Here is a 72,089-nt window from a genome sequence, read left to right on the forward strand (position 1 = left end):
GTGCCATTCCGAATCCGTTTCGATGTTCAATCAAAGTCCCAACGTTCGTGAATTAAATCTGAAATTTGGCCTAACGGTCTCACTTTTTCAGTAAATTTGAGCCGCCATATCTTGGTGCTCAAAACTCCAATTCTTGTCCCACTTGTTTTTTTTTGAACTTTGTTTGTAACTCTAATTGAGGTCCAAATTTCAAAGGCTAGTTCGTATTGTGTGAATTTTACCGAATTTTCAAAGTTGGCCAAAAATTAACCCAGAAACTGTCTCAATGGTCCAAAACAGCAACTTTGAGCCGAATTTTGAATGTTATCCATTTGGAATGTTGGAAAAATGTCTTTTTAGGAACTTTTAGTACTTTGGAAGTAGTTTCTAACGGTACCAAGTTTTCCAATTTTGAACATACAAAAAGTGAGATACGATTTTTCAAAGATTGAACCTCAAATCGAAAATTTTCAAACTTGACGGGAATTGAGTTTTTGAAACTCTTCCCTACCCTTCAATACTAATTGACCATTTTGAACTTGTCTTCATGAAGGAAATCAGTTTTTTTTCCTTGTGTTAATAAATACTACTTTAGAACCTTGAATTTTGAACAAGTAAAGTCCCATTCCATGGCATTTTCTAGATTGTACAAGTGTACAATCCCTCTCTTGATAAGAAAGGATTTTCAAGTGATAGTGTGTAATAGATAACTATTGTTTGCTCAGGTGCTCAAAGAGGCCTTCACAAGGATCTCGAGGGGAACACCTAAAGGCTTGTTTACGCACTCACTCTCTTATTTTGATTGGTGAGTGTCAAGTGCATGAATTTGTTACTAAGTGGTTAACTGTTTCTTATCCGTTATGTGAATTTGAAATTTTGAAACGAATGTGTACTTTACCGCACTCGTTCACTTTCGAACGAAATTATATTCGTATTTTGCTATGTGAATTCATATTCGACTTGTACATAGTAATGTGAATATGATTCGTATTTGTGATTCGTATTTGTGATTTATATATGTGATTCGTATTTGTGATTCATATATGTGATTCCTATTTGGAATCGTCGATTTGAGCGTTGCTCATCGACTGATATTCGTATTCGTATTCATATTCGTACTCGTATTCATATTCGGGGGACGTCCAAACTCGTTGGTTAACTTTGCGATTCAAGCCAGCATGGGCTTAGTCGATAAGCTTAGCAAACCATGAGATATTCGTAGAGCATGATCTATTGGAAAGATTTTGTTCGGCATTAGTCGCGCAGTATTGCCATGATATACTCGAGTATTATCAAAACTTTAATGAGTGGACCCGGTAAGGGGTGTAACGGTGACGGGATTCGAAGAAAAGTGGCGTATCTACAGATTTGATACTTATGTGGTTGACGGAGTGTCAACATGAGTTATGATCAAGACTTTGACTCGACTACGTGAAATTTAGCTCCTGAGAGCTACAGTATCCTTGAATTGTTTCCGTTTATTTTTCCTATTCGAAGTGTGAATTATTCGAATTTGATAGCTTTATCTACAATGTAATTGTTGTTGCTACTTGGGTTATCTGTTTGCATGTGTGTTTCTTGGTCTTACTGAGTATTGGCTCATTCCATTAGTTTGTTTTCCTTAACAGGAACCCGATTGGAAGGAGTTAAGCAAATGCCGACTTGAGGCACTTTTGTATTAGTGTTTTGATTGTAATTGACTAGACACTTTTGGTTGTTGTCTATTTTGGGGAAAGTGATTGTAAATTTGAAATTGTAATGTAAGACTGGATATTTATGTATGGAAATGACTTCGTACCTTTATTCCGACTTTCATTGTTAGTATTAGACTAGATTTGAATTGGAATTGTCTTGAGTCCTAGTGAGAGTTGGGCAGGCGTTCCGCGGATACCCTTGGGTTCGTTCTTGGAAGAAGTGGGAGTGTCACAAACTCGAGCCGCTCAATTCGTTTGCACCCCTAACCTAACCTCCGTCACAGTAGATGTGTAGAAGTAATGATCTTCCCCATTTTGTTTGGGTTATCTTTTTATTTCATTACGTTGCGATTGAAATCTTACTTGTTTGATAACTTAATTTAATATTTAAATTTAATAAATTTAGATCTTAATATGTTTAGACGTATTTACTAACAAAAAAAAAGAACATCTTAATCTTAATCTTAATCTTAATTAATTAAGTGGTTTTGAATTATTCAATCAAAACATACTAAAAAAAGGTGGTAAATTGTTTAATTATCACTTACTGCAAATACAAGATTTATACTTTTATTGTGTCAAAATAAGTTTTTAGTGTGCTTAACAAACGTTAACAAGAGAGTAAAGAAAACTATTGAAAATTGTACTAAAGTTTATATTTTTATTCAAATAAATTGCTTGTTCTCAAGCCTATAACAATGAAAACAATGATTCATTCTTTATTTTTTAATATCTTATTTTCAATGAAACTAAATCATACATCATACCAGTAAAATATAACATTTTAATGCCATCATTAATCAATCAACATAAGGATAAAATTATATAATATATAAAAATCAGTATTTAGATGTTTATAATTATCCAATAGGCATATGCCTTGTTCTCGTTTGGTTTAGATTTTTGTAAAATCTAACTATGTAAAGTGATTATAAAGAATTATCAGAATCAGCAAAAAGTTACTCTTTGAGTAATTATGAATTTTAGTATTGTTGGTTATTAAAAATCTATAATCTAAATACAAAAACAAACAAGAACATCTCAAAAGCTAATTAATCATAATCAAAATCTATAATTAGTTAAAATAATCAATTGAGAACAAGCCTATAATGTATTCATTGTTCAAATTCAAATTAAGATAATAATTTGTATTAGATTTATTGTTTAACAATTTAATAATTTGATGGAATATTTCTGAAATTCAAAATGTTTTTTTTTTTTTTTTTAAGAATGCAAAGTGGGATGACGATTTTGCCCTCACTAGAAACAACAAAAGCCCCAAACTATCCCCATGGTTACCATCTTCCCCATGCCCTTCCCCTCCAAGTCTGTCAACAACCTCTTTTTCCTCACTAACATCTCCAGTCCTTTTAAGGCTTGTCGATCTCTCCTTCCTCCCATTTCTCTACTCTAGCTTCTATGAGCTCTCCCCTTTCCGGACTTCAAAATCCCTGGCGCCTCCAACCCCTCATCTCCCTCCCCCAGTCCCTAGCTCCCCTAGTCTCCTTATCCTCTTCCCCATTCTTCATCAACCCATCTAGCTATTCTTGCCCCCAAAAATCCAAAAACTGGTGAGTGAATTATTTAGTTGAATTTTCAGTTTTTTTGTAGCAAAGATGTTTTTTTTTTGTACAGTGGGTTTCGGTTTTCACATTGGTTTGTAGAGTAATTTATTGTTCCTTGGTGGTGGTGGTTGTGGCTATAATGGTAAAACCTGTGATTTTGACTGAGGAAAGGGAATAGTAGAAAAAAAAGGAAAGAAACATTATTGTTAATTGAAAGAAAGGGGAAGGCCGAGCAAGAAAGCATGAAGGATATAATTTTGGTAACACATTTGTCATAGGATTGTAATTGTCATTTAAGTTAATAGCAATTGGCCAGATTACTTGATCTTGTGTAATGTGACAAAAAAAGATTGAATGTTTAAGATAGTATGGAACTGAAATCCTTAGTGTATGGGGCATATCACAATCCAATGATTTAAGGGGTATTTTGCATTTAACCCATTTTTCTTTGGTATGTTATCTTTCTTTTCCATTCTTTTCTTTTTCAAATTACTATTACTTGATGGAGATAGTATCATGTGGGTTCAATAGGATTATTCTTCGTCAAGTCTTTTAGGTTTGGAATTCTCAAGTACATATTCAGATTTCAATTTTTGTGGGAATCTTTGGCTGTTGTTTATGAATTTCTTTAATTTTAAGTGGTTTGAGCTAGTTCATAGAATTTTTGCCCATTTAGTAAATATAAAGAAGAGAAATGAAGAAATGGCTAAGTTTTCATTCTTGTTTATGTTTTTTTTCCTTAGCAACCGCAATACATTAAATTAATTTAATTGTTGTAGTTAGGCAAGTTTGACTATACTTAAAATGGTTCTAAGGGTTTGGATGTTAGGGTTGTTTTTGGAGTTTACATTTTAGGGGTATTTCATTTTGTAGATTTTCCTCTCTTTTTTTTTTCCTTGAAGGTATATATCAGGTTTCGAGCTGTGAATTTCATGGGGTTTTATTGCAACAATCAGGAGTAAAAGTGCTATGTAGATTTCCAAATTTTAGAATATTTTATATGTTTGTTCTAGGTAGCTTATGGAGGTCAAAATAATAACAACTTGAGGATTGGGTTTATGCGTCAAACTCGGGAATGTTTGATTTATGCATCTGACTGGTACTTCTACAATTGGAGACTGTAAAGTGTTACTAATCCTGAAGTTTTTGTCATTTTTTTAATTATATATTCTCAAGTCACATTTGAAGCAGTCATTCTTTTTCCTACGTGATGTTCTTGTTATGTTATTTAGCTTTTCTTTTGAAAATTCTTGTACTTATTGTGCAAATGATTGTATAAGTTATTTTTTTGCTTGTAAAAGGTTTATATATTAACTTTTATTTCTGTGTACTTGATGCTAAAATTTTTCGCTGTTTGTTTATGTGCTCTATTGGCTTTAATTAATCAAAGATACTCCTAAATGGTTGGTGTATTCTTTGTCATCCTTTTTGTGCTTTGAAGGATTGAAACTTATAGTGTCTATGGTATTGCTGCAGACCAAGTAGACCTTACATTGGAAGGACCCATCTATCGGCAGGTTGAAGTTAAATGGGGTCTTCAGAAGGCATACAAGCAGCAGCTACAGTGTACAGAAACCTTCTTAAAGCAGTAAGAAAGCATATAGGTAAGGAAGAGCAGAAGGCCCAATTCTCTGACTTCATTAAGCAGGAGTTCAGGAATAGCAGCAGTGGACAGCAGTCCATGGATCCCTCTTTCATTCAGCAAAAGATAAAGCTTGCCCATGATTACACTTTCCTTCTGAACAGTGTCCACCATCATAAGGTAGTCATCTATTAATCATTTGATATAATGGGTATGCATCTACATGGATAATGACGTGGTCTGGATATTGTTTGTGCACCTTAGCCCTGTGGAACATCTTTAGTTGCACAATTTCAAAAAGGACAAGGTTTTATTTGTGTGGAAATGTGATGTTCAACTGACTTGGATTTTAGTGGATGGCAGAAGGTAGTAAGTAGTCTGGGTTTGGATATTTTTTCATAATGGTTATATATTATGCTAGAAATTTCAAGCTTTTTTTCTGCTTACCTGGTGCTTGATTACTGTTATATTTGTTCTCTGGTAGCAGACTCAGCAATTGTTCTTGTAATATAACTGTAGTCTATCTTGGCAATTTTAAGAAGCCTTAGAAAAGAAGGCAAAGCAACTCTTGCTGGCTGACGAATAAACCAAGATTTATAATTGATGTTTGTAATTTTTTATAATTTTGGTGAAGTAAAAGATGGACTCATGAAGAAAGATGGAATCTTGAAATGTTGGATTGATGATGCTTTGATTTCATTAGAAATTCTTAAGCTATCAGGTGACTTTTGATTTCTTGTATCGATGTCATAATGGTCCGGGTCATTAAAATATCAATGGTCTATCTGCCAGGGTTCACTGTTGATAGATTGTTTGCCTCTCTTAGCCCCTGATGTATCCTGATGGATGAGGATATGTGCTTGCTCTTGGTATATGATCTGTGGCTGATTTTGTTTTTTGATTGTGCAGGACTTGCTATTTTCCTATAATATTGCAGTTGACAGATCAGATGAGATGAAAAAAATTCTTGGGAAATCTGCTGCTAGTGTGGGTCTTCAACTTCCTGATGTCTATCAACCTTAATGGTAAGATCTCATCTTATCATCTTGGAGATGCTTTTGCCGTGTTTAATGTTTAATTGGTTGTTAAGATCTTGTCTTATTTCTATTATTTCTAATTATCTCTTAGATGCTTTCTTTGTGGCCTGCATGTTCCATAAGTATGGGTATTAAAGCTAATTTAGACTGAGAAGTTGATGTCTGGGATTTTCTGTTCCTTGTTTGTCATCATCATCTTCTTATTCTTATTTTTCCCCCTCTCTTGGTTTTCCTTCCCTTGCTTTCCTTTCTCAGTATTGTTGGTTGGTTTCAGAAATGGCTATACTTTCAAAGTAATTTGAGTTAAAAAATCATTTGGACATGGCATTTGAGCGCAAAGTATGCTTAATAACCTCACTGGTGTACAGCTTCTAAACAAACTTTACAATCAATTATCTGTTTTTGATTTTCAATGTTATTTTGCTTTCCGAGATAGAATTCTATCTTCAGCTGCTTTCCCTGACATTTAGGGCCAGTTTTACCTATTGAAGTTTGGTTTCTCCGGAAGCATGCAATAGGTTAAGAGGTTTGGTTCGGTGGAAGTTTCAGGAAGACAATTCTGTCATTTATTCAAGAACTGAGAAGTAGATATACCCGTGGTCCTTGTTCCCTCATCTTAGTACGGGAGTTCAACTTTCACTGACACACCCCTGCTCTTGGATTTAAAGAAAGGCTTTACTTAGTTTTGAACAGAAAATCTCTGATGTCATAAAGGAGAGAACCTTTTTGTGCAGACAAAGTACAGGATTTGCTTCTCAAAAACTTTGAAACCTTAGAATTATTTATCTTGATTAAAGGAAACCTCCCTTACTTCTTTTGGCTCTTCAAGTTTTGAAGAGATGAACACATAAGCCAGCTGGAAGCGGTTCAAGCCTGCGACATGAATTGATTGGGAGGATATATGAAATAGTTAATGATATTATCTGCAGTACAGTGTCATGACCCTTGCAAGAGAGATATTTTTAGGTACAAGTATCCCCTAAAAGCACTTTCAAGCATGGTTTAGCAATGATTGGGAGGGTATATGTAGGAGGATTCGCATGAAATTTTGCCCAACTCCATATCTGGAATAGAATATATGAAATACGTATGAACACAGAAAAAATTATACAGTGTCATCAGCCTTGCAAGAGAGACTAATTTAGGTATCATTAATTCCCACAGGCACTATAAAGATATGTTACTTAATTGTAATTCTACAGAAAGGTGCTGTAAAAGTCTAATTTCATTTAAAGATTTTCATTGGATGCACTAGCAAAAAGAAAAGCTTTGTAACAGTGGACGATGGAATGAAATGACAGTTTCTCTTACTCGTAGTTTTCAAAATTGTTTGTTTATTTAGCATTTTGATTAACCACCATTAAAAGAAAAAAGATTCAGATTTTGGTTTTACTTATCGTTCTCATTTCCCGAACTCCCTAATCCAAATATAACTGCTCAGGACTATTTCTTTCAGATATGACATAGCAGCAATACGAAAATGTAAACATGATCGCTCAGTCTGCATTTTCCACATCTAGCTGTGGTATTCATTTCAATTGTTTTGTCTGGTATATGCATGCCTACATGATTCTTAAGTAGTTGTACCACCTCTTGATGGAGGTCCAAGTCTTTGCTATGTGGAACACATGCTGATAACACAACACCCACACAAGCATGCACGTGCACAGAAAGCAGCATGTGCATACATACTCACAGGCTCGCACTCAAGCATAATCTCTCTCTCTCCATGTCTGCTAATTCTCATTTAGCAGGTTGTACCGGCATAACATGTAGCTGATTATGGTGATTTTCTAGCAATAAGCATGCAGAGAACCATGAAATATCTGAAAGCAAGTCTGTTGGTGAAAGTGAGAGATTCAGCACAATTGCTATATGCAGAACTTATTGTTCCTTCTGGAAGCCATGATTGTGAAATGCCTACCTCAAGGGCTTGAGCAAGTTAAGTTTCTCAACTCTATGCAGCCAGTTGAGCTTATATATACAAGCAAAAGCAATAAATATGCTTGTAATTGTTAATTTCACGGGTACTATGAAATTTTAGTTAGTTTTTGCTCAATTCATTCTCTGCTTATACCCTCATTGGCTGTCCTGCCTTCTCGTCTCAACGCCACAGGCCCCTCTCTGCCTCTCCATGTTCTCCTGAAACAATTTTTGGAATGATTGTGGGGTGTTGATTTTTTGTAATAAACTTTTCATTGATGCCGAAGTATAAGCCTCATTTGTTATGCGAAAAATATGCTTTTGAAATGGTCGAAGCACACTTTATCCTTGAATGTAGGCAATGTTAAGACTTTTAACAGTTTCTTTAGCTAAAAGAAGTAATAAAAGAGTATTTGTAAAATTTGTAGCACAACTTTTTTAACTGACCAACAAATGTAACAAAAGCATTTAAAAATACAAAAGAAGAATTGTAAACTGATGCATGCAAGGATACAAAAGGAAAATTGAGCATGTATTGAAAACTGCAGTGTCTAGAAACTGAAATGTACATTTGCAGTCAAATACAGGAACTAGAGCTCTAGCAAAATCCTCCTGCAAGAACACTTATTTGCCAAGTAACAAGATTCAGAAGCACAAAAGAATCATTCTTGCACACTGTTAACTGTTAAACTAATGAGAAGCTAAGATCAGCTCACCCAAACTAATGTAGTTTGGGTCATTTGGACAGAAACCAAAAATATATACTTTGGCTTAACATAGACCAGTAACATACTCTTAACATTTGACATTGTATCTTAAATAAGCTGTATGCCAATATATCCATTTTCAGGCAGGAACTGCTTTGAAAATGTAACCTGCCTAAAAAGATAGGTAGTCCCTTGCAGCAAAGTGTGAAATTCATGACAATCCAGTGTGAATTGCATATTTCCACTATTTATTGCAGAGAGAATCAACGACCTCTGGATTGTTCCCAATCACCGAGATTTCATTCTGAAACTCTTTTTCTCCTTCTGTTAATACTTTCTCAAGTTTCTTCACGGCCACAACCTTGTTGGAATTTGGCAAAATCCCTTTGTACACGGTCCCAAATGCTCCTCTGCTAACAAGCTTAATATTTTGAAGTCGAGTTCGAGCTCGATTTCGACTCGAGCTTGACTCGAGCGGTTTGCGAACAGCTCGATTCGTTTGCAGCCCAAGCTCAGGTTTACTGGGGCGGAAAAGGTTGTAGTAGCGTTTCTTACTTCTCCTCGTGTAGCTAATATTTCAGTTGACAACTTTTAACTTTCATTTGTGGAAAGACTTCGATAGATAACCTACCACACAAAAAAACTTCTCCTGACTACTAGTAGTATAATGGACTTCGAAGCCATAGTAGTATTAAACCTTAAACATTAAGAGATCAATTCCACCGGATATCCAAGATGATTAAGTAAGTAAATGGTACGACGTTGACTAATCTTTTTCACATGAAACTGCTAATTGTGACTTGTAACCATGGTTCAAAGTCGCGGTCGCGGCTGCGGCCGGGACTGTTCCACATTAGTTTTGGCATATCGGTCTCTGTCTCGGAGACACGCAAAATTTTGAAATATTTAATATTCTAAAAAATATAAAAAATATGATAAATAAAAATAATTAAAAAATTAGTAAAAATAATAAAAATTCGAGTTGACTCGAGATGACTCGATGTGATTCAACTGTTTCAACTATTCACGGTGATGTCTCGACGAGTCAAATATTTTAAAATCATATCATCCCGATATCGTATCGAGAGAGTCCGAGACGGTGACCACTCGGTCTCGGCGACTTCACCGAGTCTTTGAACCGTGCTTGTAACTAGCGCCCCACCCCCTTTCTTTTCAACTTAATGTCCCGCTTCTGATCAACTAGTAATTTCGTTGTTTACGCCATCAACGGAAATATGCCTTTCCGCCTCTGTTGTCATGATTCTATTTCCAACCATTTGCCATTTTTCCTTTTATTTCTATTTGTTGTCGGCGTACTATTAATGCCATGAATTTGAAGCTCGTCTGAAAGTCATACGTATGTACTGTGTATGGTGGGAGTGGGAATCTGTCAAAAAGACCATCTACCTCTCTCACACTCACGACAGTGGTAGTCTTGAATCTTGGTAGAACTGAGGAACGTATAATTGATATTTTTTACACTTGTCCGCTTCTGATAGATGAGTAACATCTATGATGAAAAGAAAGGTTTCATCAATTGAATGTTAGCGGTTTTAAACAGGTACTAGCGTGAAATATCGTGCACTTCACCCTCACGTCTCGTTTCCAGTAAAAACTGTCAAATTGATGAAATGAATGAGAAAAAAAAAAAGTCCAAGTCTTTCATATATTTCTTTGACTTTTTTTTTTGGACTTTCTTCCAATATTTTGGAGATTGGAATGGGTTCAATGGATTTAGATAGAAACTTGGTTAATGAGAGGGAGGAAGAATAAAATGAGATTGGAAGTCTCGTTTGCTGGTGAAAGAAGAAATTGATGATACTCATTGTCATTTTCGGGCGCAATATTTTGGAAGAAAATGAAGAAGAAAGAAAAAGAAAAAACGTCTAGTTTTTTTTTTCTTTTTTAGGCATTTTTGAATTTCAGTGAATGTTTTTGGTGACCCGGCAAAAATTAAGTGGTCAAACGTTTATTGACCAACTGGATGGGTATCTTTGTTATGGGATTGTATATTTGAGGGACAATTTTGTTATTTAGCCAAACTTCGGGGTTGATTGGTAGTTTGGTCGAACGTAAAACAATCCCCAATTCGATTGTCCTCAAATTTGGGTTTAAAAATAAATAAATGTCAATTGGAACTATAGAATAGTTGTTTGTGTTGAATTTTTTTCCCAAATCTTTCGTCTCCTTATTTTGAGAATCATTTGGGTATGGATTGTATAATTTTAGGTAGCCATTTGAGTGAGATGAAGAGGAGCAGCCACAGTTCTTATTCTGTAAGGCTACTTTCAGTTCATTTTTTTGGTCGGTTTTGAGGCCAAATTTGCATCCTGCGCCGGCTGGAGGGTGTAATTTCATCAATTTTTGGCACTGGTTGGCGACGGTACTGCGGCTCGCACAATACACCATCATCACCCTTGGTCTTTTCTGCCATGGTTGAAAATTATTTTCTTCATTAGAAAAAAAAAAAAAAGGCAAAGCAAGAAAAAATATAAGGTCCAGAAAAAAAAAAGACTCTGGGGCATTACATACTTTTCTGCTGAGATCACCAAAATAAACATTCAAACGCTAGTTGACTACACATGGGCTAAATGAGTCTTTTGGATGTTTGTTTAAAATTTTATTGTAATTTATTGTAAATGAATCTTTTGGATATTTGACAAATGAGTTAGCGGGGAAGAAAGGTAGCGGGGAAGAGAAAAGGAGGAGAGGGAGAAGATAAGAAAAAAAAAAAAAAAAAAAACCTCTGTTGGTGTCGGAAGAGGTGGCCAACACAGAACTGGCGCCAGAAAAGGTGTTAACCGATGGTAGCCAGCGGCAGAAGTGGTGGTGTGTTGAGATGGGGCAGGAAGAAGAAGATAGGAAGAAGGAAATTTTTTTTATGTGTTTTTGGATATTTTGAAGTGTGTATTTTAAAATTTTTGAGGAGATTTTTTATATTACTGTAGTTAAAGTTGTTAAAAAAACTTGTTGAAAAAAAACTAGGCAAAAAAAAAAATCACTTCTAAATTGATGTTTGAACACTTGGTTCCATTTTCAGTGGTTTATTAGCCTAAAATTAGGGACTAGGGATGCGTAAATCCGAAATTTTTTGATTTCTTGATCAAATTCTAATTGAATTCAGAAATGTGAAATCAGAAAAAATGGAAAGGAAATTGCAATTTTTGTCTTCGAAAGTGTCAAATTTGATGTGAATTCGGCAACAAGGTTTTAAAAATGGAAATTCTGATTTCGAATTCACAATTCAAAATCAATTTTCAGATACTAATTCGATTTCAATTTCATATATATGTGTTTGAAAAAGGAAGCTTTTTAGTAAAATTTTAAAAATAAAAAAATTTAAGAGCATGTAAAATTAATATACAAGAAATTATAAAAACCAAAACCAATTTAGTAAATCATGAAAATAATTGATGAATTGATGTGAGGGAGAGAGATAGAGAAGAATATGAATGACTGAGTAGTGTAAAACTTTAATTAGAGAGAAAGAAGAAAAGGAGTAATTAGTGCTTAATGGATTTTAAAAAAATCAAAAAGAATATATGGACTTGACTAATTGAGGGTAATCTTGGTATTTGAGAAAATTTGGCTCTGGCAGGAACACTATTGCTTCGGAAATATTGCCAGCCGTTAGTACATTACATGAGATCAACCTACATATATTTTCTATGGATGCAATACGATAATTTGTGCTGAGTTTAATTGTATAATTACAACAATGTCACTACTTTATTAGTATCACAAGTTTGTCGGTTGTCCCAGAAGAACAAAAAAGCAGAATTTTTTTTTTTTTGATAATAAAGATCAGAAGTTTTTTTGATTGCGATGCAAATGATTTGTTAGCATAATTATAGGAATTTTTTAGCATAATTATAATTATACTAGAAATAATTATGCTATGATTACACTAGCAAATCATGCTTAGACAGATTCTATGCTAAACAAATCTTCTATAACTATGCTAACATTGCATGATTATATTTGACTTTGCTGTGGTGGAATATTTACTGGTTAACTTTATTGAATTCAAAGTGGCCTTGGCTCATTGATTTGTATTTTGTCAATTGGCCATCCGGCAATCACCACGCATGGTAGAAAATGTGAGGCCAAGACCCTTAAGCCCCATTTGGATCGTTATATTTAAAAGTTTTTGTAAAAAAATATACTGTACCGATTTGATAAATATGAGTTAAAAAATGATTGAAAAATATGTTCATGAAAAATGTAAAAATCTTTTTTCAAAAAATCACTAAAGAAGGGATGCGGAGGGTATTTGGATTTAAGGAAAAAAGGAATCAGTTTAACTAACAGCTTGAGTGAGAAAATGAAAGAAGAATGATTGGCTATCCTTGACTGGAAAGTAACAAAGACCTCAAATTCTTCATATATCTTGAAGGGTGTCAATTGTCAAATACTCTTCTCGTCTTTTGTCGGGAAAATTGTCATCAAGTTAATGTCCTAATGTTTCTTTTTCCAGCTAATTGATTTTTTTCAATTTTGTACAAGTAAATTTCTGGCAGATCAAGTGCTACATTCATCACTTCTCTCAATCTCCATGTTAATGAGCATCTGGCTGAATGTCAAATTCAATTAGCATTTATGGCCATGTATGGGTGGTACCGCCACCAACCAATAATCTTTTCCCATCTCTTATTATTACCAGATCACCCCCTTTTATTGATGTATTGTATGTTCACCACCATGACTATTACCATTTCATTAGTCTTTTCTTGAGTAACACTCGAGTAATTGTCAATTAATCACAATTCAAACAAAGTTAACAGAGTGGATAACCAAAAACTACGAAAGAGAATAATTCAATTATGCAACACGGGTTCACCAAAAAGTAGGTTACAATGGAAAATTTTGCTCCTCCAGACAAACATTGCGCCAAAGCACTAGCAAATGATAGTTTCAAAATTCTCAATTAAGACAAAGGAGCAATGAAAGTAGTAAAACAGAAAAAAAAATTGGAAAAGAATTATGAATATTCAATCTTTTTCTACATCTATATTAATATGATACTGAAATAATTAGTGGCTCCGCAATGAAGCTATGCCCCAACATCGAAATACCTCATATTCATTGAACGTTTTAAATAAAATGAAAGATGCATAATTTTTTCATAAAAATTGAATTGAAGAAAGAAAAAAGTTCTCATTTATCTCACATAGCTGATTGACGTTTTGACCCAACCTAGAATTATCAGTTTCAGTTTCAACTCCAATATTGACATTTCACGTACAACCATTATATTGGATGCTTTCTGTCCAATTTTCGATTTAGTTAAAATCACATGGAACTATAGTATATGTTTTCAAATTAGAGGGAGCTACACATGTCAAACCCAAGAAATTTTTAGGTATTTTACCTTTTTTTTAGGTAATTATTGGTGTTTGCTTGTGAAGCTAGGAGAGAAACATGTAGCACAAGAGTGGGTATAAATATCATCATATACTATGAGCTGCCTTTGTGGAGTTGAACCTAAAACTCAAGATCAACATGTGCATACATTATCATATTACTATCAGATCTTTCGTCGCAATGACGCATAGAATAAGATGCGAAAATCTCACGTCGTTTACCTGAAGGCCATAGCAGACCAACTACAATCGCGATTGTTAGATTATAATTTTTAAATCCCTCTACAATTTACTGGTGAGCATTTGAAAACTAACAAACCGGAATCCAGACAGCCAAATTAGAAAGAAAGGAACGGGAGTGTTCAAAGTTCAAACAGGCCTGTGATCAGTCGCATTTACACGGATCAGCTATGAATTTTCTTCTCCTTCCTTCCGCATAAAAATAGAGTTAGAATACCATTTAAATTTTGTTCATGGCTCGCGCCAGGACCCTACCACTGCTCCCAGTGGATGCCAATTTCTTTATTTCACAAGCATTCAAAGATTCCGGAATGACATCTGTTAGAGTTTAGTCAAATTTTGGATGTGAATAATGCTGTTCTTCCAATGCTCCGCCAAGTCAACTATGGAGTCTATAGCTTCCCCTATGATCCTTGTCCAGATTCCAGAAGGAAGAAATAATTATTAAATATGGTCGTGAAGTTTCCTCCCCTTGTGGTACAGTTTCGCTTTATGAACGCAGAAATGGAGACGAAGGACCATTGGAATCGGGGTCAAAGCCGCAAGATTGACTAACCTAAGGCTATTGCAGCCTCGTGCCCGCAAACGGGTGGGTCCTCCAGCAGTTTGCAGCCACCACGCAAGTTGTAGGGGCATTTTGGTTGTATTAATAAGGGTTGAATACCAAAAACTTCCTTGTAGTTTAGTGAATGTTTAACTCACCTCCTTGAAAGTTTAAAAATCTATAACTTAACATCGCCACGAAAGTTCACAATTCCCCCACATAGGCAAATCGGCTAAATATCAAAAAATTCTTGGTGGTTTAACAAATATTCAAACTAATCCCGAATATCTTATTCAATCTTTTAATGGGGTGACTGAACTAGGGATATGAGATATCAATACAAACTTTGTAATTGTCAAAGGAAAACTGTGGCAAAGATTTTTTTTTTTTTTTTGAAACAATATGGCAAAGATTGTTGATTAATAAAAGTCATCAGTATTTGAACAACTTACAAGCCATGAGGAGATAAAATATGGAGATGAATTGAACATTCTATAAATCAGAGGGGGGTCATAGTGGTATTTAACACGTTCATTCACACAATGTGCATATTTGACTTTAACCAACATCTTCGGCTGCTAGGATTTGGGGCCTAAATAAGTTCCACTTTGAACCGGTTATGTAAATCTAATAACATTGAATGCAATCGTGATTTTTCCACAAATTTAGTTGTAAAAGTAATGAATTCTAAGTTTTACACCAAAGTTGTGCTAGGTGCTATAGTTTACATCAGAAGTTGGAAAAATTACATGACCAGTTTGAACTTGATGACAGTTTAAACTTGTGAGGTCCCTGCAGCTCATCCCTCTCTTATTTATTAATCACTCTAAATCTCAGAATTGCGTTCAACAGTTCCAAGTGATGCTAGAAGCTTCTCAGAATATCATCACAAGATTGAATAGGTACTATTAGGGAATAAGATTAATATGCCACGAGTTAAATCTTTGGTGCGGATAAGGGATTTACATCACTACGCACGTGACAATGACCGTTCCCCGATGGACTAACGATAGTGACCGGAAAAATTGATAAGTTTTTTATTGATGCCAAGCTTTGATCAATGGCACAATCATCCGATATTTTCAATGTCCGCCAGGCCCGGCAATCAGAATCTCTTGTCCGGGTCTCTTGCTAGAGTCAATTAATACTGCTGATATCTTACTGACAAGCAAAGGATATACTTAAAACCATTGTCAGATTTTGGAGAGAACTTGAAGCTAGTATCAGCCATTAGCTAGCCATGTTGATTCTAATCAAGCTTATACTGCTTGTGGTTTCCTCTCTATCCGGCTTTGCATCTTCCCAGGACTTTAGTATCACCTACAATGGATTCCGGTCGTCGAACTTGAGCCTGGATGGCATAGCTGAAATCGCACCAAATGGCCTCTTGAAGCTAACCAATGCCACCAGGCAAGAGAAAGGTCATGCCTTCTTTCCTAATCCCGTCAGCTTCAAGAATTCACCTAATTCCTCTGCTTTCTCCTTTTCCACCACCTTTGTCTTCGCCATATTGCCCGAATATCCCACTTTGAGTGGTCATGGGATTGCTTTCGTAATTGCGCCAACGCGAGGCCTTCCAGGAGCTCTTCCTAGTCAGTATCTCGGCCTCTTCAACGAATCCAACACTGGAAATGCGACCAATCATGTTTTTGCAGTGGAACTCGACACAATCCAAAGCAGCGAGTTCCATGATATTAATGATAACCACGTTGGGATCGACATCGATGGGCTGACCTCTACACGAGCACAGCCAGCAGGTTACTATTCCGATAGCAATGGTAAGCTTCAGAATTTGAATCTTATTAGTGGTAAAGCAATGCAAGTTTGGGTGGATTATGATGGAACAGCCAAGCATATAAGTGTCACATTAGCTCCAATACATGCTACTAAACCAAACCAACCTCTTTTATCTTTATCCTATGATCTTTCACCAGTACTAAATGAAACCATGTATATTGGTTTTTCATCATCCACCGGTTCTGTGCTGACATCCCATTGCGTCCTGGGATGGAGTTTCAAGATGAATGGTGTGGCTCAAGGGCTTGATCTTTCTCAACTTCCTAAGCTCCCACGAAATGGGCCCAAGGAAAAATCCAAAGTTTTAACCATTGGTTTGCCTGTCATTTTGATTGTTTCTCTGTCAATTGCAATCTCTGGCATAATATATCAGGTGAGAACCAAGAAGAAGTTTGCAGAAGTGCTTGAGGATTGGGAGCGTGACTATGGCCCTCACAGATTCAAGTACAAAGATTTATATATCGCCACAAAAGGGTTCAGGGACAAGGAGTTACTGGGAAGAGGGGGTTTTGGAAGGGTATACCGAGGTGTCCTGCCTAGCTCCAAACTTGAGGTTGCTGTCAAGAGGGTGTCTCATGAATCCAGGCAAGGAATGAAGGAATTTGTGGCAGAAATTGTCAGCATAGGCCGGTTACGCCACAGAAATTTGGTTCCACTTTTAGGTTACTGCAGGCGAAAAGCTGAATTGCTATTGGTTTACGAATACATGCCAAATGGAAGCCTGGACAGGTATCTATACGAGCAGCCTAAGTACAACCTGAATTGGAACCAAAGATTTCGAGTCATAAAAGGCGTTGCATCTGGATTGTTTTATCTACATGAAGGATGGGAACAAATAGTGATTCACAGAGATGTAAAGGCCAGCAACGTCCTGTTAGACGGTGAATTGAATGGAAGATTAGGAGATTTTGGGCTTGCGAGATTGTATGATCATGGGACAGACCCTCAAACAACTCACGTTGTTGGAACACTCGGGTACCTCGCGCCAGAGCATACTAGAACTGGCAAGGCTACAACCGGCACAGATGTATACGCCTTTGGGGCCTTTTTGCTTGAGGTGGTTTGCGGTAGAAGGCCAATAGAAACACAAGCCCCGACAGAGGATGCCATTTTGGTTGATTGGGTATTTTCTTGCTGGAACAAGGGGCAAGTTCTTGAAGCTGTTGATCCAAACATGGGACTAGATTATGTCAGAGAGGAGGTGGAATTGGTTATGAAGCTTGGATTGTTGTGCTCGAACTCAGAGCCCACAGCAAGGCCAAGCATGCGTCAAGTTGTTCTATATTTGGATGGCGCTTTGGCACTGCCAGATTTATGCTCACTTGGGATTTCTGCCAATGGCTTATCCTTTGCAAATCATGAAGGTTTCAGTGATTTTGCCTTATCATATCCATCTTCAATGGACAAGGGATCTTCATATGCTTCTTCTGTTACGGAATCGCTGCTATCTGGAGGTCGCTGATTGTAGACAAATCTTTCGATCATAGCATTTTGGAGAATGTAAAATTGATGTAATTGTTGTTTGGATACCACAAATATCTCAAATAATATTTCGTTTGCATTATAAACACATTTTCTAATCTATCTTTTTATATTCCCAATTACTTTTTTATCTCACATACATCACATCACAAAAAGTGCTACAGTAATTATTCTAACTAATATTTCAAATAATAATCTATTCAAACAACTATTGTTTTCTGTTTATTTTGGCATTAGTGAGTCAGAAATGTACCTAGGGAACAAAAAAGTAGCCATTAATGAGGAATCTCATAGTTTTGGTGAGATTGGACGATCATATTGAATAGGAATTAATTCATAAAAAAACTCTACATCACCATCTAGTTATCTTCTCTGTCGTTCCAAGATACATCACTAAAATGAACAGCTCTACATCACCATAAGTCTTCCCCTGAAAATCCCTAAGAGTTTCTCTTGAACTTAAAGAAAAATAAAACTAAGAACGCCTTTTTTTGGATTTTTTTGTAGTTTTTACTAATCCAATACTTCATTGACAGATTATCTCGACCATTTGAGTTAGGATTTGGAGTTAGAGGTTATATCTTGGAATCTGGATTTAGTTTGTATGTTTCATATGAAACTTAAAGTTAACTACCTGTATGCAATGAAAACATCGGTACTTTTAAGATGTACAATGGCCTTAAAAACTATATGAGCAAATCTAGTTTTAATTTGGCATGGTACAAGTCTAGAAGTGAAAGGCAAATTACGTGTTAATACTATTAAATAATTCTTCTTTAAGTTGATAGAATAACGTAAAGGATGCGGCTAAATCCATACTCCCTCTATTTAAATCCACAACCCTAGTGCTTTGATGATAATAAAGCCCGTAGGAGTTTGATAGAAACTTTTTTCAATAGAAAAACTTGTCTTTCATGCAACAAAAGATGCTTAAAAAATCAATTATAAATTTTAATTACTTGAAATTGTTGGATACCATCATCCTAATCATCGATCCATTAGTGTTTTTTAAAATTACACTTTAATTAACATTAAAGTGCAACGTGACAAAAAAGGTAAAAATATTTTATTAACACAATTTAAAAAAATCTCTGATCTCCTCTTACATGATAAAAAGATATAAGACATTCTCTCCACCAAATAAGACGAAAAAAATAAATGTCATCAAAATGAATTAAAAAAGGTCAGAAATTTTAAGACCATTCATAATGATGTAAATTTTAAATCCAAGTTGGCGCCATATATTTTCACAAAAAAAAAAAAAACTACATTTTTATTGAAAAATTTTCTACCAAAGCCCCATAAATATTATGGGTTTTTAAGTCAACTTGATTATAAAGAGGTGAATTTAGATTGTGAAGGTGTCGGTTTAGCTAGCCTTTAATTAAAAGACACAAATGTAGATATCCAATAGTGGCACTTCTATTCAATGTCTCATTGTCGCTCTAAACAAATTAACCGCATTCAGAAATGTTATGTATTCTCAAAGTCAAGTTTCGCGTGTAAACCATTTCTTCTTTTGCCAGCGTAGGAATAAAAATTGTCTAGCTTGTAACTGTCACAATCAAGTATGGTCATACGGCCAGAACTTTGGGCCACCAGTTGGACTGGACCTTGGACCTATGCCTTCACCGTGTCTGGCTTTGAAGTTTCCAAGGCTAACCCATATTTAATGGCGGTTAAGTTTGTAACTATCAAAATCAAGAATGGCCATATTGCCGGAACTTTGGGTCCCTAGTTAGCATAACAGCCAGGACACTACTGGACCTTGGACCTAGGTCTTCAGGCCTTGAAGTTTCCAAGGCTAGCCCATATTTAAATGCTTGTGATTTGACATAGAGTCCAGAGTGTCGTTTAGTTTCCAAGGCTAGCCCATATTTAAATAGTCGTGGTTTGACATTGCATCCCGTTTACTTGGTCTTTGATAAGAAGTATTTGGCTATTTCGTGCATGCTCCCCTCGACTCAAGGAATATTGCCTTGAAAGATCCACATCTCAGTGTTAGACGCGGATGAGCACATTGAACTATCCATGTGGTAAGACAACTGCATCCACTACCTGTCAAGTTGAAGTGTTTAGTTGTTTTTGGTTATATAATTGTTACAACAATTTGTGTAAATTGATACAATTTTGATGTAAATATAAGTTTGTCAACTCATGCAGTTCAATTGAAATAAAAACCATGATCACATCAAAATTGTCCGAGTTTATGCTAAAAGTTACTATAAGAATTAAAAGAACAAACTGAATTAGATAAAGCACAACCTAAAAGGCCTCGGATCTAAGTTAGTCAAGTAAATCACACACTAACGTGTGGTTTTGCAAAATAATGTTCTAAACTCACACTGATTTAAAGCAATTTTTATTGTTGAACAAATTGTGTTTCAATTTGAACACACAGACTTCAATAATTAATTGGCAACTTCCTAGTCTACTACGTTGATGACTAAGGAGGGATTCATTGAGGCAATATATATATTTGACTAGTCTCGCATGGTTTTATTTATTTTTTACTGAAAAAAAAAGGTTGTACTCAAATATTTTGATCTGTTATGAATTCAGAGTCCTTTTATGATTGATCCAAATAATGTTCGCAAACGGCTTGTATGAAGTTTTTTGACTACCTATTCAAATTACATGCAATTAACATTTGATTGCTTTTACATTAGTTGGTCTATGCCAAAAAAAAAAAAAAAAAAAGATTAAAAAAATCATCTGTAAAATCTCTTTACCTCTATTTCTTATGTCCTTCCAGGCTAAACAGGATTTTGAGAATCATCAAAAATTCATAACCTCCTTTTACGTATAACCATTGAAATTTCAAAGTCTTAGGTAAAATTTATTAGAAGAATGCACATACAGAAAGGTCAATAACTATACTTCCTATAAAGGTTAGAATTCGTAGTTTGAAAAATCAAATTTTGCAATGGCAGTCACCTATGCATCAAGGGGAAGACTGCGATGCAAGTGTGTACGCTGAGTAATCAAAAAAGGTTGGAGCTCTAGATACTACTCAGTCATATGCTGGGAAATTTCAATTCGCCTACGAGTGTTCGGCGGTTGAATGTAGAAATTTTGAAGTCGCATTTATGTAGAACATACGGGATCGACCATCCTTTTCATCAAAACACGAAAGGAAGAAAACCAAAAAGGGTGGTGAAAAGAGCAGTAGCCTCTTATTTTTGTTATCATAGACTAGTGAAGAACTGATTGGTGCCAAGATAAATTCTGTAGTATACAGAAGAGAACAAGCCTAATTTCGCAATGTCACTCAAAACAACATTAGTACTGGTGGTGGCGTGTATACTGGCTGAAAGCGCAGCTTCGAACGATCCCGGATTCAGCTATAATGGGTTCCAATCGGCGAACATGATTCTTGATGGAGCAGCAAGAATCAGAAGAAATGGCATCCTTGAGCTGACCAACACATCTGACTCCAAAACAGGAGGCATGGGGCATGCCTTTTTTCCCAATCCCATCAATTTCAAAAACACCTCTAACAGTTCAGCTTTCTCCTTTTACACCTACTTTGTCTTCGCTATGGTGCCAGAATTTCCAACCCTGGCAGGTGGCCACGGGATTGTTTTCGTGATTGCACCAACAAGAGGTCTTCCAGGGGCTCAATCGAAGGGGTTCTTGGGCCTGTTCAATGAGAGCAACAATGGCAATGCCACTAATCACGTTTTCGGGGTGGAGCTGGACACTGACGAGACCAATGACTTCGGTGATATCAATGACAATCATGTTGGTATAGATATTAACAGTTTAAGGTCTAAAGCAGCAAAGCCAGCAGGATACCAGGCTAGAAATGGTTCAGATTTAAATATAAGTCTTACTAGTGGCCAGCCAATTCAAATTTGGGTGGAATATAATGGGTTGGATAAGCAATTCGATGTTACATTAGCTCCGTTGTCACAAGGTAAGCCAAATGCTTCTCTCTTGACTCTGTCCTACGATCTTTCGCCAATATTGAAGAGGAAAATGTATGTTGGATTCTCATCATCCACGGGTTCACGACCAACATCCCATTATATCCTGGGATGGAGCTTCCAGATAAATGGGATTGCACAAAGGCTCGATCTCAGTAGGCTTCCAAAGCTTCCTCGAGTTGGAAAAAAGGAGGCGTCTCAACTTTTGACAATCGGCTTGCCCCTGATTTGCATAATTTCAACATCAACTGCGATCTCAGGAGTAGTTTACTATGTAAGGAGGAAGAGGAAGTTTGCAGAAGTGGTGGAAGAATGGGAACTTGCTTACGGACCACACAGGTTCAGGTACAAAGATTTATACATTGCCACCAAAGGGTTTAAAGATAAAGATTTACTAGGTGCAGGAGGGTTTGGAAAGGTCTACAGAGGAGTTCTGCCAACAAACAACATTGAGGTTGCCGTCAAGAAGGTATCTCATGAATCAAGACAGGGAATAAGAGAATTTGTGGCTGAAATAGTTAGTATTGGCCGTCTGCGCCATCGAAATCTGGTGCCACTCTTGGGTTATTGTCGGCGCAAGAGCGAGTTGCTTTTGGTCTATGAATTCATGTCCAATGGGAGTCTGGACAGGTTCTTATACAACCTGAAGGATTACACCCTCAATTGGAATGAAAGATTTCGAGTTATTAAAGGTGTAGCATCTGGATTGCTTTATCTACATGAGGAATGGGAGCAAGTAGTTATTCACAGGGATGTAAAAGCTAGCAATGTATTATTAGACAGTGAATTGAATGGAAGGTTAGGAGATTTCGGGCTTGCAAGGTTATATGATCATGGAACTGCCCCACAAACTACCCATGTAGTGGGAACTCTTGGTTACCTTGCCCCTGAGCTTAATAGAAGGGGAAAGGCCACAACAGGCACGGATGTTTATGCATTCGGGGCCTTTATGCTTGAGGTTGCCTGCGGGAGGAGGCCAATCGAGCCAGCAGCGCCCACGGAGGATGTGGTTTTGGTTGATCGCGTGTATTCATGCTGGAATAGAGGTGAAATTCTTGAGGCGGTTGATCCAAAATTGGGAGCTGATTATGTGATTGAGGAGGCGGAATTGGTGTTGAAGCTAGGTCTGTTATCATCGCATTCTGAGCCCACTGCTCGGCCAAGCATGCGGCAAGTTTTGCTCTACTTGGATTGCTCTGCGGAACCACCTAAATTGCCATCTCTTGGTATTACTGCAAATGGCTTGGCATCTGCAGGTTATGATGGCCCTAATGATTTTATTAGCTCCTATCCATCTTCGGCGGATAAGGCATGTTCTAGATCTTCTTCTATCATTGCTGATTCTGTTCTTTCTGGTGGCTGCTGATCGATTAATAAGCTTCTTAGAATTCTGTTTAGTCATGTTTGGTTAGAAAGTGTAGAATGACAATGAGTAAGTTTGTAAGCGATTGTGCCTTTGTCCAATTCTGTGCAATTATCTATCTATCTATTTATTACTATATAATGTAATCGTGTTCTTCCGTTATTTTGTAACACCTAATATATCCTTAATGAAATTATTACATGTCTAAAACATCTTTAACTTCTTTTACTACTAATAACTTATCGTGTTCATTTAATTACTGGGAACTACTTCCGTCAATTAGAGTCTGACAGGTTGTCAGCCTGTGCAATAATAAAAACCTGCTCAACTAAAGTTAATTTCTGTAGATAGTGGTAAGCAGGGTCGAATCCACAGGGACTGGGAGTAATTATTTCTTTTCAAGTTCACAGTGACAAGGGGGGTGTTTTTGTACAGAAGGTGACAATCAAAGAAATTCAACTAAAATCTAAAAAGCTACTAAAAATTAAATAACAAATTACTAAAATCAAATGAGTGATAATTAAGGATCTAGCCAAAGAATAATTTCAGCAATGGTTTACCTAATTGATCATCGAAACAAAGGCAATTCCAATTATTTACCAATAAATAGGTTATAACTGCCAAACAAGCGATGACAGTCAACCCCTCCTTACTGTGTCGGTGATTAAGGTACGCCCGTTAATCACTGCTCTAATTGAGAAATAATCCTAGGTACGCCCATAAGATTTAATTTTCCAATTGCCTTACGTATTAGAGGAGCCCTATTCTAACCAAATAACGCACTACCAGGGTTATTTTAGATTAGCCCGCGTATCCCCCTGACACAAATCTAATCGTGCCAGTTGTCACTATTTTAGGACAATTAAACAATTACGGATTTAATGCCCTAATTGACAATAGATTACCTAATCAACTAATTATCTGGATCCAAGACAATCAATTAATTAAATAACCATAAGCATAGCAATCAAGAAATATGTGGATACCAATAAATAAAAGAAAAAGATTAAATTAAAACGATCTCATAATTTTTAGGCGAACCAGAACCTTCGTTGCTCCTTGACTAGAATGAAGAAATTAGTTCATATTCGATGAACAAAATCCACAGGAAATTGAAGAGAAAGTCGCAGCCATCAATTTGAAACTCGGTAAACTTAATTCGATTGACCACTGACTAGAAAGAAAAGCTACAAAATACTTGATTGTTTGTTTGCTTCTGCTCCATACGAATGAAGAGAAAACTACCACTAAAAGCTAAAAAGGAGACAAGTCAAAAGCCAAGCTAAAGGACAAAAAAACTAAGAAGAGAGTCAGTGCTCTTCCTCTGCGCAATTCCTATTCTAATTGCCTACTGCTACCGTGCGGCGTCCGCGCAATTCCTATTCTAATTGCCTACTGCTACCGTGCGGCGGACGCCGCACGAGAGGAAGAAAAAACTTCCGAGATTTGCTTTCTTTTCCCTTTTTCTAGTTGTTGTCTTCGATCAAAATTACCAAAAAGGTCATGCAGCTCCTAGTTCCAGGAATGCCCTTGATTGCCTGCTATTTGAACTCTTTCTTGATAACTGTCAAATTGGCCTTGATTGTGATATTTTTGTTCTACTCCCTGAAATAAATGTAAATTACGAAAAGTGAGTAGAATCTAATAATTAATTCACATCAGGTCAGGTAATAGGGAAAATTAATAATAAAATAAATGATAAAATTGCAACCTATCAGAGTCATATTTCTTCTTAATGAACCCTTACACGTAATCCCATTTCCATACTCCTAAAATTTGTTGAGTCCAAGTTTTTGTCTAAGGGAATCACTTGTGACTACTTTTAAAAGTCTATTACGTGCAGAGAAGACAACTTTCAGAAGTCTATTACGTGTAGAGAAGACGACTTTCAAAAGTCTATTACGTGCAGAGAAGACAACTTTTGAGGAGAGTAAATTGTTGAGTCCAAATTTTAGTTCAAGGGAATCGGTTATGACAACTTTCAGAAGTCTATTACGCGCAGGGGAGAGCAAAACAACCTCAGTTGCCAAGTCTTAATCAAATTTAACCACTTCATTAGCAATCACATACGTACATACAAAGCTAAACATTTGTTACACATTCCCTCTCCTAATTATCATTTATTGGAATAAGTAACATGATGAGGCAGAGAAACATGATAATTTTTCACGTAAATTCTTAGCAGCTTATGCTATGATTTATAGACTTTCAGATAAATAATAGCAAAAGCAATGGCTTTATAATTTTAGTTTAAGAACTCTTTTTGATGTAAAGTACTTCATTACTCTTTATTTTATTTTTTGTTGACCTTGGTCCCTAGCTTTTGATGTTTACAAAACAATGGATAATACTAATATCTCTTCAAGAAATATTTTCAGCTATGAAGCAAATCAGGTTCAAAGATTAAGTGCATTGAAAGGGACAAAGGCTGCTGAAAGCTGTCGGACGCTTGGATCGGACGTCCGATAATCATTGCGCAACTTCGGACGCATGAAGAACTTTACAACCGGACGTCCGAAGGAAATAAGACATTCCCCCTAACTCACTGACCTCGATCGGACGCAAGTATCGGACGTCCGATAGGTTCATTCAAACTCGACGAAAGCTGTCGGACGCTCACAAAGACAATACCGGACGTCCGATAGAATTGAGATATTCCTTCTAATTTATTGTCTGCTTTCGGATGCAAGCATTGGATGTCCGATAGAATTGAAGAAAATTTTTCAAACTCACTGCCTGGTGTCGGACGCATGTTTCGGATGTACCGGACGTCCGATACTCCAACGGCTAGTTGACTCTTCAACTACTTTCTATCCATTGAAAGTATTAATGAGGCACTTTTTTGGTCCTATATAAATAGTGATTGGTCAGATACTTCAAATAACTTTTGCACACTGAAGATACAAAAGATCTAGAGTAGTTTTAGTGAGAAAACACTCTCCAAGCAAGATTTGTAGTCTTAGCGGTGTGAGTTTCATTGTAAGTTTTTCATTTGTGAGTGAATACTTCATGAATGTAGCTCTGTGAGGGTTGTCCTGAGAGATAGTAAAACTTTCTAATTTGACCGAGTGGAGTTCGGGGCAAGGAGGAGGTGAACCTTCCTTTGTACACAAGAGTGATTGTAATTCATCAATTTGAAGAAACTTGTTTGAATTAATCTACAAGCTCAGGAGAAGTTGGGTAGTTAATTGGTTTGCAATTCTTTCTTTTTTATTTATTTATTGTTACGTTTGTGATCTTTACATTGCTTGTCTCTTCTACTTCTCTCAAGTGATTTTATTCATTCATTAATTGATTCATTGTGTGATCAATTAGAAAAGAGGGTAAATTTCATATTGAGCAAAAAGTGCCCATAACTAAATTAGGTTTTTAATCAACCTAATTCACCCACTCTTAGATTATCGTCGACCCTTACATTTTTCAATTTTCGCTGGTGGATGCTAGCTATTGAGGCTCTAAAAGACAAGTATTAAATGGGAGTATCTATCAATTGGAATTCAAATCACATAGAGGGAGAGCATTCACGAGATTAAAGAAGAAAAAGATGAAGTAGAAGGATATCACTCTTCCATCTTTCTTATACTATACAGGTTTTTCTTCCAAACTTGATTTTTATATGGTTTTTAGTAATGTAACATATTATTGTATTTCATCTACATTGCAACTTCTAAACTTTAATGTATCGATTTTGCAAATAATCAAGTAGTGGCAATCAAAATTCACGAATTAAAAGATTGCTTATTACAACATCACGCCAACCATGAATTGATAATTGAGGAGTCATGTCAATTGTAGATTGATAGTGCATACAAGAATGTTTTAGAATAGCTTGGTATACATCTTCATATGTGACAGGTGCTGAACATATGCAATAATAAAAACCTACTCAACAAAAATATAAATTTGTGAGTAGCGGTGGATAAGGTCGTCTCTTCAGGGATTAAGGGAAATTAGTTTCTTTTCAAGTGAAAATTAACTGGGGAAGTTTGGAAAATTGAAATTAAACTAAACAAAAAACTTAAATAAGAATTTGCAAATAAAAGAGAATTGAAATTAAATCAATAAATACACAAGCCCTAGCCAAGGAGATAACTTTAGATGTGGTTCATACAACTGTTCATTGATGCAAGGATTATTTCATCTATTTATTAATAAACAGGTTATAGTTGCCAAACAAGCGATGAAAACTAGTTTTTCCTTATAGTCTCGATAGTTAAGGAACGCCAGTTAACTAATTTCCTAACCAAAAAATAACCTTAGGTACGCCTGTAAAATTTAATTTATTGAAACTAGAAAAATCCAATTCTAATCAACAAACATACTACTAGGGTTCATTTAAATTAGATCATATGTTTCTCTAACTGAAACCAATCACACTAGTCGCTACTAATTTAAGATAATTAACCAATTCCGGATTTAACTGTCCTAACTGGCAATAGTTTGTTAAGTTGAATTAAATATCGGGGTCCTTAATATTCAAATAACAAAACAACTATGAAAAATTAAATTAGAAAACATGCGAATACTAACGAATAAAAGAAGTTAATAAAAACAATTATATCTCACAGATGTAGTTGAACCAAATCCTTTATTAATCCTTGACTAGAAAAAAGGAATTTAGTTGCGCATCATCGGGATAAATCCGCACGAATTCAATGAGAATGTTCGCAAAAGTGTTCGACAAGAGAAAAACTCCCCAGAAAGAAAGAAAGGAGGCGGCCGTCCCCCTTTTCCTAATGCTCCCGTCACGACTTTTGTTTCTTGCCAAAGTACTAATCAAGCGGAAGCTAGCCGACTTCCTCTCCCATTGTTTCCTACTTCGTGTCTACTAATAATAATAATAATAATAATAAATTTTCCTAAATAGAAAAAAGAAACTATAAAAGATAATGTTCATTTTTTCTAATCCAATTCCACAACTAATAGAGATAGTCAAACTCTTCCAAATCTTCAACCAAAAGTAGGGGTGACAATGGGGCGGGGCGGGGGTTGGGGGAGGGGTGCCCGTTGCATTTTATTTCCCCCCCCGCCCCCGACCCGTCCCCCATTCCCAGCTTCCCCCAGCCCGCCCCTGATCTGCCCCGCGGGGTTAAAAATATTTTATTATAATTAAATTTGAGCAAATAAATCAAGTTCTAAAATATCAATACATCACCAAATTATCATTCATTGTAATTTCACAATTGAAACTCATAAAAATAATTAAACAAAGGTTATTTGAATATAATCTAATACGATAAAACAAATATAATTAAAATAATCAAATTTTCACTTTTGATACAAATACAATCACTAAATTATTTTTTTTTTTTAGAAAAAATTGTTATTGTATTAAGTGTAGTTAGGAATTTAACATAAATGTATTAATAAATTTAGTATAAATAATTAATAATTTTTATTAATAGATATATATAATTAGTAGTATAATTGATAATATCATTATATATATAATTATGTACACACATACATATTTATATATATTTTTTCAAACGACTGCCCCGCCCCATCCTCCGCCCCGTTTTTAAACGGGGGGAAAAAATTCCCCCTGCCCCCGCCTCATCCCCCGCCCCAATGGCCCCCTGCGGGCGGGTGCCTGTGGGCACCCACACTCGTTGCCATCCTTAACCAAAGGTGCCCATACTGACTCGAATTAGGAAATCTCTGTGCGCAATAAATTCTCGAGTCTTCTGGACTTGAAAGTAGTTCCCGATTGTGCCACCATCAAATTAATTCTTCACATGTTGGAAAATTGCTCCTCTTAATTAGTTTTTGCTCATTTTCCTACAATTAGCACCATTAACCAAATGTAGGTTGAATCTATCAACTAACACAATATTTGGCTAGATTCAAGGAGAAAAAAATAATAAATCTAATAACAAAAATGCATTCTATCAATATGTAAATGGTTTCTTTCAGGTTAAAGAATATTGAGATGCTATAGTAGCCTCTTAATCGTATTGTCTATCACGAGATTGAAAAGTATGATCCATTGAAAGCTCTAAATTTCAACGATCAACAAACTATTTACAAAAAATTAACTTTTATAACAAGGCTTTTCAATTAATTAAAGTTGTATATAGATAATTCTTGAACTTTTAACTTTTTTTTTGGTACAACCAACTTATTTTTTTGAGCACGATGAAAATCGTATATAAAACAAATTTTATGACTTTTTACTAAAGGAATCAAAGAACATGACAATGAGAATGTTTTAAAACTACAAGCTTATTAGAGGAACTAAAGAACATGAGAATGAGAACCTTTTAACCGTATTGCAGCGTCAAAGAGTGTTACTATTAAAAATAGGGTAAAATACCAGAAAACTCTCTATGATTTGATAAATGTTCAATTTAATTTCCTTTGGTTTGGAAACTTACAATATAATTCCCTATGGTTTCGACTAAATTAAAAATTGAACAGAAAGTATTAAATCTAACTGTTGTGTGTGAAATGTCAATATTGCCCCAACCATATGTGAGATGCTTTCTATTCAATTTTGAATTTAGTTGAAATCATAGGGAGTTATAATATAATTTTTCAAGCCAGAGGGAGTTAGATTGAATATTCAGCAAATTATAGAGAGTTCATTATATAGGGGCAATATTAACATTTCACGTATAATCATTAGATTGGATGTTTTTTTTGTCTAATTTTCAATTTAGTTGAAACCATGGAGAGTTATAATATAAGTTTTCAAATCAGAAGGAGTTAAATTGAATATTTAGCAACCATAAGGAGTTTTTTATACCCTTAAAAACAAGAATATACTTGATTATAGTTATTTTGACAGTATGAAATAAAATTTTGGAAAAATTACTAATAATTTCCCTGTGGTTTTATCTATTGCCATGTAACCCCTCTAATATTTCAAAATATCCATTTTACCCTCTATAGTTTCACGTGAACTAGAAATTTAATAGAAAATAGTCTATGTAGCATCATTAACTGAAATACTAATAGTGCACTCACTTAAATGCTAAACCAAACGATGACTTAGCTTCCTTGTACAAAATCATAGGGGAATCACATGGATAAATGCAAAATCATAGGGATATAATGTGGATATTTATGTAAACTATAGGGAAGATTAAGTGGATATTATGATTCATCAAATGCACTTTTAGAGTGCTTGTAGTCTAATTGCCATAGCTGATTATGCATTTTATCAATTTTTCACTTTACATAAAGCCACAGGTGGTTATGTGGCTATTTTGAAACTTTGGGGAATCATTTTGCATTATGTAAAATCATAGTGGGTTATATGTAATTTACCCTAAAACTTTTAAAGATGGACATAAGTGCATGTGGGATCTAAGTTAAATATGAGGAAAAAAAGAATCAAGAAGAAAGGAAGAACAATCCAAGATGAGGATAATGAGCCTCTATCTACTTTATTTTGACTGAAAATGAAACCTTTCTAGGCTATTTACTTTCTAATTGGTTTTTCTTCTAAATACTAATAAAAGAAACTTCTTAAACTCAGTAAATAATCCTCTCAAAGAATTAATTGTAAATGAACTTTCTTGATTGCCTAGTGTATTTAGGATAAATTTTATGATAACCGGGATCTCTAGCTGCGAAAAAATAAAAAAGCGACCAATCGTCCTTATCTTTTGGACTTTACGAATCTTCTCTTAGCATTATGCATGGACAAATTTGATGTTTAGTGCACTGATTACTAGGTTACAAGTTATTTAGATATCTAAAGTTTGCATGTCATCTTTGTTTCTTGACAAATTTTTAGTTTTCAGTCCTTTTAAAATGTTTTAGGAATGAAAGGAGAAAAAAGTGTGCAAGAGGATGGTGAGAATGAAAATTTGAAGTTACCTTTGGAGTCAATGCTAATTCTTCGTATAATAAAAACAAAAAGTGCACCAGCAATCCTTTTGAGAATTAGTACAAGTTAGTGAAAAGCTGAAAGTGTTAAATGATTTTCTGGTCTCAGGACTAAACAACATAGTCCCAAAAAGTGGGACTAGCTAGCTGATTTAGCGACTTGGTTTTCTAGCAACAAATATTCTGAGTCACAATATGGTGTCCTTTGGCAATGTGGTGTGGAACTATAGATATGACAATCTACACAAATGTGGTAATAGGTGAGGATACAATGTCTTAACAGAGTATTTAGGTCAATCACTCACCATTTCTATCTTGGTACACAATCTTGGAGATTGGTATATATAGCTAGCGGTTCTACTATTTTATTATCACAGCTCGTGCATGTTAGTGAAAAATGAGAATTAGCCACAAACAAATTTTATTCATAAGATTTTCGGAGATGATACAATATTTCATTTTAGTCAAATTAAGCAAGCTAATGCAAGGGGGAAACTGACTGGGATGAATATTGCGCGTGGGGCTCCTAGTTTGTCTCACCTTTTCTTTGCAGATGATTCTTTGATATTCTGTAAGGCAAAGGCTGAGGAGGTACGAGAACTGATTAGGATTTTGGATGTCTACAAACGTGCGTCGGGCCAAATGATCAATGCTGAGAAGTCTTCATGTTTCTTTAGCAGGAATGTGGCTGTGGGGAAAAGGACAGAGGTCCTGAATGAACTGCAAGGGATGCGGCAGGTTGAGCAAAGTAGGTATTTGGGGTTACCACTGGTCATAGGAAGATCCAAGAGACAAGTGTTTGATTTCATACGGCAAAAAACAATTATGAAGTTAAAGGGTTGGAAGGAGAGATTACTGAGCCAAGCTGGTAAAGAGGTGCTACTTAAGTCTGTGGTGATGGCCTTACCTGCTTATGTGATGTCCTGTTGTCTATTGCCAAAAATCCTATGTAAGGAAATCTGCTCAGAGATGGGCAAATTTTGGTGGGGACAAAAGGAGGATGAACGGAAGATACATTGGATGAAATGGGGAAAGATGTCAGAAGTAAAGTCGGCTGGGGGACTGGGCTTCCGGGATCTGCATGAGTTTAATTTGGCTTTGTTGGCTAAGCAACTATGGAGAATTTTGACTAAACCCAACCTTCTAGTGAGCAAGTTATTTAAAGCTAAGTACTTTAAGGGAGCCTCTATTTGGAAGACTGAGAGCAATGGGACTGATTCTTGGTGTTGGAAAAGTCTTTTGAAAGCAAAGGATTTGCTAGAGGAGGGGATGAGGAAGCAAGTAGGGGATGGGGCGACTATACATATTTAGGACGATAGGTTGCTTCCAGAAGCTGATGGTGGAAGAGTCAAAGCCAGGGAGGGGGTGGAGGTCATGGTCCAGTGGGTGAACGAGCTTATAAAGGATGGGGAGTGGGATAAGGAGTTGATTACTAGGATATTTGACGAGGAAACTGTGAGGAAGTACTTAGGATTCCACTTAGTGTTATGCCTATGAAAGATAGAATATACTGGGTTATGTCTAGTATTGGTGTTTATACGGTGAAATCAGGGTATAAGTTGGCTAAAATCAGGAAGAGGAAGGAGGAACAAAGGGGGACAAGGGCAGAACATGGCTGTAGTATGAGCTGGGCAACTTTGAGCTGGAACTCTGTATGGCGTATGAATATGAAGCCAGAGCTACAACACTTTATCTGGAGATGCTTGAATGGCATTCTCCCAGTAAATGCACTGATTATGGATAGATGCTCAAAAGGAAATTTCCTGTGCAAATGTTGTGGGGAAAACCCAGAAACTATTGAACATTTGTTTTTCTTCTGCAACAGTGCACAGGAGATCTGGAAAACTGCTCCACTTGACTGGGACGGGCTGAAGAACTTCAGGAGTAAATTCTGGTTGTGGTGGGAGGAGATGAAGGATGCGGTGAGGGAAGAGAAAGGGAGGGAAAGGATTGAGCTCACTGTACACCTGCTCTGGCAAATTTGGAAATCACGAAATGGAGTGCAATTTAATAATAAACGAAGGGAGCCAGTGGTAGCCGTAAGCAAAGCAGTGCTGGAGTGGCGTGAATACATGGAAGCACAGGAGGTAAAGGAGGAAGTGGGGGGAGATTGCAGGTGTAGTACGGAAGGCACGTGTAGCTGGAGGGGACCGAAGGAGGATTAATTGGATAAAGGTAAATTCAGACGCAGCTCTAGACCAGGAGGGGGATAAGGCTGGTTGGGGACTGATTGCAAGGGACTGGCAAGGAGAGGTGAAGGGTGCTTGGGCAGTGCCAAGTACAAGTTGCTCCAATGCCAAAGTGGAGGAAGCAAAGGCTCTCAGGCTCGCGATGCTGGTGGCGAAACAGAATGGGTGGAGACGAGTGGAATTTGAATCTGATTGTTTACAGGTTATCAATGATATTAACAGTACGAATGATGAAGCCGTTAGGTGTACTGTGATTTCTGACATTAGGAAACTAAAATACAGATTTGACGAATGTTGTTTTGCCTTCACTAAAAGGGAAAACAACTCTGTTAGCCATACATTAGCTAGGAAAGCATTACAAATGGAGTGTCCAGCCGAATGGAAGGAATGTTTCCCAGGTTGGTTGCTTGAGCTTGCTCATGCAGATTGTAAGGGCAGTTGCCCATTTTTTTCTGTAAGTTGGATAGCGTATCATTGATAAAGTGATGTCGTTTTTGATAAAAAAAAAAAATAACTCTCTACTTTTTGAGAGTTGGAAATGACATTCTTGATTAAAAATGGTCAAAGAATGGCCTTTCTTTCTCTCTTCTTACTAACATTCAAACACGAAACCTTATCAACCTTTACCGGGATTAATCATTATAACGTGTCATTTTTGGTTCAGTTAGTAAGGACTTTTGGTTGATAAAATATGTTATTTTTGTCAGTCATTATTTTAAACAAAATTTTGAAAAAGAAAGTAGGCACAAATCGCTACCGCTATCCAAATGAAAAGTCAAGTGACAAAGAATAACGAAAAATAACTTAGACATGGATGGTAGTAATCGCAAACTCAGCGCTTCATTTCTTGATATTGAGTCATCAGATATTCTAATCTCATTGTAATGAAAGAACCTATGTGATTTTCTTGAATACATGAATATTTAGGTAAATTCTTGAACTTATTTTGCGTATGTTTCAAGGAAATTAGACAATGAATGATTATTTCTGTAGTAAATAAAGAAATAGTCCAAAAGATTTTTAATAAATTATATGTTTATCTTATGGCTGGGAAAATTTAAGAAATAAACCAGTAAAGCAACATATATCTACAGGTGTCAGTATAGATAATCTAACCTGACACTTTATCTATCCTCACACCTAGGGCGAGTGTTGTCCCTTCCAATGTGGGGATAGCCTTAAATCTTTAGCAGCATTCAAATGTGTTAGGAAAACCATGCTGCTATAGCATTCCTCCTGCCAACAAAAACTTTTTTTTGTGATAATCGAAAGTGTTAGTATACCATTAGAACATCAGTAGCGGATCAGTAGGATATCCAATTTATGAAGGCATCTTGAGTTGTCTTAATATATGGCTTTAAGGACACGTAGCCATGTGAATTTACACTGCTTTGGATGACATGCCCATTTGTCATTAGTGTTTTTCGAAGCTAAGCTATGCTGACACTTTTAATTGTCAGGAGTTTTTTCCCTATTTTTTTTTTTATATGGAAGCAACCTACAATTAGTCCTCCCTGCTGTACATTCCATCAACCAGAATCCCAAGGGACTTGTAAAATTAACCAAAAGAACAGAATGCATATAGCAATTTAAAAAAAGAAGTCGATACTCAAATATAATTCATTGAATTAAAAGTCGGTAACAAGTACAAACATAGCAAGTACTAAAATCCCAAACAAGTACTAAAACATTCTCAAGTACACAAACTTGAAATACTCTCTTGTGCACAACCTAAAAGATTCTCATCCCTAACAAGTTGAAAGAACTAACAGTAGCTTCCAAACTTTCCAATGAAATGAGAGCTTTCAGTCATAACCACGAAGTCCCCATCAATCTTCAGCTGGTTCCACCTGTGCACAAAGTTTGTGGGGGATCATTAGATCATCATACTAACAAGAGCTTTCCAGAAAAGCCACAATGTATTTGCTAAAGATCAAATTAAATTGTCGTGATTCCAGAGGCGAAGCCATTCATGATGAGACCTAAGAGCCACGATGTAAAGACATGAACCCCTTTTCCACTACTCTGGGTTAGGCCACGAGCCATGTCATTTTGTTTGATTCAAAGTTAGGAACCATTCTAAGGATTTAAATTTGTTCAAATTTTCTGTATTCGACGAAATAATCACTTCCAGAGGGAAATTTTGCAACCCACTCACACTTAAGATCAATCTGCTATCAATGAAAAACTAAACCTTGTATCCACTCAGTAACATAAAGTCAACTGCTAACAAAACTAGTTACATGCATTTCATATCGGCAATTACAGGACAGATCAATGCGTAAAGTTAAAAGCTTTCAGAATAAGTATTAGCAACTCAATGCCCATAAAGCCAATACATAAATGTGCAGCAGTAGCTGATCATGAAGCTTTAGTTGCATTTACTTCTTAAATATTAGCTAGAGAAAAGATCATAACGTTTCCCACCTGGAAGCTTTAATTTCATCTATTAGTTACCACCTCATACTTGCCAACAACCATAATCACACCACTCATCCTCTTATACCAACCACAAAGTCCAATAAACCCAATCTCCTGCCCCCTGACCCTCCTCTCCCTACCCAAAAAAAAAAAAAAAAAAACTTAAAAAAGAAAGAACAGAACAAGAAATGGTTCTTGGAACATTTACAATTTTCACAAACCTTTCACAACAAATACATGGAAAGCACTAATGAACATCATCTGTAGGCCCAATTGAATCAAACAAAACTGACTACTAGTGAAATGAGAGCCTTCAGTCATAACCACGAATATCCCATCAATCTTCAACTGGTTCCTCTTATCTCACTGGAAAGGTCAAACAACAGAGATATCTTGGACAAAATTTCACGAAGCACTAACATCACAAATGAACAAATCCAAGTGCTCAATGAAGAAGTTTGAATGATTACTTGTGATTACTTGTTCACTGGATTGTCACAATTAGCACATCTAGACTATATAGTAAGTAAACATGTCAAATACTAATAAACAAGGATAAGGGAGTGATTTTCGAATTATAGAACTAATTAATAACATTAAGATATTTGCTTGAGTATTTGTTTTGTCCCCTTTAAGACATCCTATGATTAAATCATAGCAATTGAAAGAACATAGGTACAAACAAAACTCATTACGTCAGTCAACCCAGCTATTAAAAGAAATTAAAAACTCCCACAAGCTTGCAGCATTTTTGTCTAAGAAAAGCCCATGACGTGTCTGCTTGAGAGCACAAACAGTTAATTGGCATTAAAGACGAATTACCATGGAGTAAAACTACACAGGTATGCAGAAAACGAACTTAGAGCACAATGGAAAAGGAAATTGCAAAATGCGTACCAAAGAGAGATCAAATTAAAGAAAAAGGCTAACATTCAATAGTCAGTCATTAAATACGTATTGTATAAACAATATCTCACCCTTAGTTCCACACGGGAAAGATAAGGCCTCTTCTCTGTGTCATGAGAAAATCGAACTTTTCCCTTTTTCTCTCCTGACTTCATCCATTCCTTATTAACATTGGGATGAATCCACATATCTTCCATGTCATCTTTCGAAGTTCTGGAGTTCCAAGTTGTATTCAATGGACCTGCAGCCTCGTGTATAAACACACAAAATTTCTTTTTCAGCACAAATTGGAGTGAATTAATAAAAGATAGAATGAGATTCACAGTAGTCATATCATAAAATTCAAAATGCTAATTTGGTAAAAGTCAAACTAGTCAGGTTTCAAGGATTGACCTAGAAAAATTGGATATAGGTTAGACTGATTAGGCACTACTTGCAAGGAATTCATACTAATAAAACACCAGAAAAGATATTTCATTCTGGAGAAAGTGCACTTCTTCTGTCTCCTTAACTAAGGTATCCAAATAGAATTACAGCTTTCTGTTTTGGTGTAAAGACAAAATAGTTAAACCCAAAATGTTCAAGAAACTAAGATGAGATATTTCTAGGACAGAACAAGTTAATCTGAGTCCTCCACTTGTTCTATCACTAAACCAACGACATCACCAGAATCATATTCCAACAGGGAGACTGCATTTTTTCATAGATTAATCAGAAGATAACAAAATTTGAAATACAGTAAAAAACAACGGAACATGTGTATGTACCAACTTATAAAGCAATGATCATAATACTTTCACATTAAAAAAAAATTACAAGTTCAGCTCAACTTATCACCTTCGAGTTAACAAGGAAACATACACTTATCAGCAACAGAGTCTTATGTGAGTATATATATTAATTCACACAATTCGTTTACCCACCCTAGATTGATTAAATTGACTACTATATGAGTTATTTCAAGCTACAGTAGAGCATAACAGTAAACATTCATTGTTGCACAAAATCCAAATGATCTCCATGCCAAAAATTGCATCTTCATCAAGTAGCCAATAAAATGAGACTACTAGCTTCTAAAAAGAGATTTACCTTCTTGTATTATTGTCAAAGCTACAAATTAGTGTAGTATCAATATTAGAAAATGAGTTTCTTTTCACTAAATTTCTATTAGTGTATATATTATTGAGTAAATTAATATCAGTACCAAAGGAAAGAAGGTTGACATTTTATCGAACAGCTTATGGACAACAAATCCTTAAAGCTGAACAGCGAGATTTAGCAAAAAACATTATATCAGATTCAACAAAAACATTGTATCAGATTGAAGTAGACAACCAAGAGGAATCAATTTAGGGCAGGAAGAAGTAAACGAGGTATATCATGGGGGTTAAAGAGAGTCCCGCACCCCTTTCACCTGGTCTCTTTGTCCTTGGAGCGGAGGTTCCTACTATAAGACTAGAAACTGGAAATCAAATTGCAAAAGCTGCAAGAACTGCATTAACTCAAGGACTCGGCTATCCAACACTCTTGTGGCTAGGCTGGTGGGAGATTGGGATCTTTGTAGAAAGGCAGGCTGTCCCTAATGCCCTCTATCGAATAAGGAGTAGTAGTACCCCAACCAAACAAGGGTTAGTTGTGCGGTAGCTGGAATCTGGCTTGCTGCCAAAGGGGTTGGATATCGATTGTTCCGCTGTCACCAACCTGATTGCTCGCTGCTAGATATGAATAGCCCACAAGTCTTCATCCCCATTTCAGTTAGGGCAGATGGCTCCTGCGTGGGCTGTTGCTTTCGCATGGCCTGCTTGAAACTACCCAAGTTTGCCAAGGCACGATTGTGTGCACTTGAATTTAGGGCCTTAGCCTCCTGGCACTCCAACTTGCAACGACGAGGGAATTAAGATCTTTGGCAAAAGCCTCTTCCTTGGGGTCCTAAAAAGAGAGAGCCAAGAAGCAGTGGCACTTGAATCGCAGGTTCTGAAAACAGTGAAGGGTCTCTCGGGGAGAGGCCCAAGCATAATTACTGGTCTTAGCTCCTTCCTCCTCAGATGGACAGAGCCTCCTCTTTCCTTGGGAATTTCTTTTCTCTCTTTTTACTTTTTTCAAAGCTTTCGTGTGGTGGGTTTTGTCCCAGATCCTCTTTCTGCAGTCCATACCTTCAATAGGAAAGCAAGGGTAGTTTGATTGCAGAGAGATTCAACAGAAAAAACTTTGTGGGCAAAGGAAAATTTTGGCCGAGAGTTTTGAGAGATAGTTTGCCAAGAGAGAGTTTGTGAGAGAGATGAGAAGAATCAAAATTTCACTTGCCGGCAAAATTAAAGATTTGAGATTTCACTAAGTGTTTTGGCAGGCAAAGGAATCCTCTACCAAAATCAAACGACATGGTTTTGTGTTTTAACTTTTTTGGTGTGTCTCACATTTTCTCAAGTGTCATGATAGGGAGTCTAAAGATACATTATTATTTTTATATCAGATAAAATAAAAAAAATTAAAGTATATATTATTGAATTGATAACAAGTGTCATGATAGAAGTGTTATAATGACACAAACCAACAAATGTCCTTATAGACGTGTCAGGAAAGGCCATTTTTGTTGTAGTGATATATCAATAAGAAACTATTTAGAATAAATAATAGACCTACATGAACAAATAAACCATTTAATCATCATACTTGAGCCGCCTATAATTACAAAGAAACAAAACCATTTTCCATTAGGCATTTTTCATATTATGTATCACAGAAACTAAAGCAAAAAAGAATTTGAACTTCTTTTGTCATTTTGGACAAACAACTAGAAGCAAAGTTCAATCTGTGTATACGCAAAATGTAGAAGGGAAAAAGATTTATAAAGAATCAAAGTAAAATATCTATGAACCAAAATAACTATTTTCTATGCATTTAATTAATTATCTTCTATAATAAGGTAAAGCCAATAATTATTAATGTCCAATATATACGCCAAACCAGTCTAATGTGTATCCAAATACTATCATTTGTTTAGCGAGGAATGCAAATTTCTTTTACGTATAATCGCTCATGTAGATGAAGTTTTATAATTAAATTAGATTGCTTGCATGATTCTTTAGATAAATAGGTTATATTGTTGTCGCAATGTCCTTTATCTATAACCTTAGGATGCTTTTGGCACATGGACCGGATGAGAGGGGATTACTTAGTCTCAAATTACTTATCTTGGGTTGAGTCATTCTCGATAAGTAATCTTATTATCTAGCATGTTTTGTTGGTTTATGTTTAGTTAGAAATAGGATGAGGTGGGATTATGTATTTATAGACTAAAATACCCTTTTGTCAAACCAACAATTAGGAGTATTAACCATGCTTGATAAATCCAAACTCAGCTTGCAAAAAGTAGAAATTTTTTATTTTTGGTTTCAGGCTAGCACCATGAGACCATAATCGAGTCACAAATATCTTGGAGTTTCGATCCTAGTTCAAATTTGGCCCAAACTCACAAGGCTTAATTGACATATCTAATCTTTTATGAACTAAAATTGACCACGCAAATATGGTTTTGCTTGTCTAAAATTTTTAGTAAGGGCAAATTAGTCAAAATATTAATTTATTAATAATAGGGGCAAATTAGTCTAAAATTTAGTTATTTCATTAACATGGGCAAATTAGTCCAAAACATAGATTTTTTATTGGTAGGGACAAATTTGTCCAAAATTTAAATTATTTCGTTAATATGGACAAATGAATTAAAAAATTAGTTTTGCTAATTGTATGGGCAAATTAGTCCAACATTATGTTATTTCATTAATACGAACAAATTAGTCCAAAATTTAATTTTTTTTATTAGAAGGGGTAAATTTGTCTCAAAATTGTTATGTCATTAATCGGAGCAAATTAGTCCAATACTTAGATTATATTATAGCCAGAGAGTAGAGTTATATAATTTTTAGAATAAAGTATTATTCTCTTAGAAAGGATAAATAAATCTGAATTGGTATTGTCCTAAGTTAATGAATTCACATTATCCTAAGTTATATACCTCTTAATCATTCCAGAATAAGTTATATACGACGTGATTATTTTATCCCCCGTATGGGGGATTAATTCGGTTAAGTGGGATGCATCATCTCATGCAAAAAATTAAACCAAACATGGGCGACACTGGATTAGTAATTTAATTTTGTGTCATTCCATGAACCAAACAGACCCTTAGGGATTAGATAAGCTAAAATACGCTATTTCCCATACCTGCTTGATGGCCATTCGCTCATTTTCCAAAACTCTTCACATTGTATTGGTGCTAATATTCAAGACTAGTTCTGGGGTAAGCTCTGAATAAACTGTACTGTAATATAATAAGTGGCCAAATACGAATATCCAGTGTGAAATCCCATCCTAGGACTCGTTAGTTTTACATATACAACTATGGTCCCTAGTTGCTGGAGCAAAAAGGGCTGCAAGATTCATAATCTTCCAAATCACACAGGTGCAAATCTTTTTTATTTTTTTACTGCTGTATTAGACAACTAATGAGAAGGGGGAAAATCATCTATCTTTAACAACCATCTGCTGCTAAAATAGTTCACAAAGCCACATTCATCAGTATGCATATGTATCAATTCTATAACAATTTATGAAGAGCTTGGCCCACTTCTTCAGCGATGCAGCCCAGGTGCTTAAACATCTCTCTGTTCTTACAAGGGTTTTAAGCCAATTACAATGCCCATGCCAAAGGCATAGAGCTGATGGCCTCTTTGCAAGTGAAAGCATAATCAGGACAACTTTCATCTTCCATGAAATAACACAGCAAAAAGAAAGTAAGAAAACAGAGCAAGGCAATCCTTAGAGGGAAACCCTTCATTATTCTTGTGCTTTTGTTTTAGTTTGGTTATCAAGATCTGAAGGGTTTTTTTCCTTCAATTCGATTAGTTGATTTCTGGGATTTCATTTAATCAATGGCCTTGAAGAGTAAGGATCAGAGCTAGTTCTATTGGGATTAATTTTCGTATTGAGGACCCTAACAATGAGGATTTCATTGGGTTGAGTTTCAAGAAGTATTGTACCCCCTAAAATGTGTAGAACCCCAATTTTAGGGTTCTAATAATAATAAATGCGTACAGGGTTACAAAATTGAAGGGATAAAACAAACACTCAAAATATATGTGAGAGAGAAGAAAATAATTAACTCACAATATTATTGAAATCTCAAACAATGAAAAAGACACACCACAACAGAAAACCTAACAAATTCTTCTAGACTCTCTTAAAAAAATCTTCTAAACTAATGTTCTATTTATAACCTACCAGACTTGTTGGAAAAAAAATCGCTTGCATAAAAAATTATCAAAAAAGCACAAATTCCTAACTCATACAACTACTAAAAGCCTAATTCCAATAAAACTAATAAATAAATACTTCTAGGCTTGGTTTAGCTTGCCAATATTGCCTCCTTTAAACCAAACTCTCCATTGAGACGGGTCCAACACCATCTCGAGCAACAATTTCTATGCAAATTTCTATCGCTGTATAGCTGACATGCAACTTCATCTTATTGCCGGTTATGAACTTCATCTTTACAAGTGGCAGTGGGCGCACTTTGTATTTTGCAAATAATTTTTCAGCAATTTCTTCTTGATGAAAGTACTTATTCATACAAATCCATTCATCACCAAAATCACCATATTTACCATCAATGTAAGTGCCAAAAAATACAAAATCATAGATTGCTCTCTTACCAAAATTATCATCACCAAATAATTCAAAATATCCCCTACCATAATTATCCAAAAATTTCATGCAGTTAATCAACTCTTTTGGAGCAAAAATTTTTTGAATTCCAATGAAATCCATATCTATCAAATCAAATATCTTTCAATCATCTTGAGGAGAGTTCAAACTAATGATTTTTTCAATAATAATATATTTTTCTTCACATACCAAATCAGACTTCTTTTCTTCCTTTACCAGATTATTGCATTCTTTTTCTTCAACAAATTTCATCACTCTCAATTTCTCCAAACAAAATATGCAAATCAAAACTATCAACTGATTAAAAATTTTCAATATCACCCATATAATCAACAAATCTATCATTCTCAAAATTCACAAACCATCTCCAACAACCCGACTTTAGTATGAAAGCATAATTCTTCTCAATCGCCTGCAAAACATAGTAAATATCCTTCCAAAATCTCCAATGTATATTAGTGCGATGAACAAAAGTTTTGTAAATACATTCTGCCATTGTTTTACGCATCACTTGAAAAAATAATCGTGCCTTCTTCTTGAAAACATGTTTTGGCAACTCACTTGCATCAACCCAAAAGAATATCATCCAAATTACATTGTTTGAGATATTTTTCGACTATTAAAACTCAACCAAAATATGTTTGTCTATTTGTACTTAAGGGAGTCCATATAGAAAATTTTTCACCACCAATTAGATTTGTATAATATTCCATTATTTAACAATGGGATAATTTCAGATACCTCCCTTGAGGTTTCTGACAGTCTCACTCTCCTCTCTTGTGGTTTCAAAAATATCACAAACCTCCCCTGTCAGAATTTAGGTCCCATTTCTTACATCATCATGGCCAAAAAGACTTAAATACTCTCACAAGTCAGCTAATATTTCGTGATTATCAGGACAAATACATTCCAACTCACGTAATTATTTTTTTCTACACTATATCTAATTTCCCTTTTACATGTATACATAGTCAAATAACTAATACCTAACATGATGTACATTTTTTTAACACCTAACCATTCTAAATTTATGCGTACCATTACACTACCTTTTATAGATATACACAGTCAAGTAACTAATATCTAACATAATATATATATTTGTAAACTGATTTTACCTCATAGATCATCCCGTGTAAGGTGTTTATACGCAAATTAGTATTAGTTATATAGATAAAATTACATACCCACTGTAGCTTGTAAGGAGATACACAAGTGGGTCAAAGCACCAATAACCATTCCAAATGTATACATACCATTGCACTATGCATATTGCTGTGATGACTAATTGCAATATGCATGTGAACAAATGACTACATGTTCAACAATTTCTATACGTCATACTTGGTTGATAACACGGTATACATTATTTCAACCAAATTGTACATTCACTAAGTATTTATATACATGCTACTTATTGAAGTAAACTACCTCTCTACCAACTATTTAATGCACTCTCATAAGCAGTAATGGCTGATTTAATATGCAATTGGAACAAATAACCATCTAGTAAAAGCTTTTGATATAATATTATTAATGAATAATATATTGTATCTGAAATTATCCCTTTTTTCTAATTTATTTTTGATTTTTATTAGTTTTCATTATTTCACTAATATAACTTGTACACTTACCTCGGGGGCATTTATGAAAACAAAATTCTCTCTCTTTCCTGAAAACACTTTTTTATGTTCACTTTTGACATCATGAGCTGATTTTGTTACAAAATTCTAAACCTCAGGGGAGGTTTGTGATATTTTTAAATCGCAGGGGAGGAGAGTGAGACTGTTAGAAACAACAGGGGAGGTTTCTGAAATTATCCCTTTAACAATTCATATACCTCAGGTTTTCCTGGGCTCCCTGGTTATTGCCCAATCAAATCCTTCAATCTGACAACCCGCAGCAATCAATAAATCTGATAGGATTCTTCTCTGATTTCTCTCTTCACTTGCAACAATCTAACAATGGCCAATCTTATGGTCGAATTCTTCACCAAATACACACTTCAGGACCAACTTTGTGGTCAAACTCGATTAACTGAATACTTTTTGGTAACTTTTTGCCCTAATTCTCTGATAGCGGAAACACTCAGAACTAACCTCGTAGTCTGGCTCTGATGCCAATTGTAGAACCCCAATTTTAGGGTTCTAATAATAATAAATGCATGCAGGGTTACAAAATTGAAGAGATAAAATAAACACTGAAAATATATGTGGGAGAGAAGAAAATAATTAGCTCACAATATTATTGAAATCTCAAACAATGAAAAAAGTTACACCACAATAGAAAACCTAACAAATTCTTCGAGACTCTCTTCAAAAAAAGTCTAAACTAATGGCCAATTTATAAACTACCAGACTTGTTGGAAAAGAAACCACTTGAATAAAAAATTATCAAATAAAACACAAATTCCTAAGTCATACAACTACTAAAAACCTAACACCAATAAACTAATAAATAAATAAATAAAAACTTATAGACTTGGTTTAGTTTGCCAACAAAATGCAGTTAAAAACTAGCTGATTTATGCCAAACATGTAAATTTTTTCATTTAAGAATGGACGTGATTCTCACATGGACTAACTTTCGTCTATTTTAATAGCGAAAGTTAACAGAATGATCAAGCTAAAATGCTTGTACGAGTTCAGTACGCTTTTTGGCATGAGAAAATAGTTTAGTGGGTCAACGAAGAATCTTGAAAGGTTTAGTAACCTTCTATAACTCTACCCTAAGAAAATTGAGGCGGACAAAATAGCAATCAAGTTCAACGAACTCATCCTATATGATGATGTTCATTGAACTGCATCGAAGAAATAAATGCTAAGTATATGACGATGCAACAAAAATTCACCTTTGCCATGACTGTGGGTTGAGGTCTTTGTCGGTGGAAAAGCATCAGGACTTTAGCTTCATGCTCTACTGGTCTATTTAGTGTGTAGTTTTCACCTCATCGATCTATCTTTCGAAAGTTGGATTCAGTCTTTTAACTTTGATAGATTCCATATGTAAGTGCATCATTTTGCAATAATTTTGTCTAAATTAATTTCTGAGGCCGTGTAGGTATGTTTAGATAAGACTGTTTTAAAATGGGAAAATGGTCAATTTGATTTAGTTCCTATATATTATTTGTAGCCAATTTGATCTCTAGACTTATATTTCAGTTCCAATCAAGGAACTTAGTGACGACGCTACCACATAATTTCCATCAGGCTCCTAATCGAGCAATCCAAAAGGGGTATTTTAGGGACTTTGATACTGAGGCTGTAACTGAAAGGAGTAAATCAATGAAAAAACTGAATTCTAAACCTAGGGTTCTTTCAAAAAAGAGAGATCTGTCCAATTTTTCCAAACCCGTGCACAAAAAGCACTGCCATTAAATGCATCCGAGGAGGAAATTAGACAAACCATGCTTAAGCTCAGCTAGTGATGGAGTTGTTAACACTGTCGTCGGTTCAATGGTTCAGAAATAGGAAACTCGATTTGTAAAGGAAATGAGGAATATTACAATGGAGACAAAATCGTGCGGTGCTACTGCCTCGAACAATGTTGAATTGTGACTGCATGGATAGAGGCAAACCCATTAAGAAGGTTTCATGACTGCAAAAATTTTTGGGGTAATTTTTTGTATGTGCTAAAGCTTAGAATTTGTTGATTTATTATGTCCGTTTAGAATTTGTTGCATGGCTGCAGAAAAATTTCTACTGTTTGACATAAGATTAACCCCCACCAACCATGATTAAGCTATTAACATAACAAAATATAAAAGATTTAAGTCCTTAAACTTACTCAATTTGCTTGATTCCTCTTCCTTAATATTGCATCTTTCGTGCATTTCATCCCCCACTGCCTCCGTCCTTCGATTTCTTACACCTCTGATTCCTTATTCATCACAATCTATTTCAATTTTGTTTAGCAGATCATCGACTAAAGCTCTAGATTTTGTCCAAGAAATTTTTTTTGTTTTCGTTTTGGGTTTTGGGTATTTTTTAAAAGACTTATCTACTGGTTAATTTTTGTTACAACCCTAGTATTGAAGTCCCTAAAATATCCCTTTTGGGTTGCTCGATTAGGAGCCTGATGAAAATTATACGATGGCGCCGCTGCTGAGTTCCTTGATTGGAACCGAAAAATAAGTTTAGGGATCATATTGGCTACAAATAATATATAGGGACTAAATCGACGGAGAAAAAAATTTAGGGACTAAATTGGCCATTTTTCCTTTTAAAATTATGACTGTTTTAAGGCTGTTTGAATTAATGTGATTTAGTAAAATTAAGACTGTTCTAAAATATCGATTGAAGTAATGAACTAATGTCTGAATTGTACTTTTTGTATGAATCATGCTTCAGTCCAATTAGACAAGTCCTATACCTATCTATTAGACTAGATACAATTTGACACTTTTTGGTTTTATGGGCAAAATAGGCGAATCCAAAAAGGAAATAACAGCAAAACAAATCATCCATTACACTATTTCGATAGTATATATATGGAAAACTTATAAAAGGATGAACATGTTTTGGGCTGGACCTTCACATGCCTGTTTAGTTTTTCAGTTAGGATGGAACATTGAAGTGTTTCGAAGATTGGGGTTAGCTCAGGGTGTGAACGAGGCTAACAAAACCAAAAGGTTAATGTTAAAACCTGTTTATTTATGTTAATAAGTTTGAAATTTTATTTAAATTTGATTTGTTTATTTGACAAACCAAATTCAAAGAACTTTTTAATTAAGTCGAATTCCAATGAAACACGAATAATTTGAATTTTTTAGATGAAAGTTTCAAATCATGTGCTAATTGAGCCAAATTTAAATCGAATTTGGTTAATTATCAAATCAAACTCAAGCAAAGTCTTACACAACTAACCATAATTGAACTATCAAATAATTTGGTCCATCCTTAGGCCGAAGTTGGGAACATAGATTCGCTTGGTATTGGGGTAAACGCATCTATCATTTATGGGCAAGGCCAGCTTTAACTCGCACTATACAGCAGTCAAGAATTGCTTTCGTTTCCCACCGTTTCTATTGTAAATGATTGAGTATTTCAAAAGATACTGTCCCACATTGAAAAATCAAAGAGATTTATAATCATTTTATGAGGTTTAGCTTCTTATTGGGTTGTATTCAGTTGGTAACTAGTGTAGGTTTGTGCGTATGAGTAGGAAGTTGAGTCAGGGCTGTCCAGTGCCCTCCCCTACATGTTTTCCAATGCTATCTTTCTTGAGATCTATAAATACCAGCCAGTATTTTATCCATTTTCCAACTTAGCGTTCTTGAGATCTATAAATACTAGCCACTTCTAGTTTAGAAAGTACGCTCACAACACAAAACTCCAGTTAAACTTTCTTGACAGCTCATTCTTTCTTTCTTCTTCTCTCTATTCTCTCTTCTCCTTCTTTGCTGGATTTATTCAATACATGTCGTTTTTGTTCTTTCTTGTTTACAAGAAGAAGGTTTGTTTAATTTTCGAAAAATATTTCAACCTCCTTAAATAGCTTTTTAGAACAGTGCTATTTAGCATGACTCAACCTTGTTCAAATTGACAGGTTGTCGAAACCTATACAATAATAAAAATAAGCCTAATTACCAGTTAAAGTAGCCAAAATCCGATTCCAAGTACTGGAGCAAGGACTCTAGATGTGCAATGGGTTACTTGATTCACCCTGTTCCCAAAGAGTTTGCTTGATCCGATATACCCGAATGGGATGGCTTTTTTCACAAATAATTATGAATTTGTAAACAGGGCAAGTAGGGTCGTATCCTCAGGGACTGAGGATATTTGTCTCTTAAGAAGTCCAAAGTAACACAGGGGGTGATTTTGTAGAAATGATGACAATCAAAGAAATTCAAATAAAAAAAATAAAAATGAATAACTAACTAGAAATTAAATGGCAATTCACTAAACTTAAAGTAACAATAATTAAAGGTCCAAAACAATTAAAACAAGAAAACAATTAAAAATAAAATAAAATAGGCAACTAAAAATCAAATGGCAATTCCCTAAAATCAAGGTAATAAAAATTAAAGGTCTAGCCAAGAAATAACTTCAGCAATGGTTCACCTAATTGATCATTGATGCACAAGCAATTCCAATTATTTATTAATAAATAGGTTATAACTGCCAAACAAGTTATGACAGTCAACCCCTCCTTACTGTGTCGATGAATAAGATACGCCTGTTAATCACTACTCTAATTGAGAAATAATTCTAGGTACGCCCGTAAGATTTAATTCCCCAATTGCCTTACGTATTAGAGGAGTCCTATTCTAATCAAATAACACACTACCAAGGTTATTTCAGATTAGCCCGTGTATCCCCCTAACACAAATCTAATCGTGTCAGTTGTCACTATTTCAAGGCAATTAAACAATTACGGATTTAATGCCCTAATTGAAAATAGATTACCAAATTAACTAATTATCCGGATCCAAAACAATCAATTAATTAAATAATCACAAGCACTGCAAACAAGAAATATGCGAATACCAATAAATAAAAGAAAAAGATAAAATTAAATCGATCTCACAATTTTTAGGCGAACCAAAGCCTCCGTTGTTCCTTGACTAGAGTGAGGAAATTAGTTCATATTTGATGCGAAAGAAACATACAAGATTGAAGAGAGAGTCGCGGCCATCAGTTGGACAATGGGCAAATTCAATTCGATAGAAGGGATAAAGAAATGCAAAGTTGCAGAGGCAATTGATTGTTTCAATTCGTCTGACATACGAAGAAGGAAGAAAACTACTCAGGACCGATTGGAAAAGTCAAAGGAAAGCTACAGGGAAAATCATTCAATTGCCTCCAGTTGCCCCTCACATCCGAGGAGACAAAAGCTACCAAAAACCCATGAAGGAAAAGTCAAAGCAAGATTAAGCTAAAGGAGGACAAATCAAAAGCTAAGCTAAAGGTAGTGCTTGTTCTCTGCATTTTCTATTCTATCTATTCTAAGTACTAGCCAAAAAAAAAAAAAAAAGTACTAGCTAAGAATGCTTTGTGCGGCGGCTCCCAAGGAGAGAAAGGACTCCAGCCTCCTGCCGTCCCTCCTTTGTGGCAATTACCAAAATGGGTATAATGTCTTCTTTTCCAGAAACGTCCCTGGGACAAGCTCCATCATTTGAACTCCTTTTCTGCCAAATTAGTACCTATTTTCATATTTTCGTTCCACTCCCTGAAATAAATGTAAAATACTAAAAATGAGTAGAATCCAATAATTAATCCACATCGGATCAGGTAATAGGGGAAATTAATAATAAAATAAATGATAAAATTGCAACCTATCAATTCCCCCACACCTAAACCATGCTTGTTCTCAAGCATGAGAACAGCAAACAAACACCAATATTTGACAACGGCTATTGCTCTATCTACTATATTGCCAAGATACCAAGAGAAAATCATATATCAAGTATCACTACAACAAAAATGACCTTTAACGACGTTTAAAAGTGTCAGTATAGATAATATAAACTGACACTTTACCTTTTCTCACACCTCGGACGAGTGTTGTCCCTTCCAATGTGGGGATAGGCTCGTACTATTCAATGTGTCGGGAAAACTATGCTATTATAACATCCCATCTGCCAACCAAAATCTCTTTTCTTGACAATCGAAAGTGTTAGAATATTGTTGAAGTTGTTGACTTATACTGACACTTTTAAATGCCAGGAGTTTTTTTTTCTTTTTTTTTTTAATAAAAAAGCAACCTGATTGTGCTCCCTGCTATACATTCCGTCAATTAGATACCCAAAAGAATTGTAAAATTATCCCAAAAAACAGAATGCATGTAGTAATTTAAAAGCAAAAGTCAATGCTTAAATATCATTTGTTGAACTAAAATCAACAAGAAGTACTAACATAGCTAATCAAAAGCCAAAACCAACACCAGCTAATGTAACTAATTGTCTACACTGTCAGTATATAATAGTCAAAACCAACATTTAAAGTCCCAAATAGAAGTTCCTTTATCTCTGGAACCTTGGTGCTCAATGGGTTGTTAAGCAAAGTCTTGAACAGGAGTAGAAAGCTTTAGTTCATGTACGGCTTGGAAGTAATCTGCGGCTACTTGTTTCAAGCCTTGAGACTTGGATAGCACTCCAAGAAGGAACTACACATGGTGGTTTGTCGGCTCTAGTCGGAGAGCAGTCATCAACAAGCTTCTTGCAATAGGAAGATTCTGTCTACCCAATTTTATTAGCACTCCAGCACTTGAGACAATGCTTGGTACATAATCTGGCTCTATGGAGAGTGAAACTGAGAATGCAACAAGAGCTTCCTTGTATTATTCTTGAGCTTCAAATGATTTACCTGCAGATATAAACGCATCTTGTGATAATCAAAGGATATGAATAAACTCATCTTACTTTTTTTTTTAAATTTTCGCAACATCTTTTAAGATTATACATCATCTTACATGTTCTGAATCGCTTATTAAATGTTGTTATTTTTGGAATTGGTTAAGTGAAATCCCAGCTAACCACTTGGTTAGTCACTTTAATAAAGCAGGGGATTTAATTGAACAGAAGGAAAGAAGAAAAGTGTGGTAACACTTCCAATAAGGACACCATATCAATTTCCAAAAGACAAAAAGTAAAAAGACTATCATTCAGAGTACAGAATAATTGCATTGGAACGCCCTCAGTTAACCTTTTCTGAAATGGCATTAACCAAACATGCATCAAGATAGTATGAACTTAGACAAAAGCAAATAATCATTTGCAACAGCAAAACAATGCATCTGAGCTTCTTCATTTTCCCTTCATACAAATTAGAAAACAAAAGCCTAGTGCTTATCTTGTTTGCCACAGAGGTTGGTCTTTCCCGATTTGCAGAACTTGCATTCCCTGCATTCTACCTGGTAACAAGGTATTACATGGTCCTCGGGCTTGACTTCAGTCACACCTTCACCAACACTTTCAACTATTCTGCAATTTCCATGGTAACAAAAAGGGGAAGCACTGTATTAACGTTTCCGCTTCAGCATTTCACCTAAACAAAAGCCCCCAAGTACATTGAAAAGTACGACAAAAGGAGAACATACCCTGCAGCCTCATGAACAAAAGGAGAACATACCCTGCAGCCTCATTGAAAAGCCCCCATTTCCTCGAATTTAATCCATACTCACGTTGCCACTCCAGGTGTATGCATCTGTATGGCAGAGGGCAGTGTAGAGGATCTTGACTCGAACTTCGCCAGCTTGAGGCAGAGCCACCTGCATGTCCTCGATTACCAAAGGTTTATTGGGTTCCTAGGCCACCGCCGCTTTTCATTGCCAAATTTCCAGCCAGATCACACATCAGTATCAGCCCAAAAAAAAATCAAATGCAAAACAACATGAACGATCAAATAAAATCAAAGGAAGAGTACCTTTGCAAGTAATCACTTGACCTTGCGTAGCCATAATTACTTACTTATCTTTGAGATTTTTTTTCCAACCACAGATCGGCCGATGATAAACGAAAGGACACTTAACTGTAGAGTGACCACGACTGAGCAGTAAGCAAAATCATACTTGATTATTATCACCGGAAGTATTATAGCCACAAGGCGGACCCATGTTGCATTTGATCCCTAAAAAAACAAGGGGAAGAAGCCCAATGGCCACCACCCCAGTGAGCTGGGAACCTGACAATGAGTGGGAACTCATCAACGATGACAGTTTCGTCTACAAACGCAAGAAATGTCCCCGTGTCGACCTTCCTTCCTCCACTTCGGCACCCGGGCTACCGGATCTGACCGTTGAAGAATAGAACCGCCGACAAAGGAAGAAAAGAGCTTTTCTCAAGCTCAAACACAAGTACATTTGTCGAACACCTTGAAGGACATGCAGCAAAAATCCCCAATTGCTATTAGTCAGCAGCAAAAATATCGACAACCCAATGACGGGACGGCAGAGATAGGGAGCAGAGGAGGGGAAATCGGCCGAGAGAGAAGGAGGGCAAAAATTGGTATTTCAGATTCAGGCAGACAACCAAGAAAAATCAATTTAGGGCAAAAATTTATCATGTAATTACATACCTTCAATGGGAAAGCATGGGTAGTTTGATTGCGGAGAGATTTAATAGACAAAACTCTTCGGGAAAAGCAAAATTTTTGCCAAGAGTTTTGATAGATAGTTTGCCGAGAGAGAAAGAGAGAGAGAGAGAGAGAGATAAGAGAAGCAAAATTTCAGCAGGCAAAATGAGGTTTTGAAATTTCACCTATGTTTTGGCAAAGCAATCTTCCGCCAAAACCAAACGACGCCATTTTGTGTTCTAATTTTTTTGGTGCATCTCACATTTTTTCAAGTGTTATGATAGGTAGTTTAAAGGCACATTATTATTCTTATATCAGATAAAATAAAATAAAAAAGAGTATAAATTATTGATTTGATAACAAGTGTCATGATAGAAATGCTATAATAACACAAACCATCAAGTGTCCTTATAGGTATGTCAGGAAAGACCATTTTTGTTGTAGTGTATCAGTTATCAAAATCCGAGAAACATCACTCCTCTTAGCTTCTAAACCACAAACTCCTTCAATTCCAAATTAACTAATCTAAGAAAAAGGAATAGCGCACAACATTTATCAGTGAGTGGTCCAAATATCAACCAAAATCTCCACATTAAATCCATAAATCGGCAAGCTGACCTCTAACACACACTAACACAACCTGCACTTTTATTTTTAATGTTTTCTATTTTTCTTCTTTTGTTTCCATTTTTTCCTCTCTTTTTTCTTTTTTAAAATAACACGAAAGAGTTAGTCTCTAGCCATTGGAGCTTTTTGATGCGAACTCAGGCATTTTTCAGATGAAAGAGTCCGGTTACTCAACTCTTATCGCTATACGACCATATACTCATAGAAATTACTACTTTTTGACGCGAGAATCGATACTTTTAGGTGAAAATCCCTAGTTACTCAGTAGTAACTAATAGCGGAGTACAGTCAAACTTATTCACAGCCAAATAACACAATAATGCAAAATAACACCTCTAAAAATAAAAATTGGAGCAACTAGCCTCATTATTACTAAATATGGAGAACTAGAGTCAATATTAGACCAATTCATATTAAAATGCCAACAGTCATTCCTTATGCTTAGAAAAGTTAACAAAGAAATCAAAAGAGTCGAGCAATCACCGATATTCACCGAAGAGACGTTCTGGACTCAACCACATTAACTCGATACACTTTTATTATTAAAACATGGCAATAGTAGAATTCGAATCAATAACCCAACATCAAACCTTGGTATTCACATGGGAGCTAAGCCCCAAAAAGAAAGAAAGAAAATGAACGAAAGATAGACAAATAACAAACTAGAAATAAAGGAAAAATACCTAAAAACTAAAAACTACTAAAAACTAGAACCACAACTGATCCCCCCCCACACCTAAACGATACATTACCCTCAATGTAGCAAATAAACACCAAAAGTAGGAGAGAGGGCAACAACACTTTCCTGAAGTCGGATCAAAGTAGTGGGTGATAACCAAATTGCTGCGTAAGACCCGCATGCTGCATAAATGCCGCTAAATTCTGCGCCATGAAATGCACGTTGTGATCAATATTGGTCATCTGAGCCTCCAGATTCTGAACTTGCATCCGAAGTTGATTCCAGTCAGCGGCCCCATGGAGTGGAGGAGGCGCATAGGAGGAGGGGCCAGCGGTATCCTCGGCAGACCCAGGGAACGAAGAGGGCCCTGCCTGTGTCGAATGGTGCGTACCCGGAGCTCGAACCGGTCCCGGAGAGGTAAACTGAAAGAAGCCATTGGGTAGGCACTCGACAACTCCCATCTTCTCTAAGCATTCCACGTTCAGAAACTCCATCTCGAAAGCCAAATGCAGGTCGTGGTCCTGAAGATTAAGAACTCCTAGCTGTACCGCCAAGTGTGTGATGTAGGACCCGAGAATTAGAGGTTTGCTCTTTTTGGCTAAAACGGTCTTGAACTGTGCCGCCAATCAACAACCTAGATTCACCTTGACATTGTTCTTCATACACCAAATGAAGAAGAACTCGGGTCGGGAGAGTATACCAGAGCTATCCTTTCGACCCGAGTAGCTATAGGCTAGAAATCGCTGAACATAACGGGCACTAGGATCCTTAAGAAAGTAGCTCCTAGATCTAGAAAGGTCATAGCGGTGCCTGTCGACAGACATGTCCCTCCAAATGTCGTGGTAGGAAGAGAGAAAAGGCTCGACATAATCACATGCACTCTCAGCGTACTCCCTAGTCTCGGCATACTTCGGAGTAATGAACCCAAATGCTAGATTAAACTAGGTAATAGAGAAGTTGAACTCCTGACCCATTAGGCGGAAATGAATGATATTTGGGGTCTCCACGGTATATCTCGTAGGCAACTCAAATTCAAACGTTGAGTAAAACTCCCTAATTAGCTCGACAAAGGCGGGACAGAAGATATCACGGTAAGGGCACCACCCGATGTTAGTAAACATCTGATCGACCTCCTCCTGGATGCCTAGGCCAATCATAGCATGTTTCTCACAACTCTTGCAGTATATGATACGCCTCTCACAAACCTTAGCGTATCTCTGCTGATCAGCGGGTCTAGTAAAGTTCAAATGCCCGTCGAGGTGAGCGGAGGAGGCCACATGGGCACTCCTACCCCTGCCTAACCGGGTTCGGACACCGGAAGCAGAAAGTTGGTTGATAGGGGTATTGACTGGAATGGAGGGTTGGGGTGGGGGCTGAGATCGAGAGGCTCTAGACCTAGAAGACGATATGGGTCTCACTATGGCCTCAAATAGTCAACTCAATGAACCAAAGAGAAAAACTCCAACAATTACAAAAACCTACAGATGCAATTAGCAGAGACACAATAGGATCCAACAAACGAAATTCAGTAGTCACCAATGCCTCCCAACTTAACAATCAAAAGCAAACACAGGCCACCCAAGCCCAAATATGGTCAACAAAGCAACAGTTGCACTCCAAAATCAACAACCAGAAACTATTATCAACAACTGAAAACTAGCAAAGTCACGTCAATAAGCACAGGGACTACCCAATTCAGTCAGTCAACAAGCAAACTTGGGCCATCCACAATCTCAACAAATGCACTCGAAAATTTCAACGAATGCCCCCACCAGTCAAACCATAACAATTGCCCTAATAATATGCTAAATTCAGCAATAGCAGTGTAGAAAATTAGCAATAGCAACACAGTCACAGGCCCTTGGCAGACAATCAGGTATCCAACCAAATAGAGTTAACACAGGCAAGGAAAAATACGCCAACCAGTACCACTGGTGCAAAATGCAGTCCAACACCAAAGAAATTGCTATAACAGAGCAGAGCAAATGCTTCCTATGGCCCCCAATTCATCAGGCAACAACGGCTTCCAAATTTAACAATAAAAAACAAACAAGGTTCAACCAGACTCCCAACAAATGGTCCCAATTCGACAGTTAATCGCAGAATTTCAACCAATCCAAAAGAAGCAGCAAATTCAAGTAAGAATAGTCCATCCAGTACCACTGGTGGAAATCACAGTAAATGAAGAAAACCAAATGCCACTCCAAACTACTGATAAATTCCAAACGATACCAATCGATACCAAGAGTTAGGGATCGAGTTTCAAATACCTATAACGGTCACCAAATAAAGAAACTGGAGTGGTATTGGTGAAAAGGAGGAGGCGCGGCGCGTGGGTGTGAGCAGAGAGAGGCGGACGGAGAAAGGGACGCCCAGACAGGGGAAGAAAAGGAGAGCTCGCGCGAGGGAGGGAGGAAGTAGCCGCGGCGGAGAAAAGAATGGCGCGTGGTGCATGTGGAGATGGCAGTGGAGCGCGCAAGGTGGGCCGGTGGTTGCACGAGTTGGCGGCGGACGTCGCTGGCGCTGTGGGGCGTCACTGGTTGCTGACAGCCGGCGGCGCACGATGGAGAGTGCTGGAGTGGAGAGGATCTGCGAGCGTGGAGAGAGGGAGATGGAGTGAGGACGGTGACATGCGGCGCCCAAACGATGCACGCGCGGTGTGGGGTGGCGCACGTTGGGGAGACGACGGCATGCTGGCCGTAGTCAGTGAGATCGAGAGAGAGCAGCGGTGAGCTCTGGCGTGCGGCCGGTCCTGGCGGAGCTGGGTTGCATGCGGACATAGAGGGATAGGAAGAGCTGGTGTCGGGCTGAGCTGGAGACAGGGGTTGGCGGCCGATGGAGAGACGGCGGCGTGCGTTGGAGGTGCGGTCAAAAAGGGAGCGAAGTAACAGCGGAGAAGAAAGGAAGAAAAGAAGAAGAAAGAAAGAAAGAAAGAAAAGAAGGAAAATGAAAAAGAAAAAAAAATAGTATTTTTTTTTTATTAAAGTTTGAAATTGAAAGTTTAAGCCACGGTTCAAACAGAAATTTTTTTTATTTTTTAATAATAATTTTTTATATTAATTTGTTTATTTATTTTTTTGATTTATTTTTTTTATTTATATGAATAAAATTTATTTTCAAAATTTAAAATTAGAGGTTAATAAAAAAAATCGATAACCGTTCTTGAGTTTTTTGAATACTTACCTTTCCCGTGAACGTGACGTGAGCGCGTCAAAAGGGTTAGAACCCTTCTGACCTTGAGCTCTTCATATAACATGACGCGGGCACGTCATGAGGGTGAAGACCCTTCTGACCATGAGCTCTCCATATGATATGACGCGGGCGCGTCAAGAGGGCAAGAACCCTTCTAACCGTAAGTTCTTCATATGACATGACGCGGGCGCGTCAAGTCAGAGAGACACCTACAAATTATCAAGAATAAAAGTTTAAGCCAGAAATCTGTCAAACTCAAGGAAAACATACTTAAGCTATTAAACAAAACAAGTAAACAACTAAAAGAAATCGGATTGCCTCCCAATGAGTGCCTTTCTTTAATGTCTTTGGTTAGACATGGTTAACGAGTGCTATTTGGAACACTGTGGCTCATCCAAACGTATCACCTCCACCTCTCCATTTACAAGACCCTCATAATAGTGTTTGAGACGGTGTCCATTCATCACAAATTTGTTGTCTGTCTTAGCACTCTGGATTTCAACTGCACCATATGGAAACACGTGAGTAACAATAAAAGGTCCAATCCAACGAGAACGTAGCTTACCTGGGAAGAGCTTGAGCCTGGATTGGTATAGGAGAATCTTCTGACCAATTTCAAAGGTTTTTCTAGAGATTTGTCGGTCATGAAATGCCCAACTCCTCGCCTTGTAAATTAGTGCATTTTCGTAGGTTTCGTTTCGGATCTCCTCCAATACTTGCAAATCCAACTTCCATTGGGCACCGGCCTCTTCGAGGTTCGTGTTACACTGTCTGATCGCCCAAAAAGCCTTGTACTCGAACTCCACTGGAAGGTGACACAGCTTCCTAAATACCAATCTGTAAGGTGACATCCCTATGGGGGTTTTGTACGCCGTTCGATATGCATAGAGTGCATCTTCCAACCGTTGATTCCAATCTTTCCTATCGGGGCGCACCATTTTCTCCAAGATGGACTTAATTTTTCGATTCGACACCTCCGCTTGACCATTGGTCTGAGAGTGGTAGAACATTAAGACCCTGTAAAGTACACCGTACTTGCGAAATAACGCAGCTACGGTCTTATTTCAGAAATGCGTCCCCCTGTCACTAACAATTGCCCTTGGCATCGGAAAACAGAAAAATATTAGACCTGATAAAATCTGCAACTACTTTCGAATCATTACTCCTGGTGGCCTTAACTTCCACCTATTTAGACACGTAATCGACTGTCAACAAAATATACACAAAACCAAATGAGGTAGGAAAAGACCCCATGAAATCGATACCCCACACATCAAAAATTTCAACAAAAATTAACGGGACATGGGGCATATGATCTCTATGGGCTATATTACCTATCATTTGACAACGATCACAGGACTTACAAAACACATACGCATCCTTAAACAAAGAGGACCAGTAAAATACACTCTCCAGTACCTTATGTGCGGTTCGTTTTGGTCTAAAATGACCTCCACAAGCCAAAGTATGACAGAAAGATAAAATTGACTGAAATTCATCTTCACTTACGCATCGTCTCATTACTTGGTCTGCACATTTCTTCCATAAGTACGGGTCGTCCCAGATAAAATACTTGGCATCACTTTTCAATTTGTCTTTCTTCGATCTTGACCAACCTGCAGGAAAATTACACGTTACTAGATAATTGACTAAATCAGCATACCAAGGCAATTGGAAATTTAAAAAGAACAAGTGCTCTTCAGGGAATGCATCCTTCAATGGCTCGCTCTCCTCCACAACTGGTATGCGACTTAAATGGTCGACTACGAGATTCTCTGAACCTCTTTTATCCCTTATCTCCAAGTCAAATTCCTATAGGAGCAATATCTACCTTATAAGATTCGATTTTGCATCTTTCTTGGTCATTAGGTACCTTAGTGCTGCATGATCAGAAAATACAATAACTTTAGCACCTAACAAATATGACCTGAATTTATCTAAAGCAAAAACATCTGCAAGGAGTTCCTTCTCAGTAGTGGAGTAGTTTAATTGAGCCCCATTCAAAGCTCGGGATGCATAGTAAATGACGTGAACTGTCTTTCCTACTCTTTGCCCCAATACAGCATGATCACTGGTATCGTACATGATCTCAAATGGCAAACTCCAGTCAAGGGGTTGAATGATCGGTGGCGAGGTTAATAGCTCGTTCAACTTGTTGAAGGCTCTCTCACACTTGTTATCGAATTCGAAGGCCACAATTTTTTGCAAAAGCTGGAATAACGGGGCTCCAATCTTCAAAAAATCTTTGATGAACCTTCAATAAAAACCTGCATGTCCAAGAAAAGAGAGCACCTCCGGCACACTCGCGGGGTATGGTAAAGCAGATATAATATCTATTTTCACCCTGTCAACCTCGATACCTTTAGAAGACACAATATGACCCAAAACTATCCCATGCTCAACCACAAAATGACATTTTTTCCAATTAAGTACGAGATTAATCTCTGTACATCTTAACAAGATCAATTTCAGGTTATCTAGACATGTATCAAAGCTATCACCATACACACTGAAATCGTCCATGAAAATCTCAATTATTTTCTCAACATATTCAGAAAAGATGCTTACCATACATCTCTGAAAAGTTGCCGGTGCATTGCACAACCCGAATGGCATCCATCTATATGCGAAGGTCTCGAACGGACACGTGAAAATCGTCTTCTCTTGATCCTCGGGTGCAATTGCTATCTGAAAATATCCTGAAAATCCATCCAAAAAATAATAGTAAGCCCTACAAGCTAGACGTTCAACCATTTGGTCAATGAAAGGGAGGGAAAAATTGTCCTTTTTAGTGACGGCGTTCAACCTATGGTAGTCAATACATTGCCTCCATCCAGTGGGTTTGCGCACTGGCAGAGCTAAAGTTGGAGTTTGAGTGGTATTTCATAGTATCAAAAATATTAAAATGCACAATTTTTTCATCAAATTTCATGGACAAGGTACCCTTATTAACATCAATTTTTGTCTGTGCTGTGCTCAAAAAGGGTCTACCTAATAGAAAGGGTGAAGGGTCGGGTGAGTGATCATCATCTATGTCAAGTACATAAAAGTCAGTTGGGAATACTAAATCATTAATTTTAACCAACATATCTTCAACCAATCCATCAGGATATGCATTAGTTCGGTCAGCTAATTGAATAATTATCCCAGTTTTTTTTAATGGACCGACGTTTAGGGAAGTATAGATAGATTTTGGCATTACATTAATAGATGCCCCTAAGTCCAACATGGCTTTTCTAATCAAAGTATTTTCTATCCTACAGGGGATAGTGAACATACCTGGGTCCCTGCACTTTGGTGAAAGTTTCCTCTGTAGGACCGCCGACACATTTTTCCCAACAATGACTCTTTCATCTCCCCTCAGCCGCCTTCGATTGACGCACAGGTCTCTCAAAAACTTTGTGTACTTCGGCACCTGTTTAATTGCGTCGAACAGGGGAATATTAATCTCTACCTTGCGGAACACCTCCAGGATCTCCTTCTCCTTATCTTGCCTCTTCAATTTTTCCAACCTGTTAAGAAAAGGCGGCGGGTTAGTTTTAACTGTAATAACTGGGTCCAGGAGTACCTTTGGATCTGTGCCATTGCTGTACTCTTTCTCAAGCTCATTTTCGATATTTTCTTCATCCTTATCCTTAGGAATCACTGGCTCGGGTCCTTGAACTTCCTTGCCACTCCTCAAAGTCATTGCACTCACATTTCTCGAATTCAACTCAGGTTGAGATGGCAACTTCCCTTGAACCTAGGACTCCAAACGGTTAATTGCTATCGCCATTTGACTCACCTGACTCTGCAGGGCTTGTACTTGTCCCATTTGATTCCTCATGCTCTACACGTCAGAGTCCGTCTTTTGCTAATTAGCAAGTAATTGCTTCATTATTTCTTCCAAAGACAGACTTGAGTTTGAAGAGGGGGGTGGTGGGAGGCGCGGCTGATACTGCTGTTGATGCCCTTGCTGCCTATTTGGTGCAAAATTGGGTTGCCTATTTCCTCTATAGCTGAATTTAAGGTGATCTCTCCAACCCGGGTTGTATGTGTTCGAGTACGGGTCATAGGCCTTTCTTGGCGCGGGCGCGTGACCAGCCATGCTCACCTGCTCTGCAGTTTCTTCCTGAGCCAGTGGATACACCTTCGTAGAATGACCCACGACAGCACATACATTACACACTTTGGTTTGTGAGGCACTTCCTACAGCTAATTGTCGCACGAAGGATGTCAATTCAGTAATTTGCTGCTGGATAGAGGATGTTTCTACCTCATTCACCCTACACGTTGGGACATCCTCCCGCGTACGAAATTGCTGCGAATTCTCAGCCATTCCTTCAATTAGCTCCCATGCTGCCCGGGGAGTCTTGTTCACTAACGCTCCTCCACTTGCAGCATCGATTATACTCCTGTCCCTGAAGAGTAGGCCCTCATAGAAGTATTGAATGAGCAACTGCTCACTTATCTGGTGCTGGGGGCACTTGATACACAACTTCTTGAATCTCTTCCAACTCATAGAGGGACTTGCCTGGGTGTTGCTTGATACCGCAGATCTCCTTTCTTAGACTTGCAGCTCGAGACGCCGAAAAATATTTGTTCAAGAATTTTTTCTTCAGCTGGTCCTACGTGGTGATACTATCTGGTGGCAAATAGTACAACCAGTCTTTTGCAGAGTCCTTCAAGGAGAAAGGGAATGCCCTCATTTTTATCTGCTCTTCTGTAATACCTGGGGGTTTCATGCTGTTACAAACTACACCAAACTCTTGCAAGTGTTTATACGGCTCCTCACCTGATAAACCATGGAATGATGGCAAAAGATGAATTAGACTAGATTTTAATTCAAATGGAGTGCTATCATTTAAATTTGGAAAAGTAACGCATAGAGGTTGCTGATTTAAATTGGGAACAACCAACTCCCTTAGTGTTTGTGCATTCGCCATGGTGACTTCCTCTTGGTTTGAATCACTTGAGTTATCACCACGCAAATCCGTTGACTCAACCTCTGGATCAAGTCCTTGAGATGCAACACTGGACTGCTCCTCTCTGAGCTGTCTGGTTTCCTTTCTCGTTCTACGTGCGATCTTCTCTACTTCAGGGTCGAAAATTAATTCGCCTGTACGAGAAAAACGAGGTATAAACTAGAAAAATATCAGAAAATTAGAACAAAATTGGAATTAAAAAGAAACAAATAATTAACACAAGTCCCCAGCAACGGCGCTAAAAATTGACAGGTTGTCGAAGCCTGTACAATAATAAAAATAAGTCTAATTGCCAGTTAAAATAGCCAAAACGCGATTTCAAGTACTGGAGCAGGAACTTTAGGTGTGCAATGGGTTACTTGATTCACCATATTTCCGAAGAGTTTGTTTGATCCGATATACCCGAATGGGATGACTTTTTTCACAAATAATTATGAATTTGTAGACAGGGCAAGTAGACTCGTATCCTCAAGGACTGTGGATATTTGTCTCTTAAGAAGTCCAAAGTAACACAGGGGGTGATTTTGTAGAAACGATGACAATCAAAGAAATTCAAATAAAAAAATAAAAATGAATAACTAACTAGAAATTAAATGGCAATTCACTAAACTTAAAGTAACAATAATTAAAGGTCCAAAACAATTTAAACAAGAAAATAATTAAAAATAAAATTAAATAGGCAACTAAAAATTAAATGGCAATTCCCTAAAATCAAGGTAATAAAAATTAAAGGTCTAGGCAAGAAATAACTTCAACAATGGTTCACCTAATTGATTATTGATGCACGAGCAATTCCAATTATTTATTAATAAATAGGTTATAACTGCCAAACAAGTGATGACAGTCAATCCCTCCTTACTGTGTCGGTGATTAAGGTACACCTGTTAATCACTGCTCTAATTGAGAAATAATTCTAGGTACGCTCATAAGATTTAATTCCCCAATTGCCTTACGTATTAGAAGAGCCATATTCTAACCAAATAATGCACTACCAGGGTTATTTCAGATTAGCCCGCGTATCCCCCTGACACAAATCTAATCGTGCTAGTTGTCACTATTTCAAGTCAATTAAACAATTACGGATTTAATACCGTAATTGACAATAGATTACCAAATTAACTAATTATCCGGATCCAAAACAATCAATTAATTAAATAATCACAAGCACTGCAAACAAGAAATATGCGAATACCAATAAATAAAAGAAAAAGATAAAATTAAATCGATCTCATAATTTTTAGGCGAACCAAAACTTCCGTTGTTCCTTGACTAGAGTGAGGAAATTAGTTCATATTTGATGCGAAAAAAACATACAAAATTGAAGAGAGAGCCGCGACCATCAGTTGGACAATGGGCAAATTCAATTAGATAGAAGGAATAAAGAAACGCAAAGTTGCAGAGGCAATTGATTGTTTCAATTCGTCTGACATATGAAGAAGGAAGAAAACTACTCAGGACCAATTGGAAAAGTCAAAGGAAAGCTACAGGGAAAATCATTCAATTGCCTCCAGTTGCTCCTCACATCCGAGGAGACAAAAGCTACCAAAAGCCCATGAAGGAAAAGTCAAAGCAAGATTAAGCTAAAGGAGGACAAATCAAAAGCTAAGCTAAAGGTAGTGCTTGTTCTCTGCATTTTCTATTCCATCTATTCTAAGTACTAGCCAAGAATGCTTTGTGCGGCGGCTCCCAAGGAGAGAAAGGACTCCAGCCTCTTGCCGCCCCTCCTTTGCAGCAATTACCAAAATGGGCATAATGTCTTTTTTTCCAGAAATGTCCCTGGGACAAGCTCCATCATTTGGACTCCTTTTCTGCCAAATTGGCACCTGTTTTCATATTTTCGTTCCACTCCCTGAAATAAATGCAAAATACTAAAAATGAGTAGAATCCAACAATTAATCCACATCAGGTCAGGTAATAGGGGAAATTAATAATAAAATAGTAACCTATCACAAATCACGTTGTCAATTTTTTAGCATTATTCGGATTATTTTCCAACAATTTATGAAACTATGGTCTCTAACAATGTTAGCACATTGCCTCTATCATCAGCATTAGTTGTAGTCACACTACCATTTGTTAAGCCTTTTTCAGACATCTCTAAGATTGAAGTACGTCTTTAAGATTGAAGTTTTTGCTAATGAAAACTTCAAAAAGTGGCAAGAACGTATACATTCATTGCTTGACATCCTTGGAGCTACCTATGCATTGATTGATGCTCAATCTGCTACAACTGCAGATGCTAAATCACAAGAGTCATGGCAATATTTCAACAAAATATGTCATTAAACTATTTTACAAATACTTTCTAATGAATTGTTTGACGTATACTCCAGCTACAAGGAAGGCAAAACTATTTGGGAAACTCTGATAATAAAGTTTACTACCGAAAATGCAACCAAACAAAAATTTATCGTAGAAAAGTACTACCAGTGATAGATGACCGACGACAAGTAAATTAAGGTTCAAATCACAAAGTACCGAATGTTACATGAAGATCAGAAAAATGAAGACTTCAATCTGCCCGAGAAATTTGTTGTAAACATGCTAATTAAAAAGCTACTAGAATCATAGATTGACTACAAAAATAACCCGAAGCACAAACAGAAGAATTACACCATTGAGGAACTTGTGAGATATATCATTATTGAAGATTCCAACCGGAACGAGTTAAGAGCTGCCAAAACCAAGGACATGATCCTCAAAGCCACAAGTCCAATAATCCCAATTCCATTTGGATTAGTTGTTTTTGAGGGTGTTTTTCAAAAACTTTAGTATAGTTGTGTATGTGAAAAACTTTTATTGTATATGGTTAAGTGTTTTTGGGAGTATTTTTTAGGGTGTTTTTGAGAATATATTTTGATGTATTTTTTAAATTTACGATTTTCGTGTGGTATTTTTAAAATAAAAAAAAACTTACTCACCCTCCTCCACTACCACCACAACCATAACAATCGGTATCAGTATCACCATCTTAAGGGTGGTTGCTTCTCTCCGTAGAGCCAATGATTTTCTTTTCCAGCCCTGCCACGATACCAATAGCCGAGCATACTGCAATGGAAATACTAGCTAGTATGATCATTTTGCTTTCACATATTTTGGCATCAATGTCTATCATCTTTCTATTTGATTCTGTATATTTAACCTTGAGGATTAACGCACTACACCTACCAAGAAAAGAAAAAGGGGATTGAATCTGAGGCTGTGATGATTGATGATTTCTCTGAGCATTGAATTTTGGGGCATTGAGAAAAAGTGGCCCAAAGCTTGATGGGGCAATCGGAAGGTAGAATTGGGAAAAAGCTGACGTGGATTTTCCCTTCCTTCATGCAACCAGATTTTGCAGCCATGGTGGTGCACTTTCTTCTTGTCCATCTATTGTAATAGATCTAAGCCTCATACTTTCTTTTGCTTTTTCTTTTTGTGCATGAATTTATGAAAATTGAGGGTAGGGGAGGGGAGGGGCAGTGGGGAAGGGAGGAAGAGGGATGAGGAAGGAGGGGAAGGGGAAGAAAGAGTGATGCGAACATGAAGTATGGTCTGGTTCCCCATTTTAGCCCATAAAGATTTCGCATAAGGCTCACGCGAGCAAGTGAACGAACTTAAGAAAAAGAAGTGATCCGATTGTGTTTAGCTTTTGTGTCGTTTGTTTTAATTATTTTCAGCAATAATTGTTGGTTAATTAGAGTTAGTTTGGAGTTAGTTAAGTCGTTAGGTAGGGAGAATAAAGGCCAGGTCACGTTGACCATAGTTGAACCTTAAATCGAGTTAGTTTCCAAATTCTAGCCGAGTAAGGGTTAGTTAAGTAATTTCTAGTTGGATTAAGTTTTTTGAGTCATGTAAAGGCTATAAATAAGCCTTGTTCCAAATGTTAGTTTTAAGATATGATGAATCAAAGAAAAATTTCAGCAAGTCTCTTGTCTAAGAGATCTTTTTTTTAATACTTGAGAGGATTCTTGAGTTTTCAATTGATTTATTAATTCAAGATCATGTTGAATAATGGCATCATTCAACTGTTCTAAACAATCTCGAGCTGTCCTTGATTGGTTTAGAGTCCATCCTTTGTATCCATAACCTGATCAAGATAGATTCTTCCGCTGCCTGTGCAATTCGTTTCTTCGAGAGCTGGAATTTGGGGAATCAAATTCACATTAGTTGGTATCAGAGTTTCAACTTTTGATCCAGGTTAATATTCTTTTCTTTTTCTTGTTTTCTTATTTGGTCTTCCACCAAATCCTACCCTATAAAAAAAATTCGGGTACTGTTAATCGGCACTGTTCATCGATATTGTTCATCATTACTGTAGCACACTGTTCATCCGAGTTATTGTTCATTCGAATTAAAAAAAAAAATCTGTTCATTGTTTAGGGTTTGAATCTCTTGTGATAACCTACTGTCAGTATCTTGCTGGTTGATGTCGTTAGGGTTTTTGTTATTTTCCATTGCTGTCCGAACCTATAAGTCTCCAAACCGTGTCTTGTATTGTGTTTTCCCTCATTGCATCGCATCTTAATTTATCAAATTTGTCCAAGTTTTGTTTGTGTTTGTGCTTGTTCTTTGTCATCTATTTTTGTTCCTTTGCTAGTTGCATGTGTATCTTGTTGTCCGATTGTAGTTCCCTTGTTTGAGTCGTATTTGTCTCATTTTGTGTTGTGTTTCCTTTTGTCTTGGGGTCTTGTGCCAAAACAAATCTGCTCATCGTTTAATAGACAATCCGTGGCTGTTTCTTTGCCTTGTTAAGTAATCCGTGGGTTGTTCCTTGTGATTTGAAGTGAAACCATGGCTGATTGTTCTTAGTTCTTGAAAGTACTAGTAGTTCTTGATTTTCTAGACCAAGAATCTTGAATTTATCGAACTTCCTTGAATATTTTTTTGGAAATCTTGGGGTTCTTGAATCACATAACAGGGTTTCTTGAAAAAATATGAATAAAGTTTCCAATTCTTGAAGTTCTTGGAAACCCTAGTTCATATTCTTGGACTTGTGAATTGCGGCTGTTCTTGATCTTGTTTCTTGGGCTGGTAAGCCAAATTGAAAAACAAAAGGAAAGAAAAGAATTTGATCCATGGTGAAAAAACAAAGAAGAAAGAAAGAAAGACAAACAGATCATAGCTTGAGTCTTGGAAACAAGAAGACAATCTGATTTGGAAACCAAAGTTGACTTGGATTTGTTACCAAATCTGGTCACATAATCCTTGTCCAATTTGGTTTGTGTTAGCTGTTGAATACCCTTAGGAAAGCTCCTTAAAATCAGTATCTTACTATCCAAAAATCAGTCCAAGAACTAATGAACCAAGGTTTCCAAATTCCAGCAACATACACTTTGGGTAGAATGTCGTTCTAGGTTTCCAAAGATTCCGTCAAATTGAGTCTTGTTGCTCCAGCTCTAACCTAATTTTTCCAGCCACAAATAACTTGTTTTGAGTCTTATTTCCAGTTTATAGTCGAGTCTTCTTAGTCCAAAACAAGTCTAAATCGGTCTTGGACTTTAAGTGTCACTAGTTTCCTAATTTGAGTCTTCCTTGTCCAAGTCATGTACTTTCCAAATTTTGTGTCATTCTTGTCCAAGTCGAATTAGGTTTTCTAGTGTCAATTTCCAGCAATATTCCAAGTGCATTGTGAGTCACAATCTGGTCCAAAATCTGCACAATATACACCATAATCAGTTCGGATTTCCACCTTGTCGCATAGGATTTCATCAAGTCAAAGTAGGGTTCATCCTTGTGCGAAAATTCTGGAAAATTTCCAGCCTTGTTTCTGCATCATAAATTCAGCCTTGTTTCCGCATCATAAATTCATAAAATCAGCCCACTGTGTGTTCAATTCTTAACTTCAAGTGAACCAGATTTATATAAGTCACTTCCTTGTGCCTTGTTGGATAAGTCGTTGAATTACTTGAGAAATTTCTGATTTCTTCAAGTAAGGAGATCAACGACCAAGAAATTTGCTTGGTGAGCTTATTAGAGTGACTTAAATACTTGCGTGATACATGAGTGCGAGTGCATACATGTGAGGGTGTGTTGTGAGGAAACTTTCCTTTGTTTTTTTGCTAACCCTTTTTGCAGGTTAAGGATGTCCACCAAAAGAAGTTCACACCACTTTGATCCTACGCTTATGTTGGAATCCTTATTGGGAGAAGTTGAAAGGAAGATAAACAAATCAGTCGAACTCATGCATAAAAGGCTTGATAGAATTGAGAATGAATCTCTCAAGAGGAGGGGTTCAATGCAAACTAGCCATGCTAAAGTGTCCAACCATGAGTTTCAAACCCTTAAGGAGGAGATGGATCGTGATAATGCCCTACGAGCTTATGAGAGATACAAATGCACTTGTGATGACTATATAGAGAACCAAAAGAGGACGTGCCGAGCATCTAAAAAGAGTTCTTCCTCAACCAAAACAACTTGTTCCTTTGAGAGGCCTTGTGATCATAACCGAGCTATAGAGCTTAAAAGTTTTGACAATTGGTCAACATATGGTGAACCAAAGGAGAAAAGACCACTCAAAAGGGAAAGAAAATCTATTACAACAATTTTTTTCAAAGTTTAAAGTTGCAATTGAGCCATCTTAGGAGGAGTCATGGTGGGAGACTTACCAACGTCTTCTTCAAGAAAAATAAAAGAAAGAGCGAATTGTAATTAAGGCTGAAAAATGGGAAGGTGAAATTGAGTTTGGGGTGAAACTTGAGAGTGCACTTGAAGTAAAAATCGAGGGAAGTGTTAAAGAGAAAGAGAGTGAACACTCAAAAGAATTGAGTGAGAGAAAACCCATTGCTTCGACCATAGTGGAAAGAAAAAAGGGAAAGCAATCGTTTATTACAAAATTTAAGGATGTGAGGAGAGATTCTTATTGTACTAACAATCTTAACTTTGCTTTGTATAGTGTTTCTTGTTTTGTGCAGGTTAAGCGAAGTGTAATTGTCTTGACATTAAGTTGTTGAATTCCTACATCCATTGGAGAGTTAAAGAGTTTTGATGGAGTTGGAATCTTAAGTTTTAAGTCCCTTTGCTCTCAACAAATGATCAATTTCTCATCGAGAGTAGATGTGCTTGTTAATCGGCCTCTTGACGTTCCAAAGGGAGTAACTCTACTTGAGTCTTGTTCTATAGTTCCTTATCATTCATCTAATGATACTCCATTCCTTTTCGATTTTTTGAGATTTTTAAATCTGATTCTCTTGTTTCTTTTGAAGGAATTGTGGTTGATCAAGCATTACCAACTTTCAAAATTTGTAAAGCTATCTGGTTATGTCCAATGTCTACTGAAGAAGTGCCATCGATACCAAGGCATATTTTGGAGCTTGCTACTATTGGCTTTAAGAGTTTGCTACCAGCTAAATGTTGCGATTTTGCAAGCATAATTCCACCTCCTAAATTTGGAGTTCAAGTGTTCATTTTGTCAACTTTAAGTTGTGCTAGTCCATATGCTCCATATGGAGTGAATTTTACTTCATTGCTGCCTCTTATGTTGGACGGTGTGAACATGTGTGTCAATCAAGATTCAAATGTTGTTCTTACCTTGTTGATTCATGCTTCTACAGATGTGCAACAAGATTGGTCCATTGTTCAATCTCAAGATGTGCAAGTTGTGCCAAATAGACAACAACTATTGATGAATTATACAATTTTGCACAACCAGATTCGGGATTTTTCTAGGATGATTGAGCATCATTATGAAGATCCTTATTTAGAGCATGTTAAGTTTGTGTGTGAGTTCATACTTCGCTTACTCATTGTGGAATTTCTTGTATGGGTCCAAATGAGACAGTTTGTGACAAAGAGCCGCTTAGAGAGCTTTGGAGTACTACGTGGAATTTCCACTAGCTTTATACAAGATGCTTATTATCTTGGAGAATGTCTTTGTTTGAGAGCATGATGAAGTTGACCAAATGACATATAACATAGCTCATGTTTGTTCATCTATTTCCAACATTGTTGTCCTCTAAGCGCACTATCGATTCGTGGACAAATTGCTTTCAAGAGGAGAGGAATGATGTGAACATGAAGTATGGTCCGGTTCCCAATTTTAGTCCATAAAGATTTTGCATGAGGCCCAAAGCAGGTTGTGTCACGCAAGCAAGTGAATGAACTCAAGAAGAAGAAGTGATCTGATTGTGTTTAGCTTTTGTGTCATTTGTTTAAATTATTTCCAGCAATAATTGTTGATTACTTAGAGTTAGTTTGGAGTTAGTTAAGTCGTTAGTTAGGGGGAATAAAGGCCAGGTCATGTTGACCATAGTTGAGCCTTAAATCGAGTTAGTTTCCTAATTCTAACCACGGTAGGGTTAGTTAAGTAATTTCTAGTTGGATTAGGTTTTTTGAGTCATGTAAAGGCTATAAATAAGCCTTGTTCCAAACGTTATTTTCAAGACATGATGAATTAAAGAAAAATTCCAGCAAGTCTCTTGTCTAAGAGATCTTTTCTTCTTGAATAATTGAGAGGATTCTTGAGTTTTCAATTAACTTATCAATTTAAGATCACGTTGAATTATGGCTTCATTCTACCATTCTAAACAATCTCGAACTGTCCTTGATTGGTTTAGAGTCCATCATTTGTATCTATAACCTGATCAAGATAGATCCTTCCACTACCTGTACAATTCATTTTTTTGAGAGCGGAAGATTGGGGAATTGAGTTCGCATCAAAGAGGGAGAAAGAGGGAAGAGAGAAGAGGGGAGGGATGGCAGTGCGGCAGCGGCGGCAGTGATGGAGGTGGAGGAGGGGGGAGGGGAGAAGTAGTGGCAGTGGTGGGTGGTAGTGTGTGATGGGCGGTGGGTAGAGGTGATGGGTGAAAGAAGAAAAAGGTATAAATTTTTTGTTTGTTTTATTTATTTATTTTTAAATATATTTGAAATTGTGTGTCTTTTTAAATTTATTTTTGGAGTTATATTTGAAGTGTTACTATACACTTAAAATACAAAAACAATTTATGAAAAAATTTGCTCATCCAAACAGAGCCCCATCTTTAAGAAAAAGAGAGGCAATTGCTACATTTGTGGAAAATCAGGATACCATGCTAACTCTCCTGAGGTGGAGATACAAAAACAGAGGTGACAAAGCAAATGATAATTCTCTTAAAGTTAATTTAACTGAAGGAAATGAAATAATTACTGCAGTCATCTCTCAACTGAACATTGCAACAAATGTGAAAGAATGGGTGGTAGACTCTGTGACTACTCAACACATATGTGTAAATCGAGAAACATTTACCTCTTACAATCTAATAGGGGATAATGAAGAGGTGACCTACCTAGGAGATTCAAAAACTACTAAAGTTCTAGGTAAGGGCAAAGTGCTCTTGAAAATCACTTTAGAAAAAACTTTGGCCTTTAATGATGTGCTGTATGTGCCAAACATTTGGGCAAAGCTGATTTCTATGGCTTTACTTGAAAAAGTTGGGGTGAAAGTGTGATTCAAGTCTGACAAAATTGTAATTAAAAGTCTGAAGTAGAAAATCAACTTAATAAGAAAATAAAAAGAATTAGAGCTGATAGAGAGGGTCAATATTTAGCCTTGGATAAATTCTGTGAACATGAAAGCATAATACATGAAATAACACTTTCTTATTCATCAAAATCTAATGGGGTAGCTAAAAGGAAAAATAGAATACTAAAAGAAATGGTGAATTCTGTGTTAGTTAGTTCTCACACTCCTAATAATATGTGGAGAGAAACTATACTATCTGCATGTCATGTACAAAATAGGATTCCATATAAAAAAGACTAACAAAACACCTTATTAGTTATGAAAAAATTATAAACTAAATTTAAAATATTTAAAAGTATGGGGGTGTCTTGCTAAAGTGTTATTACCTAAACCTAAAAAATGAAAATTAGGTTCTAAAATTTCTGATTGTATGTTTATTGGATATGTTGAACATAGTGCTGCATATAGGTTTCTTGTTTTAAGAAGTGATATGCTTGATTGTAACACAACTATTAAAACAAAAAATGTTGAGTTTTTTGAATATATTTTTCCACTGTCTAAAAAAATTTCTTATGCACCTGTTGAAATAAATAGAGAAATAACTTTTAATGAAGAATTGAGAAGGATTAAAAGGCCAAGAAAAAAATTTTCTTATGAAAATAATTTTCAAACTTTTCTTCTTGATAATGATCATCTAACTTATTTTGATGCTATTTCTTCCCTAATTGCAAATTTTGGAAAGAAGCAATTAAATCTAAAATTGATTCTGTTATGAAAAATGAAACCTGGACTTTGGTAGATTTGCCCCAAGCACAAAACTTACTGATTATAAATGAATTTTTAAAAGAAAATATAATTTTGATGCCTTTAAAGAAAAATATGAAGTTTGTTTAGTAGCAAAAGGATTTTCTCAAA

At 36.5% G+C, this 72,089-nt stretch overlaps 5 protein-coding genes and 2 long non-coding RNA genes across 11 annotated transcripts; 4 read left to right on the top strand and 3 right to left on the bottom strand.

Moving 5' to 3' along the window:
• Positions 1-2,980: 2,980 nt before the first annotated feature.
• On the top strand, positions 2,981-8,066 carry LOC113732384 (uncharacterized). Of its 4 annotated transcripts, none has more exons than XM_027258106.2 (4): positions 2,981-3,244; positions 4,715-5,000; positions 5,730-5,845; positions 7,609-8,066. In XM_027258106.2, exons 2-3 carry the CDS (start codon positions 4,767-4,769, stop codon positions 5,841-5,843), a joined length of 348 nt encoding a protein of 115 aa, XP_027113907.1. In that variant the 5' UTR covers positions 2,981-3,244; positions 4,715-4,766; the 3' UTR covers positions 5,844-5,845; positions 7,609-8,066. The 4 variants fall into 4 exon arrangements, with proteins under 4 accessions (XP_027113907.1, XP_027113906.1, XP_027113908.1 ...); XM_027258105.2 differs by having other exon boundaries at positions 6,328-7,689; XM_027258107.2 differs by having other exon boundaries at positions 6,407-7,689.
• Positions 8,067-15,553: 7,487 nt separating this feature from the next.
• LOC140036980 (L-type lectin-domain containing receptor kinase IV.1-like) lies at positions 15,554-18,013 on the top strand. The gene has a single exon (XM_072080335.1). The coding sequence runs from the start codon at positions 15,875-15,877 to the stop codon at positions 17,891-17,893; it is 2,019 nt and encodes a 672-aa protein (XP_071936436.1). The 5' UTR covers positions 15,554-15,874; the 3' UTR covers positions 17,894-18,013.
• Positions 18,014-20,849: 2,836 nt separating this feature from the next.
• On the top strand, positions 20,850-23,415 carry LOC113729574 (L-type lectin-domain containing receptor kinase IV.1-like). Its single transcript, XM_072080336.1, has one exon. The coding sequence runs from the start codon at positions 21,178-21,180 to the stop codon at positions 23,206-23,208; it is 2,031 nt and encodes a 676-aa protein (XP_071936437.1). The 5' UTR covers positions 20,850-21,177; the 3' UTR covers positions 23,209-23,415.
• Positions 23,416-32,528: 9,113 nt separating this feature from the next.
• Positions 32,529-33,708, top strand: LOC113728955 (uncharacterized). The gene is made up of 2 exons (XM_072077544.1): positions 32,529-33,128; positions 33,244-33,708. The coding sequence occupies exons 1-2, from the start codon at positions 32,529-32,531 to the stop codon at positions 33,706-33,708; spliced, it is 1,065 nt and encodes a 354-aa protein (XP_071933645.1).
• Positions 33,709-34,836: 1,128 nt separating this feature from the next.
• On the bottom strand, positions 34,837-38,745 carry LOC140037264 (uncharacterized). Its single transcript, XR_011841183.1, has 3 exons — positions 37,963-38,745; positions 36,629-36,798; positions 34,837-35,080 (listed from the first exon to the last, which is right to left on the bottom strand). It is a non-coding gene; the product is annotated as an uncharacterized lncRNA (long non-coding RNA).
• Positions 38,746-50,040: 11,295 nt separating this feature from the next.
• LOC140036981 (uncharacterized) lies at positions 50,041-56,522 on the bottom strand. Of its 2 annotated transcripts, XR_011840697.1 has the most exons (4): positions 55,868-56,522; positions 51,644-52,090; positions 51,318-51,538; positions 50,041-51,201 (listed from the first exon to the last, which is right to left on the bottom strand). It is a non-coding gene; the product is annotated as an uncharacterized lncRNA (long non-coding RNA). The 2 variants fall into 2 exon arrangements; XR_011840696.1 differs by having other exon boundaries at positions 51,644-56,522.
• A 464-nt stretch (positions 56,523-56,986) lies between these two features.
• Positions 56,987-57,727, bottom strand: LOC113728956 (uncharacterized). The gene is made up of 3 exons (XM_027253301.1): positions 57,355-57,727; positions 57,197-57,291; positions 56,987-56,998 (listed from the first exon to the last, which is right to left on the bottom strand). The coding sequence occupies exons 1-3, from the start codon at positions 57,725-57,727 to the stop codon at positions 56,987-56,989; spliced, it is 480 nt and encodes a 159-aa protein (XP_027109102.1).
• Between the last annotated feature and the right edge of the window lie 14,362 nt (positions 57,728-72,089).

The sequence above is a fragment of the Coffea arabica genome, chromosome 2e, assembly GCF_036785885.1.
Source record: "Coffea arabica cultivar ET-39 chromosome 2e, Coffea Arabica ET-39 HiFi, whole genome shotgun sequence".
Lineage (NCBI taxonomy): Eukaryota > Viridiplantae > Streptophyta > Magnoliopsida > Gentianales > Rubiaceae > Coffea > Coffea arabica.

Excerpts from the sequence above, each read along its gene's own strand:
- LOC113729574 (XM_072080336.1), top strand. The coding sequence starts at position 21,178 with ATGTCACTCAAAACAACATTAGTACTGGTGGTGGCGTGTATACTGGCT.
- LOC140036980 (XM_072080335.1), top strand. The coding sequence starts at position 15,875 with ATGTTGATTCTAATCAAGCTTATACTGCTTGTGGTTTCCTCTCTATCC.
- LOC113728956 (XM_027253301.1), bottom strand. The coding sequence starts at position 57,727 with ATGGTGCGCCCCGATAGGAAAGATTGGAATCAACGGTTGGAAGATGCA. Across the intron at positions 57,292-57,354 it reads CAGGCTCAAGCTCTTCCCAG|TTGAAATCCAGAGTGCTAAG; the intron begins GTAAGCTACGTT and ends CATATGGTGCAG.
- LOC113728955 (XM_072077544.1), top strand. The coding sequence starts at position 32,529 with ATGCCTATGAAAGATAGAATATACTGGGTTATGTCTAGTATTGGTGTT. Across the intron at positions 33,129-33,243 it reads AATACATGGAAGCACAGGAG|GAGGGGGATAAGGCTGGTTG; the intron begins GTAAAGGAGGAA and ends GCTCTAGACCAG.
- LOC113732384 (XM_027258106.2), top strand. The coding sequence starts at position 4,767 with ATGGGGTCTTCAGAAGGCATACAAGCAGCAGCTACAGTGTACAGAAAC. Across the intron at positions 5,001-5,729 it reads ACAGTGTCCACCATCATAAG|GACTTGCTATTTTCCTATAA; the intron begins GTAGTCATCTAT and ends TTGATTGTGCAG.